The 72,089-nt window shown below is 42.5% G+C and overlaps 3 protein-coding genes across 3 annotated transcripts in view; 1 reads left to right on the top strand and 2 right to left on the bottom strand.

Moving 5' to 3' along the window:
• Positions 1 to 1,296, bottom strand: part of LOC307262467 (uncharacterized protein) — a 1,539-nt gene extending 243 nt beyond the window's left edge. The window contains exons 1-4 of the mRNA XM_080043356.1: positions 1,232 to 1,296; positions 946 to 1,081; positions 207 to 260; positions 1 to 87 (exon numbers count right to left, since the gene is read on the bottom strand). The exon at positions 1 to 87 is cut by the window's left edge and continues 243 nt beyond it. Coding sequence (XP_079899482.1) covers positions 1 to 87; positions 207 to 260; positions 946 to 1,074 — 270 coding nt within the window. The 5' untranslated portion in view covers positions 1,075 to 1,081; positions 1,232 to 1,296. The remainder of the gene's footprint in view (positions 88 to 206; positions 261 to 945; positions 1,082 to 1,231) is intronic.
• Positions 1,297 to 33,683: 32,387 nt separating this feature from the next.
• Positions 33,684 to 34,796, top strand: LOC307263300 (somatostatin receptor type 2-like; the record flags this gene model as incomplete). The annotated part of the gene is made up of 1 exon (XM_080044428.1): positions 33,684 to 34,796. The coding sequence occupies one exon, from the start codon at positions 33,684 to 33,686 to the stop codon at positions 34,794 to 34,796; it is 1,113 nt and encodes a 370-aa protein (XP_079900554.1).
• Positions 34,797 to 38,136: 3,340 nt separating this feature from the next.
• On the bottom strand, positions 38,137 to 67,564 carry LOC307263284 (ubiquitin carboxyl-terminal hydrolase 22-like). The gene is made up of 14 exons (XM_080044409.1): positions 67,130 to 67,564; positions 66,164 to 66,196; positions 54,771 to 54,903; positions 52,880 to 52,993; positions 52,662 to 52,763; positions 51,254 to 51,420; positions 49,459 to 49,618; positions 48,839 to 48,944; positions 47,557 to 47,715; positions 42,531 to 42,657; positions 41,635 to 41,726; positions 41,131 to 41,193; positions 40,488 to 40,637; positions 38,137 to 40,391 (listed from the first exon to the last, which is right to left on the bottom strand). Exons 1-14 carry the CDS (start codon positions 67,247 to 67,249, stop codon positions 40,349 to 40,351), a joined length of 1,569 nt encoding a protein of 522 aa, XP_079900535.1. The 5' UTR covers positions 67,250 to 67,564; the 3' UTR covers positions 38,137 to 40,348.
• Positions 67,565 to 72,089: the final 4,525 nt, after the last annotated feature.

Here is a 72,089-nt window from a genome sequence, read left to right as displayed (position 1 = left end):
CTGTATTTGTTTATCCAACACCTCAAACTGCACATCAGTTTCCACCATGAAGCGCTTGACTTTCTCCTGAAGATCTGTCCTTTGTGCCTAAGTAGGAAAAATTATAACACTTCATGACATTGCACTTACTCAACCAACTATTTTGAATTGTTAGCACTGCAATACATAATGTCTCTTGTGAATGAGTAACAGCTCACTAGACTCACTTTTATGGTGTCTAACTTTCGTTGGGATTCCTCAACGGTTTCCCTGATCTTTACCTGCAAAAACAGAGTGAGTGAGAATGTACACATATTTACTTTAATGGACATCTGACCAAGACAGCAGCTTCAAAGGTGAAGTAAGCGATTTATTTATGTTAATATAAGTGTAAATCGCTCTTTATTCATACAGTGATCACTTACATAATGTGCACGTTTCATAAAGCCGATCTCTCAGTCAGCTGCTCTGCATGTAATCGGCAAATAAACTTTTCGGGGATCCCGAAATTAATATCCAATCACAAGAGAGAACGCTACAAACCGACACCCGTCTCACTCATGGTCTCACTGCCGATGCACGCCAGGGCGACAGATGGGTGAATGTTTATGCGCATACAATGGCGGAGCAGGTACAAATCCTTCCCAATGTCTGTTTTGATGGTTTTTATCATGTTTTATCGCACTTATGGATCTGAGATGATGCTAGATAACTTGCTGCTTGAAGACCGCAGTGCATTAATGTGGTGACGTAGGGACAAGCGAGGGGACTGCTAACTGCAGTAAGTGACAGGAAGTTAGCTAAAAGAACCATTCCACTTACAGCACCTTTAATTTGGCATGTAGAAATGCATACTACATCATAGAAGAAAATTAAGAACATTTAAATTGTATATGTTGCTTCTTATGACACCAAGTGACTTACAAATGAAACGTTTTGTACAGTAAAGGAAGGCTATTTATTTACCAGGTGTTCCTTGTGAGTCAGTGCAGTTGCGAGGTGAACCACACACAGCAGAGTGAAGATGAAGAAGAGGCCTTTGGTGGTTCCGACACCAGCCACTCCTCTGCTTCTGGATAAATATGCTGCTGCCATGGCTGTTCTAAAGAACAATGATAATGCATACAGGAGTGATGAGGAATTAAAAGGGAAATGTTCAAAGTGTAACAAAACCATCAATATTTTAAACCATAATATTTAAAGTAAATGTCTACAGTAAAACTATCCAGTGAGTTACAGTTTCTGTTCTTACCTGTGATGTAAATGGAACGAGAGTTGATTCACGGGCGTTGAAGGTGATGAATAAATGATGGGATGACGCTCCACACATTGCTTTATATATACAGTACTCCTGGTGCCACCTCATCCACCCATTTAACTGAGGCTGCTCCCTGAGTCAATATGTTTGGTGTGCCTGAGTATCATCTGTCATGAAACCTTGTTTCCAACGAGTGAGGCGGTGTGTACATGTGTACTGTCTCCAATCCTTTGTGTCTCTACAGTTTCTGTTTCCCAGAAATACTACCGTGCACTTTAACTCTCAGCTACTAACCTGTCCAAATGCCTTCTGAACTCCAGTGCCGGGTAAAAGGAGGATAAAAACAGATTCTGATGAAATGTAATCTATGGCATATGTAACCTTGAACATAACATGGAATTAGAGACAGTAGAAAAATAGACTCATAATTATTTATCTCCATCTGTTAGACTGAAGCACACAAGCCAATTAGAGATAATGCACCAGTATTTTTTTATATTAAATAACACGTTTTTATTTTCCAGAAATAAATTAAACAAATAAAACTAATTATTTGCCAACTTTTGTATGTCCAAACATTTAGTGAACCCTGAGCTGCATTGCTTAAATAAAGTAGGTAAACACAATCAGGTGGGACAAATTGAGTGATGAAATGGACCAATGTAATGAGAGATCTTTAGGGAAGAAATTGGGCGGAACTAGATAAAACAGAGATCAAACCAGGTCTGTTTAGGCTCACTAAAGTGAACCCAAATCATTTGTTTTATTTTAGTCTTTTGTCTACACACATGATTTCCGGAAGAATAAAATGTTGAATTGTTAACACACACCTGTTATTTAATGTAAAAAATACTGGTATTGATAAAAATGAATTAATAAACCGAATAAAACCCCAAAAGGCTCAAGGAGGTTCACATAATTTCAAGCAGCACTGTAAGTGAATGCAAATTTTCACAATGGCAATCAATTCATTCACAATCTAAGACGTGCTTTTTATTAACGAACGTTTTCCTTTACTATAGAAAATTAAATGATATGGAGTTGAACAATGCAACGATGATTGTGATACTTGGAAATTGTGTGTCCATTGTGGTGTATGCAGCATGACTTCTACCCTGTCGCCACTCCTTTGTGTCTCTGTAGTTTCTCTTTCCTAGAAACAGTATTTCACACTTTCACTTCGTTTATGAAGGTTTGTATATTGGACAGTCATTTGTATCTAATCGACTGAAGGCCATCTCTTCAGCCTGTCTTCACTTCAACGGAATACACTAACATCAGATAGTGTGGGTTCTAGTTAGGATGCAGAGGCCTCAGTGAGTTGTTATAGCTGCATTTAAAGGACGTGAGCTGACAAATGAGTACTTAGTTCTACTTTTATATTGTAAGATTAGAAGTGAATTAATTAAAACTATATATTTGGTTTGCTGCTTGTGCTGCAGTTCAATGCAAAACATTAGCCAATAAAAGACTCTTTAAGTCAGGAAAAGGTATCAGTGTCAAACCACAACTATTGTGTTGATATAATAATACTGTACACACACACACACACACAGGAATAGTTTGGAACTTTGACCAACATGCAACAGGGGTGTAAGATGGCATAATGGTAACATTTATGCCAGCTACAGTGAGCGTGCTGTGCCATAAAAAGGTAGAAATGTTCCAAAAAGAGAAGTGGAGGAAGGAGGACTTCAAGGGGACATAACCACAAGACGTTTGTATGGTTATCATTGGGATGATGAATGAAAAAATAATGCAGTCTGAGTTGTTCTTTTAAGAATTCCCCTATGATGTCCTCTTCCACTTTCATTATTTCCCATATCAATCAGATCTCAGGCCAGTACCATAAGGAGTAAATCAAGTAAGTACAGAAATCCCCACAGTGGGTACCTTTCAAATTCATAAGATTATTCAAAAGGGGTTGTACCCTCAGACTATCTATCTTGAGACCAACTCACATCTTTGGGAACCATTTGCTGGACCAAGTCTGAGCAAATAGGAATGTATCAACAAACCTCAACTTAATATGCAACAAACAAGGAGATATTTGTATTTACTGTTTATATATTGTTTTATTACCAGAGAAGCCAAACAGCTTAAATGTCAAAATAACAAGATCCATACAAATACAAACTCAGTGGAAGAGCAGCACGATTCCCTCTGAATGGATGAAAGCATAGTCATCGCTGGTGTTAAGGGGCGATTTGGATCAGAGGCCATGCACGGTATAATGAATGAGAGGTTTTCATGGAGGCAAGCTTGATTACAAGAACACACAGCAGGGAAAAAAAACAAATGATACTGGTTTCAAGAGCCAGAAGGATGCTCAGGAATCAAATTGCGCACATGTGCATGTCTGTATCTTCCTGTGATAATAACTGACACCTTATCAAATATGGTTCACCTCCAAGCATTTGTATTTCTCAAACACAAAGAGCAGTAGCTGAGACATAATAAATAAATAAAAGCAATCATACAATGATAAAACACCCTTTCCCCATTTGGGAAAAAAGGGGGAAAATATATCAGTTATTAGAAAGACATTTTGTTTTGAATTTACTCAAGTAAAAAAAAAGGCCAATCCGGCAGCTACTGTATCCAAGCAAAACAACAGAGGGATGAGTGTGTGCCGTACTTTGGAGAAAGTGTGTTTGCTACATAGTGCACATTTGGATGGCTAATAGAGAAACTGGAAAAGAAGCAAGAGTGGTCTTCGAGAAGCTTCAGTGAACACTTATTTTCCCAATCGGAAAACTGTGGACCCTTTGCCAATGGCGAGAGCTCCAGTTGTGTGTGTTAAATAGCCACTTTTCAAGCACAATCGATGACATGATCATTATTTGTGGCCATTAATCACCCTGGCTACACTGGTTTACCATTCAGACCTGAATGATGAGCCATCTGTGCCGATTGTCAACAGACAATTCATCACCCTCCCCCCCCCCCCAACGGTGAGCTGAGCTTTTGCAAACTGATAACACTGCCTCAGGCCAGGGGTTCTCCCCTGAAAACACTGGGGTAGAACAGGAAACATTTGAAAACATACAGTACAATGTTATCTTTGTGGCAGAGTGTGAAATTCCTATTTGATAATGAAAACATTGTTGCAGTAAGTATGAAATGCATTCTGTCTTGAAAGGTGGTGACTGTGGCCAAATGAAACAATCTGACACTACCAGAGTGTATAATTAAAAAAAACCCAGAGTAAAATGATTTGTTTCACATGTCGAACAAATTTGAATCATTCTCCAATTTCAGAATGAATTTGAATATAAACAGACAAAAAAATAAGCACCAGGCTCTCAGTCCCATAGGCCCTTCATCTCACCATCCTTTGCCAAAGCATCTGTCTTGGCCATAAAGCAAAATCAATTCCGCCCTGACTTGGTTAGGAGATTGGAGTTGTGCCTTCTGTGACCTCTACAGCCCATCTAAACATTCCAATACACATGTTGTTCTGAGCAGATGTATCCACATCACTGTCACAAATATTATTTTGTCAGTTTTGTTTTACACTGCCTCATGGCTTTATGACGGCTGCAGCCACTCATGTCGATGTCACTGCTGTTTGTATTACCCCTTTAACCCACTGGCCAAAAAATACACCTACACCGCGTTTGTGAAGGAAGTTATTTCGAGGTTAGAGCTCAACTTAAGTGGAAGAATATTTCAGGAGACTTGGATGAATTATAAAGCAATATTTATTACAGGCTTGGCCAAGGAGAACCATACTGCAACTCGGGTGACTTGCGATTCATTTCTCACAGACACTTCCTGAGAGAAGTGTATTAGCCTGGTACTATATCCAACAGAAAAATTAAATATCTGTTCAATGCACGTTAGATTGATGCTTTTATTCCACTTGCGCCGGTGCAGTCTAGTGTATCACACGGTCATACAGCTGTTCGACTCAGAGCTACAGTGGCTTATTGCCACTGAGCACAAAGGGACAAATCTCATTTAAATTACATATACCCTTTCCCAAACAAACTAAGCGGGTCGATCCAGGATTTTGAACCCGGATCAACGCTGCTTAAAATACATGGTTGTCCCTTTTTCCCACTGCTGGCAGACCCAACTCTGATCTCCAGCTGTGCAGTGAGGTGAACAGAGAGAGAGAGAGAGAGAGAGAGAGAGAGAGAGAGAGAGAGAGAGAGAGAGAGAGAAGAGAGAACTTTATTTGATAATTTTGTTTCTTACAGTGATCATTAGACTTCTGACTTTATTTTAGAATGAATATAGCAGCCGACCCGCTGTCCTTTTCTTTTTTACTTGCCTGTCACATTAAGTCAATGTGTCATTCTGAATGTATTATAAAGGAAAAAAGAAAGAAAGAAAAAATATCCAGTGAGCGGCATTATATTTAGGCGAAAATGCCTTGTTGATGGTGAGGTCAGAGGAGGATGGACATACTGGTTCGAGATGATAGAAAGGTAACAGTAACTCAAATAACCACACGTTACAACCAGGGTATGCAGAATACCATCTCTGAACGCAAAACACAACCAACCTGAAGCAGATGTGCTACACAGCAACAGAAGACCCCACCAGGTGCCACTCCTGTCAGCTAAAAACAGGAAACTGAGGCTACAATTCTCAAAGGATCACCAATATTGGACAATAGCAGATTGAAAAATCATGTCTGGTCTGATGAGTCTCGATTTCAGTTGCGAAGTACAGATGGTAGGGTAAGAATTTAGCATTTAAACAGCATCAAAGCATGGATCTATCCTGCTGTGGACCATCAACCATGCCACGAAAAAAGTCGCTTAAACCCCTTTCTTCACCATTCTGATGCTCAGTGTTAACTTCAGCATGTTGTCTTAACCATCTCTCCATGCCTAAATGCATTGAGTTGCGGCCGTGTGATCGGAAGATTAGCTTTTTGTTTTTATAAGCAATTGAACAGGTGTACCTAATAAAGTGGCCGGTGAGTGTATATGTGGAGACAATACGTGTTTCATCTGATCCCTCCTACAACAGTACAATGCTAACCACCACCTCTCCCCCAAACTCAAGATGACAGCCATCTCTGTAATATACATTAACTATAAGTACCTCATACAACTCCACTTCAAAATAGTGAACTATTCCTTTAAGAACTGCCTGGATCTATCTACTTCCTATGCGCTCCATTGTTTTGCCGAGACTCAGTGGGACATGTGTGCATGCTTGGTAGTGGTACACTAGTTACCTGCACTGAAGTCAAGCCCGCCATCTGCACAGTAGTGAAATGTTCTATTTGTCAGTCCCAGTCCTTTTTCCCCCTGACCCCCTTTACAAAATCCACAAAACATACAGGTGCAAAAGCCTGTGAAAATCAGGATTTTGAAGGTGTAACATAGCAATACAATTACATTTTAAATATCTTGTTTTTGGCAGCCCGATATATTTTCAGCTATTTGCATGGGGACCCGTTTAAGAAATAGCGAACAGCTGTGCATTTCTAAATGGCGACCTGCCGACTGAAAAGATATAAATTGTTTGCGATAACAAAAAACCGGAACAAACAAAAAAGACACTGCAGATCAGGACTGTTGAGACTTGGATAAATCCCCGAACCTATTCATTATTATGGTAGAATCACATTTAAGTTGCATGTAATCCATACACAAGTACAGCAGAGCAATCATACAGGAGATTAACCACAGAGAAGGGAGGTCACACAGGTCCATGTTAAAGTGCAATCTAGAGGAACATACTAGGATACTAGGAAATGCAGGACATTATGGTCAAGCCTGTATCGCTGCCTTTTTGTATTGTCTCGTCACATAAGAGCTTCCAACTGTTATTACAGCATGAACAATCAGCAATTTTCTCAGTACTGGATTGGTGATGACCTGCAGTTCTGTGTCACACAGTGCCCCTACAACACTATCACAGAGAATGTCATCTCGTTCTCCCTTTTCAAGCTGAAAAGGAATAGCTCTCTGCGCCGTGCCAGACCAAAAGATCATTACAGTGTCAAGTTGGTTATTTTCCATCACTGAGGGGCACTTTACACGACAACATGAAACGGTGCAAACGCGGAAAAATTCCCGCGGTTGCACTATATCATTTACAGGAAAACAGCAAACGCAGGCATGAAACCGCAGGTTTTTGAGATCACCTCCTAGGGAGGATTTTTTGGAAAACTTAACGGTTTTGGTTTCCTGTAAACACCGAAACCATTTCCCCTGCTAACGCTGACGTCACGGCTCCACCCTCACACATGCGTAGTCTATAACATTTGCTGTCAAAATACCCACAACACAAGCGAGTTATAAAGTTAGAAGACAACATGAACGGTGTCTCCACGGCACCATCACTGTGATCAGCGGAGAGTGACGTGCAGTGCTAAAATATAGGCTAACACTCGCCAATTTAGTTTGGCTGGGGAAAGATTTGTGCTCTGCCTGTTTTTCTAGCTAAATAAACGTGTGTCACTTCTATATGCCAGGGACACGGCTCTCTCTACATTAAAAACACTATCAGCGTGCAGCGGTTAAATTAGGCTACTGTTCAACAAAAGGAGCATTAAGGCTACGGCTTCACAGTAAAAGCATTTCACTGGCTAAACATTAATAGCATTTCACTGGACACACGTGAGTTGACTTTTATTTTGAAGTACGCCTAACAGGACGAAGCCCCTTCACTATCAGCAAGTCTTCTGTTTTTACGAGTTCAATGCGGTGAAATAAGAGGACAGAAAGCTTGTCTTTTACAATATTTGTAACCCCAAGCTTACACCAACCTTTATGAACGTTATTGGCATTAATTTTCGGTTACAGTAAGGTTGTATGCATCAAATTGTACCGGAAGAGCTATCTACTAGGCTGTGTCACCGCTGACTATTGGCTTGGCATGGCTGCTACACTGCTACTACATCGATTCCGTCCGTTTCCTCTGAAAACATGTGTACGGGTGAAGATGTCAGATAAATTGTGTCTGAACGGGGGGTTTTTTTTAAACCAAAAACTGGAAAACTGTCACGTTTTCACCGTGTAAAGTGCCCCTGAATTGACCCTCTTTAGGGTGCATCCACCCACATCAGTTCACCTCAACAGAGGAGTGCACTGACAAAATGTGTCACAGAGAGTTATGTGACCATAAGCAGTGAGGATGTGGATTCTTGCTCTTGGTAGCATGGGGTGACAGGGATTTGAAAGGATGCTCATTGGGTAACATTTGGTGTGTGGAAAAATGTTAAACAGACCTTCCTCTAAGGTCTAAGGGATAGGATAGCATAGCCAGAAGGCAGTCACCAGACTCACCATAACACCATACGTCTCAGTTTGCTGTGTTTTTTTCGTCACCATTTGCTCACATTTATTCAACACTGAAAGTCACATGCTACAACCAAACAGTAATTATTGCAAAAGCACTATATCGCTTTTCAATGCGGAGTAAAGACAATGACGCTAATCTGTAATTGTAATCTGTTTGGTTGGGGTTATATATATATATATATATTTTATCACTGCAGCATCTACATATTTCCTAAATTACACAGCCCCGGAAAACACATGGCAGGTTCCAATTGCGACAATGTGCTCGGTATGTTAAAGAGTCATTAAGAGGCTGCAATCCTTCACTGAAACAGGGTTTTGCTGCTGTAGCCGGAGGCAGCTCTCCATCTCTGTCACTGCAGCCCTGGTTGTGTAGGAGAGCACACACCTCTGCAGCAATACTGGGGAGACAACCGTCTGGCTTCACACGCTCCCATTTCCTCAAATTGCCACATGCTGTGTTCTTCTATTTCCATGTATGTGTCTCTATCTTTGCTCCCATCTTCTGGTATGTCAATAAAGAAGTGACTGAAATATTCAACTTCTAAGCTCACACATAGACTATACACTCACCGGCCACTTTATTAGGTACACCTGTTCAATTGCTTATAAAAACAAAAAGCTAATCTTCCAATCACATGACCGCAACTCAATGCATTTAGGCATGGAGAGATGGTCAAGACAACATGCTGAAGTTAAAACTGAGCATCAGAATGGGGAAGAAAGGGGATTTAAGCTACTTTTAACGTGGCATGGTTGATGGTGCAAGGTAGGATGGAGCCATGCTTTCATGTTGTTTACGCCAAATTCTGACCCTACCATCTGACTTTTGAAACTGAAATTGAGACTCATCAGACCAGGCAAGACTTTTCCAATCTTGTATTGTCCAATGTAGGTGAGCCTGTGCGAATTATAGCCTCAGTTTCCTGTTTTTAGCTGACAGGAGTGGCACCCAGAGGGGACTTCTGTTGCTGTAGCCTATCTGCTTCAAGGTTGGTCGTGTTTTGCGTTCAGAGATGGTATTCTGCATAACCTGGTTGTAACGAGTGGTTATTTGAGTTACTGTTACCTTTCTATCATCTTGAACCAGTATGCCCATTCTCCTCTGACCTCTGACATCAACAAGGCATTTTCGTCCACACAAATGCCGCTCACTGGATATTTCGACCATTCTCTGTAAGCCCTAGAGATGGTTTAGAGTGAAAATCCCAATAGATCAGCAGTTTCTAAAATACTCAGAACCGCCCGTCTGACACCCTCAACATTGCCATGTTCAAAGTCACTTAAAACCCCTTTCTTCCCCATTATGATGCTCTGTTTTAACTTCAATAAGTTGTCCTGTCCTAGCCTGGTACAACCAGACCATCGTACCTCATTTCATTTGTACAGAAGGTCTGGAAGTGCTGTAATTGGCAAACGTTCACTCACTTGGAGGCGGGTGTCTGTAGAAGTTTAAAACTATTGGATCTGCCCAGTGCCACTCTGGATTAGCCAACCAATCACATAACGTTTGGTCGTCACATGTGTCAAGAGCCGGCTTCTGACGGTGCGTTCCAGTTGAACAGGGAACTCGGAAATTTCCGACTTCACTACATATTGTGGTCTATGGATCTACCGGTACCTTGCAACGGTAACTTGCTAGAGCCTAACTTTTAGCTATTTGGATGAGAAAGGTTGTCGGCATCCATACTTTCGCGAGCAGATGCACTGGAACACATACAGGTCGGAACTACCAAGTCGGAAATCTCCGAGCTCCGAGTATAAAGGAACGCAGCATTCAACTGAAACTGGAGCGCGACTTCGACGTCATCGTTCTCAGCCACTCGCTCTGTTCGGTGATTGAACGTCTGTAGATTTTCCTGAGAAAACTGAGAAATTCACCGCACCCCCAGACCAGGCCCCCAGGAATGTGCCTTCTCCCAGCATACAGCAGTGCCCAGTGGCCAAGCCTGGTATTACGTCATTCTTTGCGTGGGCTGGATGGGTCCCTCAAATCACAACGGTGTCAGAAGGAGATATCACCGCGTCTCAAATAGAGCGTGGGACAGCGGGGGGAATAGAAATGTGTCTCCACAAAAAAGTCTAGATAGCAAACAAAGGCTCATAATTATCATTAGACCATGTACTAATAAAATGAAAGTTTTCTCGTTTCAAAACACCACCTCAAGCGTTTAATAGCCGTTTTATTATCCGTTGTATTAGCCGTTTTTAGCAGTTAGGGGGGTGGGCAGCTGAAAGGAACCGTAGTGAAACAAATGTTGTTTCGGCCCAGCCTCAGGGCTCAGTGCTCCGTGTTTATAACATTGCTAGTAGGCTAAACATTTCTGTTAACATCTCATGTCGGAGGTTATTCTTTATACTTAACAGGAATGACGTTGATGGTTGATTTAAGAACGTTTCTCATAGCAGCACACGCCGTCAAACAGCGCTACCCCACTAGCTTAGACTTTAGCTTACATTAACTAATCATTGTTGCCCAGATGGCAGAAAGAATCTTCGTTTAGAACTTGTTAACCCTTATATCACTTTACAAAAACGGGAGTGTCATTTGAAGATCACACATAGAGAATCATCGGGGGTTAGTAACTTATACTTCCAAGGTCTGTAAACAATGCGATGCTACGGCTACAATGCTAACGAGAGAATATTTCGACATACGTCGACGTCACGGTGACGTCATGGAACGCACACTGTGCATGCTCCATAAGGACCCATGAAAGCAGTATAGAGACCATCGTGGGGGAAAACATTGAACAGCGCTCCATCCACTTTGTATTGAAGGAGACCTGTCTTCTGCAAACAAACTTAATTAAAATGTAATCAAACATCCATTTAAGAAAAAAACGTTACTTTCTTGAAAGCCACGACTCTTGTTTGTCTATATGAGATGTTTTTGTGAAAAATAATTGAGTAGTTTTCAATATTGAGGTGTTTTTGTCCGGTCGGACCGGGTCGGACCCATCGTAGGGGAAACCGTTGAAAACCGTTCCATTCACTTTGTATTGAAGGAGACCTGTCTTCTGCAAACAAACTTAATTAAAACTTAATTGAACATCCATTTAACAAAAAAACTTTACTTTCTTTAAAGCCACGACTCTTTTCTGTCCATACGAGCTGTTTTTGTGAAAAATTATTGAGTAATTTTCAATATTGAGGTGTTTTTTCCCGTCCGTGAGGGTTAGCCTATGGTTAGCCTACAGCAGAAGGCTAACATTAGCCTAGCATTCAGCATACATTAGTTTTGTCTCGATATTGAAAATTACTCAATACTTTTTCACCAAAACAGCTCGTATAGACAGACAAGAGTCGTGGCTTTAAAGAAAGTAACGTGTATTTGTGAAAGGCATGTCGTATTACGTTTTTATTAAGTTTGTTTGCCGAATACGGGTGTCATTCAATATAAAGTGAATGGAGCGCTGTGTATTGTTTTCCCCCACGATGGGCGTGGCCTCCGATTATGACGCGTTCCGCACTGTCTCTATGGACACTTCCTTGTGGCTGATCTGCGCCAATGAGCAGCTTTCAGAGGAATGAATGGGCAGGCATCTTCCAACGGTTTTCAGTCCGCTGTCCATTTCTTTATATGTCCATGCCCCAGACTGACTACTGAAGGGAAAATTAAATTTGAGCGGAAGTAGGTAGGTGGGCGGAGCCAGGCTAGTCCTGTCCAGGTCTACATGCCTACATGCATTGAGTTATATGTGTTAACAAGAAAATGAACTGCTGTTCTTATTTAAGTGGCCGGTGAGGGAAGACAGGACCCTGAGTTTGCATGTATAAGAAAGTATATGTTTAAACAATGCGCTTTGAATGACAAGTTCTTGTGTCTCAGTTGCTGAGCAACTAAACTCTTGAAAAAAGGGACCTTGAATATTGGTTTGGTCCTCACGGTAAAGTGACTGAACTGAGCAGGGCCGAATCTCGACAAAGGACAAAGGACGAAGCCTAGTGTTGACAGAGAATGCTGAAATTGCCCAGATGAGAGGAAGCATTTCCCGAAAATCGACATAGTTTTTTATGCTGTGATTTGTGTCAGGTTGCTCTATAGGAGTCATTAATGAGAAATTAAGACCAGAAAAGTAGTATAATAGGAGATCTTTAATCTCACTTGAACCTGTACATTCTTTATGCACTTTGTAATTTGTTAATACATTTATTTTTAGGGACGACACCCATATTTATGCTTTTTGAGTCTTTAATTTCTTATCATTGAACTAATTGTGAATTCCCCAGTAAAAAAACTCACCACTAGATTCTTGCCGCAATCATGAAATAATGAGGGAGTGCTCATGTACTACTAAGTGTTAGTGTTGTGGATGATTCATACATAGTTAACCAGAAATAACTTGTTCAGAAACAGGTCATTATTTCAAATAGAAGTATACATTAGGTAATCACCATTGTTATTAACCCAATTTGTCATTAATGTAGGACAGCTCCCATCATTATCTATTATTTAGTCATGTCACGAGCCTCCAGAATATATTGTTCGATGACCATAGTTTGGTGAAGCAGTCACGCGTGATGTAGTCAATCATAAAGTTAAAATCTACACAAGGGATCCATGTTAAGGCGGCCACTGTGTTATATGAAAGGTTGCTTTCTTAAGAAAATAAATTTCAATTAAAACTGCAAGCAGTGATGAACGGGCCCTCGCCCACACATGCTGCAAGCCGGAAGCGCGGAATTGTCCGCGACGCGCTCGATACGGACGCGAGGACGACCTCAGGCCTGGGCTCTCAGCAGGCGGGCGAAGTTTGGAGCGCGTGGGACAGCGCAGAGCGAAACTAGAAATTCCCGCGGAGATATTGAAAGTACAAGCCCCCCTTCTAAATCGGGGAAGAAAAAAAATCACGGCTGACCCCTGTGGTCCGAGAGACTTTACCGTAGAGCAACATGAGCTGTACATGTCTGACAAATGATAAGTCAATCGGAGTCAGGGGGAAAGGGGCGTGGCCTGGCAAACATAGCATCGGTTAATGACGTTTTTCGCATTTGTGGCGCCCCCTACGGGTCAACCTCGACAAGCTTAGAGGGACACGCTACCACATGTCTTTTGCACGTATCCTGCAAGTTTCATGATGATAGGACCTACGGTTAAGGAGTTATGGCCAATTTGTGGATAGGCGGCGCCCCCTATGGGTCCGTCGCGATAAGCTTCGAGGGACATGCTACCACATGACTTCTGCACATACCCAGCAAGTTTGATGATGATAGGACCTACGGTTAAGGAGTTATGGCCAATTTGTGGATAGGCGGCGCCCCCTATGGGTTCGTCGCGATAAGCTTCGAGGGACATGCTATCACATGACTTCTGCACATACCCAGCAAGTTTGATGATGATAGGACCTACGGTTAAGGAGTTATGGCCAATTTGTGGATAGCCCCGCCCCTGTGGCGCCCCCTATGGGTTAATCGCGATAAGCTTCGGGATACATGCTACCACATGACATCTGCACATACCCAGCAAGTTTGATGATGATTGGACCTATGGTTAAGGAGTTATGGCCAACGTGTTATTAAGCCCCGCCCCTGTGGCGCCCCCTATGGGTTCATCGCGATAAGCTTCGAGATACATGCTACCACATGACTTCTGCACATACCCAGCAAGTTTGATGATGATAGGACCTACGGTTAAGGAGTTATGGCCAATTTGTGGATAGGCGGCGCCCCCTATGGGTTGGTCGCGATAAGCTTCGAGGGACATGCTACCACATGACTTCTGCACATACCCAGCAAGTTTGATGATGATAGGACCTACGGTTAAGGAGTTATGGCCAATTTGTGGATAGGCGGCGCCCCCTATGGGTTCGTCGCGATAAGCTTCGAGGGACATGCTATCACATGACTTCTGCACATACCCAGCAAGTTTGATGATGATAGGACCTACGGTTAAGGAGTTATGGCCAATTTGTGGATAGCCCCGCCCCTGTGGCGCCCCCTATGGGTTAATCGCGATAAGCTTCGAGATACATGCTACCACATGACTTCTGCACATACCCAGCAAGTTTGATGATGATTGGACCTATGGTTAAGGAGTTATGGCCAACGTGTTATTAAGCCCCGCCCCTGTGGCGCCCCCTATGGGTTCATCGCGATAAGCTTAGAAGGACATGCTACCACATGACTTCTGCGCATACCCAGCAAGTTTGATGATGATAGGACCTATGGTTAAGGAGTTATGGCCAATTTGTGGATAGGCGGCGCCCCCTATGGGTTCGTCGCGATAAGCTTCGAGGGACATGCTACCACATGACATCTGCACATACCCAGCAAGTTTGATGATGATTGGACCTATGGTTAAGGAGTTATGGCCAACGTGTTATTAAGCCCCGCCCCTGTGGCGCCCCCTATGGGTTCATCGCGATAAGCTTAGAGGGACATGCTACCACATGACTTCTGCACATACCCAGCAAGTTTGATGATGATAGGACCTACGGTTAAGGAGTTATGGCCAATTTGTGGATAGGCGGCGCCCCCTATGGGTTGGTCGCGATAAGCTTCAGGGGACATGCTACCACATGACTTCTGCACATACCCAGCAAGTTTGATGATGATAGGACCTACGGTTAAGGAGTTATGGCCAATTTGTGGATAGGCGGCGCCCCCTATGGGTTCGTCGCGATAAGCTTCAAGGGACATGCTACCACATGACTTCTGCACATACCCAGCAAGTTTGATGATGATAGGACCTACGGTTAAGGAGTTATGGCCAATTTGTGGATAGCCCCGCCCCTGTGGCGCCCCCTATGGGTTAATCGCGATAAGCTTCGAGATACATGCTACCACATGACTTCTGCACATACCCAGCAAGTTTGATGATGATTGGACCTATGGTTAAGGAGTTATGGCCAACGTGTTATTAAGCCCCGCCCCTGTGGCGCCCCCTATGGGTTCATCGCGATAAGCTTAGAGGGACATGCTACCACATGACTTCTGCGCATACCCAGCAAGTTTGATGATGATAGGACCTATGGTTAAGGAGTTATGGCCAACGTGTTATTAAGCCCCGCCCCTATTCACATATTTCACATTTAAAGACTTCCTGTTGATTTTGGGGCGGGGCTTCAAGAGGCTTTTTTGTGGGGCCTGCAAAGATACATTTGGGGTTGTAATTTGGTGCAGCTAGGTATAACACAGCCTGAGCTATGATGAATTGAAGTTTCATGAGGTGCGTATTTACGCGACACTTTGACCCCCAATAGATCCCTGGTACTGTTCTAACTTCCTGACCTTTTCGCAATTCCTTATCGGGCAAGGGTCTTTTGTATTTGAGAAGTGGTTTGACGTCCCTGGCGTGAAAACTCTAGGACTAGTTCGTCGAAATGCGAAAAGATGGTTTTGGCGGTTTTTGGCACTACATCCAACATGGCCGACTTCCTGTTGATTTTGGCCCTGGACATGAAATTGCATTTATGTGCGCCTTGGGCCATTACACGTTGTCCGGCAATTTCAGGCTTCTAGCCCAATTTTTGAGCATGCATTTCCTGAAAAACACTTTTTGGCCATAGGGGGCGCCGTTTTTGAGATCAAATCCTGAACCACTGATACATTGAAATTTTTTGCAGGTCTGATGGGTACGCAAAGATTTTCAACTTTTGCATGACGGGAAGGGGGTGAAAAGTGCCAAAAAAGAGTCGGAAAAAGAATAATAATAAGAATAAAAATCGTACCGATTACAATAGGGCTTTCGCACATGTCTGTGCTCGGGCCCTAATTAAATATTTAATTAACAAGTGTTTGACGGTTCTGGCCAGAGAAGTACGCATCGTTCATGTTTTCAATCAGATTGTGCGTATCTGTGAGAGTTTGTGAGGCTCCAGGCAATGGCATTTGAGCAGGATAAATATGCACATCCACGGCACTGGAGATAATCCCCACAGTGCCACAGGGTGCACACATTGTAAACAAGAATAAAGCCAGAGCTGAGAACCACTCATCCCAGATTCCCAGGCAACGAGACACACAGACACAGGTGGACACAAACGTGCATCAGGTTTTTACTTTTCATGTTTCAAAGTTGCGAGTTCAAATAAGCCTTTTTTGTTGTGCAGACCAACTTTCAAAGTCACTGTATGTTATGCTACAAACAAAAATGGCACCATCACATTTCCTATTCAGACAATTTGCTAGTGAGCAGACAATAACAAGATCATAAAACATACAAAACCAGGCTTGGGAACACTGACAAAAGGTAGACTTTCCCCCCGATGAAATCCAATTAAGATTTAAAGGGAGACTTGTCTCTTGTTCTTTTTTGTCTTATAATGAATCCATTTGTTGGCATTTTGATGGGTTCAAACCACAGAATGCGCATAAAATGCTGCACAAAAAGACAAGACTGTCTCATTTGAGCTATAAAGGTCTCTTATCCCTATCCAGCAGGGATGCTTGTGACATATTACCAGTAAAGAAGATAGAGGAACGCTAAGAAACTGAGGTAAAATAAAATAAAACATGGTTTAATTTAAACGGTAAAAATAAAGATGCTTTCAAGTAGATGCAATAAGTAAGAAATGTCGGGTTACTTAACATTGGATAACAGCATTTTGCATTCCTCAAAAGTTGACCATGGGCTTTGCTTACTCTTTCCCATTACAAAGTGAAAATATCGGCTCCTGCCACAGTGAATAAAAAACATAGAAATGTAGGATTGTAAATATGCCCTTGAGCCCATTACTGCTTTTCTGTTGCTAAACTGCTTTCACACCTGGTTCAGTTTTAAAAGCCATGATGTTAGAATTGTATATCTACGGCAATTTCAGGCTCAGGGAGAGTGGACCAAAATATAATGTGGCAATTTGTGCAGGATGTAAGTGCTAAAAAGGCAGGTTGCACAAGACATTAAAAATGACCTGTATTCACCCATCAACAGCAGAATAGAGATGAGGAGATAGAGAAGAAATGAAAGTGGAATTCAACCCTTTCGATTCAGACACTATTGATCTACAGTGGCTTGCAAAAGTATCCATACCACTTGAAATTTTCCACATTTTGTCACGTTACAACCACACACGTACATTTATTTTATTGGGATTTTATGTGATAGACCAACACAAAGTGGCACATCATTGTGAAGTGGAATGAAAATTAAACATGATTTTAAAAAAATTTAAATAAAAAAATGAAAAGTGTGGCGTGCAAAAGTATTCAGCCCCCTGAGTCAATGCGTTGTAGAACTACCTATCGCTGCAATTACAGCTGCAAATCTATTGGAGTATTTCTCTAGCAGCTTTGCACATCTACAGACTGATATTTTTTGCCCATTCTTCTTTGCAAAATAGCCCGAGCTTCAGATTCAGTGTCAGATTGGATGGAGAGCGTCTGTCAACAACAGCAATTTTCAAGTCTTTCTCAATATTCTCAATTGTTTTAGGTCTGGAATTTGACTGGGCTATTCTAACACATGACTATGCTTTGATTTAAACCATTTCATAGTAGATCTGGATGTATGTTTAGGGTAGTTTTCCTTCTGGAAGGTGAACCCCTGCCCCAGTCTCAAGTCTTTTGCAGACTCTAACAGGTTGTATGCCCTGTATTTGGCTCCATCTATCTTCCCATCAACTCTAACCTGCTTCCCTGTACCTGCTGAAGAAAAGCATCCCCATGATGCTGCCACCACCATGTTTCACTGTGGTGATGGTGTGTATAGGGTGATGTGCAGTGTTAGTTTTAGGCCAACAACTTCAAGTTTGGTCTCATCTGACTATGCATGGCGTTTGGCAAGGGTTGGAGGAAGGTGCTCTGTTCAGATGAGATCAAAACTGAAGTTGTTGGCCTTAATGCAAAATGCAATGTGAGGTGGAGAACTAACACTGCACATCACCCTATACATACCATCCCCACCATGAAACATGGTGGTGGCAGCATCATGCTGTGGGGATGCTTTTTTTCAGCAGGTACAGTGAAGCTGGTTAGAGTTGATGGATGGAGCCAAATACAGGGCATACAACCTGTTAGAGTCTGCAAAAGACTTGAGACTGGGTGGAGGTTCACCTTCCAGAAGGACAACTACCCTAAACATACAGCCAGATCTACAATGGAATGGTTTAAATCAAAGCATAGGCATGTGTTAGAATGGCCCAGACCAGTCAAAGTCCAGACCTAAAATCAATTGAGAATAATGAGAAAGACTTGAAAATTGCTGTTGACAGACACTCTCCATCCAATCTGACACTGAATCTGAAGTTCGAGCTATTTTGCAAAGAAGAATGGGCAAAAAATATCAGTCTGTAGATGTGTAAAGCTGGTAGAGAAATACTCCAATATATTTGCAGCTGTAATTGACTCAGGGGGCTGAATACTTTTGCACGCCACACTTTTCAGTTTTTTATTTATACATTTTTTTAAAACGTTTCATTTTCAGTCCACTTCACAATGATGTGCAACTTTGTGTTGGTCTATCACATAAAATCCCAATAAAATAAATGTACGTATGTGGTTGTAACATGACAAAATGTGGACAATTTAAAGGGGTATGAATACTTTTGCAAGCCACTTACTTTAAACGCAATGGCCTCAACTTTGTCTTTGACATTGTTGGTGGTGTCTGAATATCTATCCAGCCATCTATCTATCTATCTATCTATCTATCTATCTATCTATCTATCTATCTATCTATCTATCTATCTATCTATCTATCTATCTATCTATCTATCTATCCATCCATCCATCCATCCATCCATCCATCCATCCATCCATCCATCCATCCATCCATCTATCTTCTGATCTTACTATATAAATCAATGAAAGTCTGTCTGTCATTCCTGATTTTCTCCTCAACGACTTGACCTATCATGCTGAAATGTTGCATGGCCCTTCAGTATATTCAGTGGCTTACATAAGTATTCGTAACCCTTGAACTTTCCACATTTCGACACATTACAACCACACACATAAATGTATTTTATTGGGATGTTTTGTGATAGACCAACACATAGTGGCGCAAAAATTGTGAAGTGGAATGAAAATGAAAAATGGTTTTACATTTTTTTATAAATAAAATACTGATAAGTGTGGAGTGCATAAGTATTCAGCCCCCCTGAGTCAATACTTTGTTGTTTAAAGATATGCAGATAATGCTAAATGGATAAGGTTCATCGGAAAATCTTATGTATAAATATAGCATCATATCGATAATATCCAACAGTGCTGTAATGATAATTAGTGATGTGTACAGTTCAATTATTGCACTGAAGAAATATTGCAATTGAAGTCAAATTATAATAATAAATAATAATTGCTATGTGTGAAGGGTGAAAGTAACAGTCCGATCCATCTCCAGAGCTGCTGCAGTAATTGTGTTGTTCACTCTACAATCTGATGGTGATTAGTAATAAAATGTACTAGAAATCCTATGTCTACACATGCAGCCCATTTGCAGCAGTGCCAGATACTACGTGTGAGTTATGTGTGGTCATTGACACTGACAGCTCATTCACCCAAAGCGCTGATTCAAATGTGATTTGTACATTTAGCTGCAGTTTATTTGTGCATATTTGCGAGCTACATCCGTCTTTTGACACAGCTGTTGTTGTTGTTGCCAGGTCTGATCTCAGCAATGGTGGATTAAGGGAAAAAGAAATAGCTGGAGGAAATCTAGGCGCGATGATCCCACATACAGTATGATCAATGGCATGCTGTGGAAGATAACACGGACACGGCCATGGTGTCTGGCTTTATGAGGTTTCACTACTGCTAACTCAGTTGACTTGGCTAAAGCACAACCGGTAGCTGAACATAAGGAAAAGACACATTCACTGAATTGAACAGTAAGCCCGATCTCCTCGCTCTCCACACCGCTTTTTATCAAGAATTACGTAACAATATGCGCCGTACCCATACATATTAGTGGCTGGCATTATCCACTTCACATCATCCAATGTAACGTAAGTTCGCTATTTATTGGCAGCCGATGTAAACGCTTTTATGAAAAGTTTAGAGATTTTCAAAAGCGAAATGCTCAAAGCTTCTGTTGCACACTTGAATAATTAAACTCAAGAGTGACTTGAAGAGTAGTTTCTTTTTAATGAGTTCTGTAAACATACACAGGCAAAGTACGCATTTGGTTACGACGGTGAAGAACCGTGTTAAGCAGGCCATAGCTGAAAATATGTCCCCCTCCAGCCCATGTGGCCTGCGTGACTGGCGCGCTGTGAGGAAGAAGTGGCAGGAGTTCCAGAACCAAACAAAAAGGAAGAGTGCGAAGGTTTCACTAATCAATCTCCCTTCGTTGCAGGTGATGCAGACGCCCAGTAAAGACAGCGCGGAGTAACCCCTCCCCCATATGGTTTCAATAAACTATTTTGGTTTCTTTTCAACCATGTTGTGTGGATCATTTTGCATTGAAATGAGGGTGTCAAACCTAGCAACAAAAAGTCCCAGGCAATTTGTAATTTATCTAAGCGTAGGTTAATGACGTGTGCGTATTGTGCGCCCTTTCAACAGCATTCCAGTGCCAGACTTTCAGGTAAAGCACCCGGACACTGCAGCAATAATCATAGTGTGCAGGACGTTACATGTAGCCTACAACTGCTGGTTCTGTTTATTTATTTCAGCCTTCAGGCCTGAGAGTTGATATGGGTGATGTGGTGGTTGTGGGTTTATGGTTTAGTGATCAGTGCTTGCTTGGTGACTGGTGGTAAAGGGGTAGGGGCTGGGGTTGTTGGACCTCAGAAGAGGTTGATATGTTCCTAAAAACGAAGGCAAAATTGCAGCGGGTTGCTCTGGATGTGTGGAGACACCAGAGTGATCAGCCGTTGGATCTCTGCACGGGGCAGCCGGTACTTTGTTGGTTCGCAGTGAGAAGGTGTTGTATTGCAGCCATGGTTTCTCACACGCGCAGACTTTGATGTTTTTTTTTGTATGTGTAGTAGTACTATAAACTCACACGTGTGTGGAAAACGTAAACATCTAATTCATTAAAACAATTTTTTTTCTCTACTATTAGTCTATGTTTATTGCGCCAGGTCCGCATTGAGCATTGTTTTATTATTTCGAAAAGTGGAGGAAATAAATTTCCCTGACGCGGCATGATCACTGACGATTTGGTCGCTAAGAAGGTTGTAAGAGTGGGTCAGCTCCATCTTACACTTCCGTCTTAGTGAAATAACTTATTTTGCTAAGAACCAATCTGGGAAACGCATTCTTCTTTCACAGCGTTCTTAAGAGCGCTCCAAAGAAGTACTTAGCTCCAAAGAGGCTCTTAACGAATCTGGGAAACGTGGCCCTTGAAAGTAGCAGTTCTTTAAAAAAAAGTTAAAAAAGAGGCACAGTTTGAGCCACACCAAGACCAGCTGTTTTACACAGAGGAGATAAGAGGTAGAATGCTGGCTGCAAAATGATAACTCTATCCACTGTTTACTGTTATTACAGAGAATGCTCAAAAAAACGTGTTCATTACATGGGAGCTAACAGCTGTGATTTTAACCCCTGTATTGATGTCTTAGGCAATATGGTTACATGCACTCAACTGACAAAGCTACAACAGACTGTCTGTAGTTGAAATGCTACAACACAATACCACACAGGGGGGATACCTACCTTTGTACTTCCTCCATAACTCCCACTGTTGCAGTATTGTCTCATGTTTACCCTCCAAATGCAATCAAACAACTCATTTCCAAATGTTGATGAAGCAGTACAACCACAGAAAGAACTGTGTGCAATTCATTTGGATTTTACATGCAAATTTGTCAAATGTCACGGGTGCATTTATTTGGGGGAAATGTGGAATTAGTTGTTTTTATGTCCTGCATTCTCTTTGTAAGAGCCCTGGATTTTCAGTCTTGGACAGTCGTCACATCAAATGTGCATTTATAGCTGCCTTTTATGTCAACCAACAGGCATGACAACCACGTTAAAAGTAAAAATCCCACGTACCTGCTTTGGTACATTTTAACATCAGATGATCTGGTTGGCTCAGTTGTCATGGAGATGGTTTAGTCGTTATCATGGGACTTCAAGGTATTGAATCTATAAAGCTGCGAACACACCACACTGGCCCCAGGCGGCGGTTAACCGCGTGAACGCAAGTTGCTCGGCGCTTGATCTTAAGCTGCGAACACACCGCACTGGCCGCGCGGCGAGATTACATACAAAGTTAATGCACTAGCGCGTGGCCGCGCGTCCACCCAAGAATCGGCGGCCGGCGTCGGGCGCTTGCGCGGCGCGTGGCCGCGCCTCATCGAAGCGCGTGAATCGAAGGCGCTGCCATTTGCGGTGCGGCCAACATGTGCGGCGAACGCAGAAGATGAAATTATTTATCTTTTTGGCGTCGCCGCGCCGCGATAGCCAATCAGCTTTGAGATTGCCCGGTGGTCTGCAAGACGAGGTGGGCGTGTGGAGTGAGGACATTGGGCTTCCAATACATTCTGCAAATATGTGTATTTTGCATCTGTTTAGCTGTTGGTTGTACTTTAGCCAAGGTAGCGCCGGTTAGCATAGTGAAACTCACCCAGCTGTGTGCTGTTCCGGAGGATAATATGAACCCAAACTTGACGGCAGTGTCCGTGTGGAATTCCAATATAGTACAGCGAAGCACTGGTGTTGTCCTCCGCTAGACCGCGCACTTTCACTTTCAGGTAGGCTGATGTCTGCCTTTATTTTTGCCGCTGAGCACACACTGCTGTTGTTATTGTGTTTAGTATGTTGCTGAATTGCGTGTTCGCAGCTTTAAGATTGCTTTTCTGTTGCAAAAGATCAAATCTTTAAATCTTTCAAATAAAAATATAAATTATTAGTCAGCAAGTAAAGACAAAAAACTATTGGAAGTATGTCAAAATTGACCTTGAAAAAAGGACACTGTAATACAGCCTGTGCATCACAGATCTGGTGTTTATGGAGGTTTCATCAGAATTTTTAATTAAGTACTTTAATTTAAAAAAATAATTGTTTTCTGCACATCTAAGAGCTCACTTGCTATCAAACATATCAGAGGAGTTGAGAGGACAGATCAAAGTCCTCCAGAATCACCACAGTAGTGTTTCCTAGAAGCTAGAGTTTGCCTCAGAAGGCTTTATCACATCAGCCAGACTCAGACTGCTTTGTTTGATAAGATTCAAAAGCTGAATTGTTGAATGTGTTTTATATATATATATATATATATATATATATATATATATATATATATATAATGAATATCGTACACCTAACATCAGAATGCCTAAAACATATTTCAGATCAACTTCTATGTCTAACTCGTGAATATATAAAAGTTATGAAAACACACCCAGTTTCCAGTTCATTAGGTTGCACCTACCTAACACTAATGCAAACCTGCAATAAATCCTACTTTCATGAGTGAACATTTTACCAGAGGAACAATATTCATGCTTAAATGCTTTTACTAAATAGTTTGAAAGGTGAACACAGGCTCCCTATTCTCTGTTTTAGGTGACCATGAAGGTGTAATAAAACTATGAGGTGTCCTGCCTTGGCACAGTACGGCTGAGACCAAGTTGATTAGGTAATGGACAAAAAAATGTATTCAGCAACTCTTTCGATTATTGAATTATATTTTTTTCTGGTTCCAGCTTCTCAAATGGGGCGACTGTGACTCAGGTGGTAGAGTGGGTCGGCCGATCGAAGGGTTGGCGGTTCGATCCCCGCCCTGCCACTTGTGTCATGGTTGTTGTGTCCTCGGGCAAGACACTTCACCCACCTTTCCTCGTGTGAATGTCGATAGTAAGCTGCTATCGGTGTATGAATGTGTGTGTGAATGGTCACGTCACGTGGGAATGGTAACAGGTCTCCCTTGCAAAAGAGTCTCCAGTCTCAATGGGATTTACCTGTATAAATAAAGGTTTAAAATAAAATGTGAGGCTTCCCTGCTGCATATCATTATACGATAGCTAGCTAAATATGTAGGAGGTTTTGGACTGTTGGACTGACACCAGAAGCAATTTGTAGACGCCCATAGTCAGCTCGAGCTCTGGGATATCATACTGGCCACACTTCACTACCATCTGACATTTTGTTCATGGAATGAATCGACACAATAATCAGCCATAATGGAAAAAATAATAATGCTTATGTTGCGCTATAGAAGAACAACAATGAACAGCGCTTTGTTTTTGTTTTGTTTTGCTTTTCATATATTGGTAAAACTGGTCCCACTTGCCAGCATGATAACAACACAATACAATGGATGGAAACAGGGAATTCAATTAGATCTATGATGATCTTTCAAAACTGTGAGGACTGGAGTCGCCAGGTCTGTTGCTCAGGGAAATTACAGCTCGATAAAAAATAAGAAGGAGATGAGAAGTGAGACAGTGATGTTCTAGTTGATTACCATTTTGATGACCATTTAGCCCCAAAGGGGAAGTGGACAGAACATAATAATATGACAAGAAGACTCACTCGACAGTTTATATCATATATAAACTCGGAAGATACCAATCTGAGTTTTTAACTGTTACAAATGGTGTCCCACAGGGCTCAATTTTAGGTCCAGTTCTTTTCACAATTTATATAAATAACATTGTTTCATCGCTAAAAAACTGTCACGCCCATCTATACGCTGACGACACAGTACTGTATTGCATTTCCGATTCGGTGCACCAATCTATTCAGAACCTACAAAGCTCTTTTAACACCCTGCAGGACTGTCTAGTGGACCTCAGGCTTGTTCTAAATACAGACAAAACCAAATATATGTGTTTCTCCAGAGCAAGAACTACAAATTTGAATGATTTTAATATTTTTACAAATAATGGATTTTTAATTGAAAGAGTCACAGAGTACAAATATCTCGGCATCTGGTTAGATGATAAACTCACTTTTAATTTTCATATAAAAAATCTTGTTTGTCGACTACGACAAAAAATTGGCTATTTTTATAGGAACAAAACCACCTTCCCTTTATTTAGTAGGAAAAGGATTATTGAGGCAGTTTTCATGTCTGTCCTTGATTACGGTGATGTGGTTTACCGGCATGCATCACATTCATGTCTTAAACTCCTGGACTCTGTTTTTCACTCTGCTTTAAGGTTCATTACAGGAGATGCTTATGACACACACCATTGTCTTTTATATGAAAAGGTTGGGTGTTCCTCCCTTAAAGAGAGACGTGACGCACACTGGCACATTTTTATTTACAAAGCCTTGTCCGGGAAGCTTCCTCGTTATTTAACAGAAATGCTGCAAATTTCAGATGGGCTTTATCAGACCCGCTCCACTGACATGCTTATGCTTTATGTCCCACAAGCCCGGTCTGAGCTGGGAAAGACAGCTTTTAGCTTCAGTGCCCCTGACTCCTGGAACAACTTACAGCAACAAATTAAACTAAATAACTTCATATCCTTTAACCAATTTAAACAAACTATCTTAAATCTGCCAAACTCTACCTGTAACTGTTTTAATTAGGCTATATTGTACTTTCACCCATTTCATTTTAATTGCTGCCACTCTTCACCACTGTGTAAATGTTTCAATTGTTTTTCTCTTCACCTGTTGTTGTGTATTTGATGTATTTGCATTGAATATTGTTTATGTATTGTTGTTTTTCCTTTGAATTTGTTTGAACTCGACGCAATTGTAAATGAGGGTCACCCCTCAATTGGTCTCTCGAGGATAAATAAAAGTTAAATAAAAATAAAAAATAAATATCATCAGAGTGGATGGAAGGAGCCTTGACTAACTGATTGACTGAGAGGGACAAACACTGCATCTATGGCAACAAGGAAACAGATGTGGAATGCACAGCACCTGTCAAGACAAAAGATGGTAGTAAGCAACAACAGACAGACCTGCAAACAGGACTGGTGATTTGTCAAAGGAAAACCCAACAAATCTAATTTCCCTCTTAATTGATCTAAAAAGCAAATGAGAAATGAGTTTTCCTGAGGCCACTGAAGATCATGAAGCTTATTGGCTCTGTGCTACGCTAACACATTGCAACAATACCTTGGAGAACATCTGGTAACTCTCTCAGAAGAATTGTCAAAAGCATCAGCAGTATTCATTGAATACTTTGTTTTGCAGCTGCCCTGGAGCAACTAATAGTTTGTCAATTTGCCCCGGGAGGATGTTTAATCAATGTTTTCAAATCAGGGCCCCGAACCAGAGAGGTGCCTCAGTAATTAGAAGGCAAATAAAGACCTGAGCTCCAAGCTTTCTCCTGCATTATATATGAGCCCCATTAGCCTAAGTAACACGTAACTAATTAACCCAGGAAGCCATCAAGACTTCAATCAATGCCTATATGAATTGGCATGTCTTCTTTCACTCTGGAACGATACTGACAAATAATGTTAATTATACCTTTTGGTCTGTCTTATCACGAAGCCTTTTGGTTTGTTTTTAACAACTCTCCACGTTTATATTTTGCATGTTTTTGTCCCAAAGAATAATGTGGAAGAACACAGTGCTTAGCGGGCTCAATTGAATTTTAATAAACGATAATACAGTAGTCAAGTGCCTTAAATTCAGTGCCATTTATGATATTTGAAAAAGAAAGGCTTGGCTGAAACCAAAGGACAGTTTAATGCAGCTGCCCCTTATTTTCCACCACTTCTCCATCAGTAGGCCAGTAGTCATTCACTGCATGATGGCAAAGCTGTGAGGCATATATACAGTGCATGTACCTTGAGCATATTGCCATGATCAACGATTCTGCTTGTGTTGATCCAAATTTAAACAGTCGGGGCAGAGAAATTAGTTAACTGACGTGTTATTTCCCTTGCATCAACTTTTGACTATCCCTGCGTTCCAATACCCATACTTCCCTACTATTTAGGATGCCAGAAAAAGATTTAGGATGTCCCAATTCATGCTAATTGTAGTATGCCGGAAAAACATAAATGCCCCACTAAGTCCAATAGTATTTTGGAGTAGGGGAGAATGGGGGAATCTCCCCTTGGCCCTGAAAGAGAGGACCTCATGGTGCTGTGGTAAGCATGTTTTTTTTCACCAAAATAGGTATTTTGCATGTAAAAGTAAATGTTCTTGCTTTCAACTTAATCAACTGTTGTGCCAAAGCAAATGTATTCACGTAGAAAAACTTCTATCATATGCGTTGATGAACTACCAACATATAAAAACCATGTGATGATATTAGCCAAAGATTAGCCTGAAATGCTAAGAGAGGTAGTTTTTCTCAAATTGTGGTGGTGGGGGAAAGTGAGCCAAATGCAGTGGGGCACAAGTTAAGTTTAGTCTTAAACATATTTTAAAGTAATATTACATAACATATGTTTTATTTTAATGTCATACACATTGTAGAAAAGCCATCATGCCAAGGAAATACACCAGGAAGACGACCTCGGACAACCACACGGAAAGAGCATCTTCTCATCTTTCCCTGTAACCTTCAGGGCTGGAATGTAGAGTAGGTCTAGTTGTAGAGTATGGCAGGCTGATGTTATAATCCAGTTGGGTCTTCTCCTGTGTTCTGAGTCCCAGGCTGTTCTCGCTGCATGGTTCTGATTTTCCTATGCTTTGACCCCCAGACCCTAGCTGGCTCTAAGGGTCCTGTGTTCTGACCCCCAGACTGTGTTCTAATCTAACTGGTTCTATCTTTCATTTGAATCTTATTAAAACCTTTTGAATTATAATATGTTGCATTTGATTTTGTTCAGAGTTACTTTCTAAAGTGTTTAGAAAATTTGCTTTGCTTAATTGACCAAACCCCATCATTCTTTTACTAGTCCGACATTAGTTCTGGAATGTGTGGCTAGCCCCTACCAACTGAGCTAAGGACGCCCCCTTTCATCTTTATTCTTGACATTTCTCGACATAATGAAAAAAATAATCTTCCTTATCTGATTGTTTTACCTCTACGTTGACCCAAAAACTCTTCTGTACTTTAGTATGTAGTGTAGTAAAAAGTAGGTGAATTGGAACACAGGGAAAGGTCTTGGATAAAACAGATGCTGCTTGTCAGGAGGCTCAAAGGGAGCAGCCCCTTATGTCTGATTCTGATTTACATATAGGCTCAACTCCACAACATCACCACATAATCCCCACTCCTCACCTGCGGCAACTGGAGTGACAGAGGATTCTTCTCGCATGCAGGCAGCGAAAAATAAGTCATTCTGTATTATGCCTCCTAATGTGGTAACATCAGTATCCCTGCTAAGGGGTAAGGCTGTGTGTGTGAAGGACCTTCTGCTTTGTGATGTTAATGAGGACTTTGCATCAAAAGCTTAACAGCTCATTCCAAAGCGAGAGGATGAATTTCCAGCATGAACAATATGACATTTAGTCATCAGGGGACATGCAAGAGTCACTGCAATCTTCATGAGCAGAAATGCACACATAAAAGCAGGCATGCACTGTTTATTTAGAACAATGTTGAGCTCCACTTAAACATGTGAGGTAAGTCGTCATGGGTTTGTGGCATTTCAAATGGTGATCCCAAAAAAAGAATACCAAACCCTTATCAGTATGAACAACATCTTCATTCCTTTGTGAAACTACAAAAAGCCAAATAGTTACATTACATTATATTACATTTCATTTGGCTGACGCTTTTATCCAAAGCGACTTCAAGGTACAAATTCAGAACAACATGAATCATGTAAGTACTATAGCTTTAAATAAACTAAACTACAAGGTACCACACGTAAGTGCTACGCAGAGATGTAACAAGTGCAATTTTTTTTTCTTCTTTTTTTTGTCAAAGGGGAGTCTGAAGGGATGTGTTTTAAGGCTGCAGCGGAAGATTTGTAAACTATCAGCTGATCTGATGTTAATCTTGTTCCTCCTCGTAGTTGCAAAGTTGGAGGCAAAATGTAAGGATATATGTTGAGTCCATAAAGTCAACAAACAACGGAAGACTTGAAACGCCTACAATGAAATGAAATCTAAACACAAAAAACAGAATGTACAGGTGCATTCCAATTCACTATGATCCAGCAGTGGGCAGCAAATACCTGCCAAAACTAAATGCAACCTATAGGCTTAGTGCCACTGTTTGGCTGTGTCTTGATTCAGAGACCACGCACTTGGTAGGACGCAGTCTCGCGGTCTATGAAGGCTATAGCCTATGAAGGCCGATTTTAAGGCCGGTTCCAAGGCCAACGAGCCTTGTTAAACGAGACGGTCTCCGCAGGTCTCCGTTTACGAGCATTACCGGTTTACGTAACAAGCCGTTACCTTGCGTGACGACTCGCCGCTCCTGTGCTGCCTAGCAACCCTGATTGCTGCCAACGGAGACAGCCCTGTCAATGGAGGAAAAAAGAAAAAGAAGTTGCCTACCAGACGAAAAGAAAAAAAAGTACAAGAAAAAAAGAAAGGAAGATAAAAGTTAAGAAGATGGAGCAACACGTTGCTGTTTTGTTATTTTTTATTTTATTTTATGCAATCTCTGAAAAAAACACAATGAATCTTGGGATATGTTGGGCCACGAAGGATACATCTGATGCAGCCTTCAAAACCATGAAACGAAGGCTGCATTTCACGACCGCATAAGAGGAGCCTTGCAAGCATGGACATATAAAGAAATGGACACCGTATTGAAACATGGCGCCCATTCATTCCTATGAAAGCTGCTCATAGGCGCAGAGAAGCAACAAGGAAGTATAATCCGGAAATTCCATGCGGCCCAAAGCATTACGTAGCATGGACGTAGCGGCATTATGGACCTATCAAGAAAGAGGGCGGCAAGCGTAGCGGACTGGAGGCGGGTGTCTCGTTCTGTAGCATCTAGCCTAGCGAAAACAAACTGAAAGCCGTTAAAAGCCGTTGGGCTAATAAAACGCTTGAGGTGGCGTTTTGAAATGAGAAAACTTACATTTTAATAGTATATGGTCTAAAGATAAGTATGAGCCTATGATTGATATCCAGAAAAAATGTGCAGAGACACAATCTTGTTCGCTGCTTGTACTGTGTGGACAGGGACATCTGCCTACTGGCCGCATGAAAATAAGCTCCACCCCTTACCATGCAATACCAATGGGTTGGCCACATGTCCATGCTGGCTGCTCGGAGAAGGCAGCATCCTGGGGGCCTGCTTGCAAGGAGCCTTGCAAATGGGACAGCCTTTGCGCGCCGCTATGACGCAATCGGTCTTCAAATGCAGCCTACGTAGGCTGCAACCAGGCTGCAACCCCTGAATCAAGACACAGCCTTTATAGGTCCATAGGTGCAACAGAGCATGTCATCAATGCCAAAATGACAAACAACTCAACTGTCCAATCACAGCATTTCCATGCAACATTGCATGGTTCTATTAACCACCTACTGAGTGCCACAAGAGAACCTCTCAGTTGACACATGCAGTTAAGAGAGAGACACACAATGACAAGCAGTGTGTTGTGCGATTAAAACTGCAAAACATTCCATGAAGGAGCTGCAGTTTAACAACCTTCTCACGCACACAGCAAATGCCAAATGCAACTTTGCATGACTGTCCTTAAGGTACACAAAAATCAGTAGTCTTTGAACAGTAACTACTCTTTTTTTAACAGTAGCTACTCTTTTTTTGAACAGTAACTACTCCTTTTTGTGTACTTTATTGTAAAGTGTTACCCAGCCGTCTATTAACTGTCAAAACAGTTTAATCCATTCATTACTTGGGGCAATGTCAAGAACACAACACAAACAAAGCAATTTGATGCATAATAAAATCCACCCTACCTGTAGGCCTGCAGCAGATCGGATATTTAATGTGAAACAAAACTTTATTCGATAGCTTAACGGTAGAATCTCAAGGTGCGCAAATGTTGAGTGTTGCTATGCATGTTTGCGCTCGGTGCTGCCCCTGATGGCTGGGAGCTAAATGATATGTTTGGGTGTGAACCATGGAGGGCAGGGACTTGGCATAAGTGGCAGTGGCAACCGTGGCGACTGATAAATACAGTCCCGTGCGCAAAAACGGGATTACTTTGGTACGTTTGACTTGAAGGTCCAAAGTTGGTTGGAAGCAATATAGTTCTATAGGGGCATTTGCTGTGCTTTATAACCTGGGGCCAGTTATGTTCAAGCCATTTACACTGGCCCTCTCTTGAGAAACAGAGTCAGTGTCAATTCTGCCAAAGTAACAACTGTACAAATACATGTATTCATATTGTTTAACGGTTGATTGTATGCCAATTTATTTTATTGTTCTCAACGTAACGTTCATCAAGGATGTTACCACCGTGCGTAACTGAATTTTGTCGGGATGTCATTTAAATCACCTGTTTAACTTGGCTTATCCATCTGTATGCAGGGGCTGGATATATGTAAGAAGACAAGGCTCTGTTCCGTTATGAGGAGAGTCTCTTCAGCTCCTCCTCGGCGCGCTTCATGTGCGTTCCTCTTAATATATCCGCGCTCTCCAGCTGGAGACGGTCACTGCGCGCACGAGTGCATCGGAAACATTGCGACGAGCCGAGGAAGTGGCGTTTTGTATTTTGATGTTGACTTAACGGACCGTTTTGTCATTCTTTCTCCTCTTGTGTAGGCCTATATTATGGGATTATTAAGAAGGAAAATTCACACGCAGAGAGGGTTTCCACTCCGACGCCTGTGAGAGACTAACTTGAGCAATATTTGAAGACGTGGAATGCGATTCTGCACATAGAAAGTGGAAGACTTTGATCCGCACATAGATACAATGAGATTAAATCCAGTTGCAGGTAAAATGATACTTTTGTTTGGTTGAGGTAGAGTGATTTGGGGAACTGTCATGGCTGTGCACGTCAGTAAAGATAGGCTACGACTATATCATTACCAAGTTCATTTGATTAATACATGAATATAAAGTTAAACATGGAGAAATGTTACGTTATTGTATAGCAAAAAGACTCCTCATTCAATCAAATCCCCGACTTGAACACACATTGCTCAGTTTATTTTCCCTTAATCTGGATTTTTAGGGTCGACTATGAGCATGTTATCCTTTTTTCGGCTTTTATTCCATCTCTTACCTTCTAGCCAAAAACGCAGAAGTTAGAGCAGTGTTTCATATGGCCTTGTGCAGTTAAGAAGAGAAATACCACTTGAATAAGCTGGAAAAACGTATAAGAAAAGATACATGTTGCACATACTGTGCTCAATGATTCAAATAGTGCAATGTAACAAGTCACTAAATGAATATTTTATAACTAAATATTATACCAACGGCGATCAGTGACGTGTGTTTCACCTCAATGTTTCGAGGGGATGTGGTCAGTTGATGATGTCATTTTGGTGGTCTGTTTCCATAGGAATAATTTAGTATCATATGCTTGATTTATCTTAATGCAACGCAATCAAAATATGTTTCTCTTGACTGATGGGTTTCCAACTGTTACATCACACAGTATTCTGTCCATCCATCTGAATCAGACAACGCAGAGTAGTTGAAGACCAAAAAGCTATGTTTTGTGAATCCAGGCAGCCTCCACCCTCTCCTGCTGCCAGGGTGCAAATGATAAACTGGCATAATAAAACCTCTTATGTTATTGGCCCCAAACTAAGTTGTCGGACTGCGCTTGCCTCCTGTGAATTGGCAGAGACAAACACTTCAATCTGATGGTGGCGAGGCTATTGGCAGTTTCAGTGATTTCCTCTCATTCAATTACTTAGGCTAGGATTAATATACGTCCGTGCCCAACCCCCTAATAAATTTAGCAACATGTGAAGGGCAAGCATTTCCCCAGGGTGGGCGTATCACTGTATGGTGCAGCAGATTGAGAGAGCAGTGGCCAACAGGGCCTGAAGTCTTCTCCTTTACACAAATGCAATCAATCAATCAATCAATCAATGTTCTCAAGAGAGATATATTGTATCAGATAGAAAGTATACAAAATAATAGGGACGTTTTCTTTTTCAAAGGCCAGGACACAAGTTATCATGTAACATCTAAGTCAAACATCTGAAAAGAAAATATTTTCTTCTAAATGACAACACAGAGATTTGACATGAATTATCACATTGTGACTCATCGGACACCCTTCAGAATGAGGGAGGATGAGAGGTCATGCTCAATATCTATATAATGAAGATGAGGACTATTGATCTGACCTTTCTCTATCTTCTGGAAAGCATAAAATCAACAAGAAAAAATCATGTCAAGTGGAATGAGTATTGTATTCTCAGTCAACTAGACCACAGTTGTCAGGGTTCTACAAATCATTTATAACAAATAGCTCATTTCAAAGTATTTTACACTGTCTGTTACTGACATAAGTCTCTATGTGAGCAGGTGAGATGCCATAACCCACGTGAGACAGAGAGAGACAGAGAGAGAGAGACAGGGCTCTATCATGGACTCTTGGATCTTCCCGTCGTCCCCTCCCAACCTGTCGGAGCACCTCATGTACGAGAGCTTCCTCCAGGGCAACGAGTCTGACCTCCACGGGAACTACACGGACCACAGCTTCGACCAGACCAGCACGGTGGTCATCACCTGCCTGTACTTCCTGGTGTGCGGCGTGGGCCTCTGTGGGAACGCTCTGGTCATCTACGTCATCCTGCGCTACGCCAAGATGAAGACGGTCACCAACATCTACATCCTCAACCTGGCTGTGGCCGACGTGCTCTTCATGATGGGCCTGCCCTTCATCGCCATCCAGCTGGCTCTGGTCCACTGGCCCTTTGGCCCCGTGCTCTGCCGGGTGGTGATGACCGTCGACTCCCTCAACCAGTTCACCTCCATCTTCTGCCTGATGGTCATGAGCATCGACCGCTACCTGGCCGTGGTGCATCCCATCAAGTCCACAAAGTGGCGCAAGCCGCGCATGGCCAAGACCGTCAACTTAGCCGTGTGGGGCGTGTCGCTGCTGGTCAACCTGCCCATCGTCATCTACAGCGGCGTCATCACCAAGCACAACGGCTGCTTCTGTACCATCGTGTGGCCCGAGCCCCAGGAGGCTTACTACACCGCCTTCATGTTCTACACCTTCGTCCTGGGCTTCTTCCTGCCCCTCATGGTCATCTGCCTCTGCTACTTGTTCATCATCATCAAGGTCAAGTCCTCGGGCATCCGCGTGGGCTCCTCCAAGAGGAAGCGCTCGGAGAAGAAGGTGACCCGCATGGTGTCTATCGTGGTGGCGGTGTTTGTCTTCTGCTGGCTGCCCTTCTACGTCTTCAACGTGACCTCTGTGACGGGCACCATCAGCACCACGCCCATCCTGAGGAGCACCTTCGCTTTCGTGGTGGTCCTGGGATACGCCAACAGCTGCGCCAACCCCATCCTCTACGCCTTCCTGTCGGAGAACTTCAAGAAGAGCTTCCAGAATGTGCTGTGTCTGAAGAAAGTGGGTGGTCTGGACGAGCTGGAGCGCACAGATAGCCGGCACGATAAGTCTCGCATGATGAACGACCCGACAGAGACCCAGAGTACTCTGCTGAATGGAGACCTGCAGACCAGCATCTGAGTGGAAGGCGATAGGACTCCCATACGTACAGCCATCTCTCTGAAAACTAATAACAGTCAGCTCTTATCAACATCTGTAGGGCCACAGCAGAGAAGGAGAAGACCGGATTCAATATTGAACAAGAAGTCCACAGAGTTTAAGGAGTACAAAGCACCAACAGAATTGAAATACAAAAATATGTCGAACTGCACAGCTCCCTTATCTGCCTTTGACATATTGCTGGGCTTTCCTTCGGCCGTAAACACATCCTTAATCAAATATCCAGGAGTTTATACAGTACATGTGTGTGTGCGCTCCATGCTGTTAATAAAAAAAAATTGTAGGACTGTTTGTTTCCAGCATATTGACTCAAGAGGTAAGGTAGAATGGATACTAACGCCCACTTGCGAATGGTCTCCTGGGTGACATACATTTTCCCTGGAGACGCAGGATTATATACATAGTTGACCCTAGAGAGCCTGTGCCAAGTTCCCCATTGTCCAGTACTGTGTAAAAATATACAATATAACAGTGTGTTCACATGCTGTACAACGACATACTGTTGTCAAAACTGGCATCTCTATAATGTCTCTATAATGTCTTTGCTCGTCCGCAGGTTGGGGAGTGGTTTGACTGTAACTAACTGTACAGAGAATGGGCAAAGAGACTGTTTAGAAAACCAGAGGATTTTTATATTTAGTGTCATTTAGTTTTTAAGTTTGAAATCTGTCTTGTGGATGGGTAGGATTTTTCTTCAGACAGAAGGGGAATGAACTACCTGTGTCATTGTTTTTTGTATAGTAAAACTCAGATTTAATATGTGACAGATGTTAATTACGTGATGGAATTGCATCCAATGTAAACGTTAACAACAGTGTTCAGTCAGCAGGCAAATGTTAATTACAGCTATACATGCATAATTCATATCATATTAATGTTACTGGCTCGAGCCAGCCTCTAACCAAAGTGCTGCTAAGATGTACATAAACTTGACTTACAATGATGTAGGGCAATATCACGTAATGTCACTGTATGCCTGTCAAGAGCTATTTGTGTATATCGTGTATTAATTGTGGTGTCATCGCCACTGTTACAGTAGCTGATTCTTAAGTTATTCAATGTTGCTGAGTGATTGCTTAGCTTTTTGTTTTGTATGTCACGTGAGAACATAACACCTTCTTAGATAATATTTAGAAACATTATTATTTCACTCCCATTTCCTGTCCATCTGTCTCTCCAGGGCAGTAGTGTGTCGAACAGTTTCCCTTGTCTTTTGATAGAGTTATAAGAAGCTTAAGGGAAGGAGTAGTGCACTGGGATTTAAGCTGAATTTAAACATATGTTTATAGGTTTATTGAAATTCCATGTTGTTGTATTATGGGGGGAAAAAAAGACTCCCTGTGTTCCAAATCACATACTCTTTCTTTTTACTTTACTACATACTAAAGTACAGAAGAGTTTTAGGGCCACGGGAGAGAGAAAAAAATCAGCTAAGGAAGATTTTGTTTTCATTATGTTGAGAAATGTCAAGAATAAAGACGAATACTCCAAAATGCTATTGGAGTTAGTGGGGCATTTATGTATTTTCAGCATACTACAATTGACGTGCATGTATTTGGGACATCCTAAATCTTTTTCTGGCATACTAAATAGTAGAGAAGTATGGGGATTGGACTGTTTGGTAATTGTCTTTTTGGTTTCTCCTCTGTGTCTCTATTTTCTTTGACTTTCTTTGACAAATAGAAGATGCTTGGATTGGCCAATGCAGCCCTACTTCGTGCTCTGCTTTGTAAACACATCATCCTATCAAATCTGAGGCCATGTTCTGATTTTTTACGGTCGCGGTGACAGATGTTGATTTTGTGAAGGGCTAGAACACTTATCCTCAAGAGGCTCTGGTGTTCCTTTTTATCATACTCCCACTGTGATGTTCCAGTAGTCCACAGTTCATGTTCTCCGACCCGTCGGTCTGTCACCGTAGTGAGATAACTATCTCCATGAGTAATCAAACCTTGACCTCACATGTACAGGTTCCCCCTCACACACACACCAAAGCCAGTGACACGTTGGTAAATGATCAAATGAATCCTGAGCCTGCGTGCTGCAATGACACAGACCCTGCCAGTCTCTTTTAAAAAAAATTGGTACAATTGATATTTGATACAGTATATTCCATCCATACAAAACCCCTGTAATTTCCATAGCAACTGTGTTGGTCCCATGGTTACATTAATTAGCATAATAGTCCAAACAGAAATGTCTCTGGACATGAAAACTATAAATGTAGAGATTTTTTTTTTCGGATGCATTTTGAATCACCATTCAAACCTCAATTACAAGGAACACCTGGTGAAAGTGTATAGTGCGTGTTTGTGCTGCAGTACAACTAATTATGTAGCGCCAAAGCAAACACCTTGCTTAGTGCACGGTAATAGCAGATATTCTGTTAGGTAATGCAGACTGTTGTAGAGTCGAAGTCATTTTGATCCTAGCAAAGCCTTTTTCTAACAACAATGCCTGCAGTTTCATATTTCCTTTTTTTTAAATAGCTGCATTTCGTAGAGACTATACGCCACAATATCTTCTTGATATTTGTTCCGTGTGTGTTTTAGTTGAGTTTTTACAATATTCTTTATAACATTAAATAGCTGGAATGTCTTTATTAGCTTTGGGAAATGTAACCATGACTGTCAAAGGCTTTTACTGTTTCAATAGAACGTTTGCATCACTATGAATGTTTCTTCACTGTTCATTGAAAGTCAAGGTTAGACCGAGAAAACAAAGGATGTGCATATCTGTGTTGAAACTTAATAAAGGAAATGATATATAGTAATGTGTATTTTGGTGCAATATTGTGGAGTCCCCCTCTTTATAATAAAACATAATGCTAAGACATAATATTTAAATTACTCAATGAGAAATGTTATGACGGCAGAATAGTGTAGGCTTACATACAAGAACACATGCATAAGTTTAAGCTTGTCAATTATTTTAGATAATGTAATGTATTGTCTGCTGCCAATGACTGTAGACAGATGCATCTTTAAATATGGAAGCAACTTTGAGCTGATTTAAATGTGTAATACATTTATTTTCTTTACATGGTTTCAGTCTAGAATGTATTTACAAATCTGTATTGCACGGAATGCTGATGACAGGTCGTTTTTATTTCCAACCTCATCTGTGCTTCTCTGTTTGACCACAAAGTGGCGCCATAATCACACACATAACTAGAGTTGTTAAAACAAGCCAGACACAACAGAGGTAAGAGTGTTTGTTTGGAAGTGATCTTGTTGCCTTGCACTTACTTGCTTGTTCTACAGTGACACTACACTGGCAGTAATACAGGGTCAGAGGCACCACATTGCTTTGATTCCAAGAATGATACTGTCCCTGTGACAGGGAAGATTGGATGGAGGAATGAGACGAAAAAGACGGTACACACACACACACATTCCAGTTTTGTTCTGAGTTTAATCACTGAAACGGATAATGAAGCTCTCCTCTTCCTTTTCGTTTCAGCTGTGTCCCTGAATGTCCTTGGGTTTGCCATGATCCATCCGAATCATAGCGCCAGCATTTCACAAGTCTTTTGATTTGACTGTTCAGAAACCCCACCGTTTGTCCCGGAGCGAAGGGGTTCTCCAGGAGACCAAAGGATATGCATGTTTGTTTTCAATGACAGAGCAGCTAAACAACCAGGGGGTTGTGGTTTCTTTTCTTTTTTTAAATGTGGCATTACTTTGTGACAGGTTAGAGCCCTCATCTTATACATGAGTGAATATTTTTTTGAATTCTTTACTTTTTTTTATTCTTTTGATAATACATACACAATCAGTGATATTTATTAAACAAAACAGACCACAACACCCTGATGTGTATGTGCATTATCTTAAGTCTTGACAGCATACTGATTGAATAGAGCACTGGGTTTACTGCACTGCAGAGGCAAGACACACTACTACACCAGCCACACAGTTGCCATGGAGAAATTAACACTGATGGATTCAGTGCTAGGCTGTGGTCGCATAATGCTCATATATGTGCAATGTGTTTAACCCTTTATATATTTCTCTTTCATGACCGTCTTCCCGTCTCTCTCCCCCCAAAAAAACTACAGAACATAAATGGTTTTGACAGCAGGCCTTTGAGGCAATTACTGAGGGCAAAATGATCACGTAGTATAAGAACATGAGAGCCCAGTTGCATGCAGTGTTGTTAAAAGGGCTTTTTTTTTCTTTTTCTTTCTGTTGCACAGAGCATTCAAGGTGTTCAATGGAAGGAGAGACCACAGCATATATCCTCACATACTACAGGACCGTCATCTGGAGTTCATGTACCGAGTCTTCTCTTCAGAATGCCAAACCCAAAGCTCACATTCAACATACAATTCATAAAACAGCAAAAAAAAAAAAAAAAAGTGAGCCAATTTAATCATCACCATCATTATACCGACAATTCCACAAGAATGAAAGTATAATACGACCAAAAAAATCAATTTCCAGTACCGGGACAGCGAAGGACATACTGAAAATAATAAGAAAATAAAAAGACACTGAAAAGAACAGTAAACAAAAAAAAAACTCAAAATTAAATGAGTTGCTAAAAAAATATATAGATATTTCCCTGTCCTCAACCAGACTAAATAAAAAAACAACAATCAACACAGTAAATAATGGAACATGAATGAGCGCACTCGGGTCCAAATCTGCTTAGTTTCCATGGCAGCGTTTCCCCAGCAACTGGCAAAGGCAGTGTCTCTAAGCTCTCCCATGTTTTTTTTTTCTTTGCTCTTAAAAAATAGATGTATACTAGATTCATATACAGTATTTATCATGACTCCAAGTCACAAACGATAAAGAATCATAACCATACCTTTAAAAAAGGTTCTTGCAAAGTTCATCATAATAAGTTGATTCTATTCTTGTTCTTTTTACTTTTTTTTTTTTTTTGCGTTTTAGTCCCATATTATGCATATGACAAGAAAAACTGTCTTCTGTCGTGACTTCTGTAAATGCTTGGTTAGTTGAAACGAGAGCACCATGGGGGAGAGATGAAGGGTGTGTATGTGTGGGGGGGAGGGGCAAAATACTGTAAGAAGAAAAGAAAAATCCACATGTGCCCAATCGACATGACAGGTGGTCACGCTCAGACTTTGCCCCTGCAGCCGGAAGAGGAGGGTGTAGAGATTTGAAGGGGAAGTTGGTGGTGGGGGGTGTGGGTGTTCCTCTTCCCCGTCTGCCCCAGGCCTGCTGACAATGCCCGACTCTCCCTCCCGCCTCCCATCTCTCCTCTTCATTCAGTTTTGTCAAGTAGATGCCAAGGAGTAGCTCAGTGCTTGTTTGTTTTGTCTTTTCCGTTTTTTTTTTTGTTTTTCTGTTGAAAGGTTGCATGATTTCACACGTCTGTTTTTTTGTTGTTGTTTTTTTTTCGTCCTCCACAGCTTGGAGGAGCAGACTGGTTATTTCACATAGAGTTTCAGGTAGGTTTGTGTGTGTGTGTGTGTGTTTTTTACGTCCTGTCCCCCAGTCATTTAGAAGCAGTGGTTCTTCATGGTATATGGTTGCCAAAGACTACTCGTACTCAAGGAACTGTTTATGGTAGAATAGGAGATACCTGGGGGGAAAAGGGAGGACACACACATTTAAGATTCAGCTTTCATAACAGTGGATCATGTTGTAATGATTGCTGATGTCATGGTTCCATTCCTACCCTTCACTATCGAGTACATCCTTAATGCTGGCCTTGGTGATGATGGCGTCGTCACATTTGAACCACTGGTCCTTGTGCTGGCGGATGAAGCTGGTGTAGTGGCCACTCTCTAATGTGCCTTGGTGGTTGACAACCGCAAACAAGGAATACCTGCAGATGATAAAAAAAAGAAGGGTCAAATATAAAAATGTGAATTTTTCTTTGTTCCTTTGTCTGAAGATGCTCGACTATGCCCCTGTTAATCTTCGCCATACATGGGTGCCTTCATTTATTTATTACAGTCGCTCTCTCAGGTTCTATTTAGGGTTTTATAGAGGCCTCACCATTGTCTCTACTACAAGCCATCCTGTCACTGGTACTAAAGACAGTCAATTCTCTGTGAATGTCCTGGAAAATGAGAAGCTATTGTAACTGCCATGGATGAAGAAAGCTAAGCAGCTTTTAATAGGCTTGAAATTGATTTAATTTGGGGGGTGGGGGGGAAGTCACAGCCTGATTGCTCAGAGTCATTAGCATGTGCTGCCGTGCTACAGTAGAAATAATTCCCACCATGATGTCGCTGCTGCTATGAAGCTGCAGTGTGTTGAGAAATATCAGTTTAACTGTAATATATATATATATATACGTTTCCCATGGTACTCACTTATTGTCGTTGTTTAACACATCCACCGTCTGTTGATACTGCCCGTTCATTCGGCTCTCTTTACTGTGGGAGACGGAAAGAACAACACCAAGACGTTGGCATTTATAATGCTACGTGCTAATGTAAACATGCCACACATGCACATAAATCCACTAGGTGGCAGAATGATCCAACGCATTGAAAAGCTGATATCTTCTTAATGATCCAGTCTGTCTCTGAACTGAGCTGAATAGATGCTACAGCCAGGGGTGGGGCAAGCCTGCTGCTGCATGCTCTACTGACACCAGTATATATGTATGTGGAGCATTTTAATAACGCCGGTTTGGCATACATGCATTTGTGTGCAATTACTGTGAGTACACAGTTTGTATTGTTTATCCCACAGTATGTACATGACCTAAAGATGTTATAAACTAAAGTAAATAAGGTGTGAACCGCGACAGGGCAACTATATGAGTAAATACATATAGAAAATGATTGACTGTATTGGTTGGAGACGCTCACCTGGATGCCATGAAGGGTGTCATGTCCAACTCTAGTGGGAAGGAAACGTACGTAGTGATCTTCCTCCGCAGTTTGGCTGAGTGCTCAAACCGCTGGGGATGGCCAGAGAGGAGAGAGGGGGGGGAGGGGGCAGGAAAATGGAAAAAGAGAAAGAAAGAGAGAGAGAGTGGGGGGAGGGGGGGAGGGGAGAGGACACTTATTTAGAAATAACATGCGTCATCAGTACAACAAGCAAAAAGATACAACACATCTCAGGGAAAAAGGTGAAAATGCCATGTTTTTTGGCCGACACGCATTTAACACGTTGGTAACAAGATAATAACACGGGCTGGAATTGGAAGACAATCTTCTTGCAGCCTGTTCTTATGAATATCATAAATAAGTTATGGGCCCCTCAATGTTGTTATGATAAATAAAAGATGGGACGGTGGAGCACTGTATGAGTCATTCAAATCATAGGTGTCCTGGGACGGTGTGTGAAAGGGGGCTGCACACAGCGGGAGGTAATGCACCAACAACGGAATCGAATTATTAACACACCTACGCACAAGCAGTGTGGTGACAGCTAAGAAACCGCAACACTACTGAAATTTGCCTCCCATCAGATGCAGGGCTGCATACACACAGGGCCAACCATTTAATAGGGCATATTATTGCAATACTTGCTGTTACACAAAAACTTCAATGTACGATAGGATAGAATGATTCAACAGAAACGTTTGAGCCACATGCCACATTTAAAAAGACACTTCTGCATCTGCTGTAGTGGAGTAACAACTGGCAAACAGATGTGTGAATTATAAAAGGCTCATTGCACCGTTTAATAACAGAATCGTCAGTGGAATACAATGTAACCAGGGGTGAATGGCAGGTCGCTGTCACACCGGCTGACTCACTTTGAGGTGGAAACACGCTACGATGGGGAGCTTCTTCATTGTCAGCTGTTTGGTCGACTCCTGGTAACTATGGCAACCGCCGCACTTGATTTTGGCACTGCTTCCTAGATGTTCGGGCCGCGTAAACCTGCAGTGAGAGAGGGAGAGTAAGAACAGAGAGCATCTCAGTAAAGGAGAGGTTAAGTTAAAACAAGGGAATAAAGAAAGATAACCATTATGGTTTACCCATATATACACACACACACTCACTGGCCACTGTATTAGGTACACCATGCTAGTACAGGATTGGACTTCCTTTGGCCAGAACTGCCTTAATTCTTCGTGGCATACTTTCAACAAGGTGTGGTTAACATTCCTCAGAGGTTTTGTTCCATATTGACCAAGCCCCAACCTCAGCGATTTTTACCAGCATCCAATAAGGAAGTGACCACAACTGTAGTAACCAGGAAGTGCCACTGGGGGGTGGTACCAAGACTGAGCCATTTTTCTTTGACTCACTCGTTAGACAGGCCGTTTTCTAAGTCTTATTAAACCTATTTACAGCCTGGTCCACAAAACCATTTTAGTCTGTATGTTTAGGTCATATCTCCATGACAACACTGAGGGGGATGAATTTTTTTGGACCACGGTAGTTTTTGTTCTTTTGGAGGTTAAAATGTATTGGCGCGATCTCTTGAGTGACAGCTCTCCGCCCGTTGTCCCTCACTTTGCCTCGGAGGTATACGTCAGCTATCTCCCTCCCCCCGACGTGAGGGGGAGTAAAAATCTCACAAAATGGCGACGCGCACAAACCAGGATTATTGGATGCCGTGTGAATAACTGAGGTCAGCCCGGATGCTACATCCATATTATTTACTACCTATGATATTGACATGATAGCATCACACAGTTGCTGCAGATCTGGCAAGCTTCAACTTGGATGACAAACTAAGTAGCCGTGTCTTCATTGCTTCTCACCTTTTCTGTATATTACAGATATCTTTATTTTTACGTGGCACCCCAATCCTGGGACCCGTAACACGCGCGTGCACACACACATACGTGTTCGTTCGCCTGTAAAAACACAGTTGACATGATCTACACTCTTATTTGTTTACACACCTCTTATAATAGGTCCATGGTACACACACACACACACACACACACACACACACACACACACACACACACACACACACACACACACACACACACACACACACACACACACACACACACACACACGTTCGCCTGTCATGTGTTCGCCATCATTATCGCCCTTCATTAATTTCCTGATTAATATAGCCTATCGCTTCTACATGTCCACGTTTATGCAGGTAGAACATGTGTTGGTTCGGGCTACTTACGCGCGTAGTTCACGTCAACTGGGTAACTTTAATCTTTAGCTTATCTTTCATCACTCGTCCGTGGCTGTGACTCGAGCCCCAGCACGGCGACTCCCAGTGTGTGTGTGTGTGCGCCCGCCGATACACACACTCAGAAAAAGGCAAGAAAAAGAGAAGGGGGAGGATGAGAGGAATGCACGGGGTAGAGGGTGAGGGCACGGGGGAGAAGGCTTTAGATGGAGAGGGGAGGGAATGGAATAAGATAAGGAGAGGAGGGAAAAATAAATTGCAAGAATGAGGAGGCGGTGGAGGAGATATGATTTACTAAACGGTTACACGTGCACACCCCTAGTTGTAACTAGTTATTTGAGTTACTGTTGCCTTTCTATCATCTCAAACCAGTCCGCCCATTCTACTCTGACATCTACAAGGCATTTTCTTCCACACAACTAACGCCCACTGGATTTCTTTTTTTTCTCGGACCATTCTCTGTAAAACCTAGAGATGCTTGTGCTTGAAAATCCCAGTAGATCAGCATTTTCTGAAATATTCAGACCAGCCCGTCTGTAGGGATGGGTATCGTCAAGGACTTCGCGATACGATACATATCACGATACACAGGTCGCAAAACGATATATCACGATATATTGCGTATCTTGATATATCACGATATATTGCGATATTCCATAAACAAGTTGCCTTGTCAAACATAACAGCACAATATATTGATAATTGCACAGACAAATGAAGTCAAAACTATTTCATTCACAACTTCCTTTACTATTATTTTTCCTTTTTTTTGGTTTTGGCAAATGATCAAACACTGCTGCAGCTGCCATAACATCAAAATAACAACATAACTGTACAGGACACACTGAAAATGAAAACACATCAGGGTGCTTTTGTGACACAGTGAATCTTAAGTATTCTTATAAACAAAATTGATCTAACTTTAATATTCAGTATCCTAGAGGCTCAGGACTGACATCAGACATGGGTTTGAATCTGACCCGTGGTTGTTCTTTGCATTTAATTTCCTCTCCGCCCCATTTCATATATGTCTCTCTGCACTGTCAATAAAGCCTTGGAAAGCAAAAAATAATCATAAAAAAAAAAAAATAATTAAAAATCGATTTTTCGTTACAAAAATCGATACTGATATCGCGAAACTAAGTATCGCGATATATCGCTGTATCGATTTTTTGACACAGCCCTACCCGTCTGGCACCATGAACCTTGCCACGTTCAAAGTCACTTAAATCCCCTTTCTTCCCTATTATGTTGATCGGTTTGAACTTCAACAAGTTGTCCTGTCAAGGTCTCATTCCTAAACGCATTGAGTTGCTGCCATGTGACTGGCTGATTAGTTAGAAAGAATTTGGACCGGTGTGCCTAATAAAGTGGCCGGTGAGGGTATATGCTATATATTAGGGATGCAACAATACAGTTAGCCCAGGGTTCAATATGTACCTCGGTACTTAGGTCATGGTTTCAGTACGCATTTTGTGCTCAATGAGGATTTATTTATCCCAATTTTTTATATTTATTTTGCTTATAAGCTAAAAAAAAAAAAAAAAAAAAACGCCCAGCTAGTTGATAGTTTCCATATGAAGCATGTCAACTATCAAGTCTACATGAAATGTAAAACCGAAAGATCCACAATTCTTAAGTCTACATTTTATATTGAGATCTGTTGCATCCCTAGTGTGTGTGTGTGTGTGTGTGTGTGTGTGTGTATATATATATATATATATATATATATATATATATATATATATATATATATATATATATATATATATATATATATTAGAGGTGGGCATAGATTAATTTTTTTAATCTAGATTAATCTAGATTAATTTTGGAATTAATCTAGATTAAAATGGCTCATTTGAATTCATTCATAATATGTGTGTGCTCCCTAAATAATGACTCAAAGTAAGTCTTTGAGAACGTGTTTCTCAAGCCAGGTGGCGCATCAGACCAGGGGCTCATCTCCTGTTTCCAACATGCATCACAAACTGCTTGAGGAAGCTGTTCTACTATGATAATTGGTGATGAAAATAAATAATGTTCAACAAGATGTTACATAGTAACGCGTTACCGGCATCGGACCTCTTTTTTCAGTAACGAGTAATCTAACGCGTTACTATCTCCAAACCAGTAATCAGATTAAAGTTACTCATCAAAGTCACTGTGCGTTACTTTTTCTGTCATTTTCCTTAGTGAAACATTTTACATAACTGCACAAGTGACTGCGATTGCGATTTTATGTAAATAAATGTGCGCGCATGTGTCTCTAAACTCTCCAACTGCTCCAACCGCTCCTCTCGTCTTTTTGGTAGCGCCCCTCGTCTCTGCCATGCAGCGTGTGTGTGTGTGCCTGTGTCTGTGTCTGTGTGTGTGTGTGTGTGTGTGTGCAGCAGCATTACGGCCGAGTCGAACTGTGGCGCAAAACAAAGTTTTCCCCCCGATGAAATATAGCGTCTGCTATGGGGATATTTAGGATTCGGGTACGGTGACGTTGACGTTGAAGAGATAGAAGTGTTTAAAACTTGGAAACTTATAGTCACGTGGCGACCGGTGGCCACACACACCCACCCTGCGTTCCAATACCCGATTGTGTCGTGGGCAAGTGATGGAGAGAGAGAGAGCGGCGGGTGTGTGAGAGAAGCTTCGCCCCTCGTCTCTGACATGCAGCGTGTGTGTCTGTGTCTGTGTGTGTGTGTGTGTGTGTGTGTGCGTGCAGCAGCATTACGGCCGAGTCTAAACTGAACTGTACAAATGACTGGCTCCCTGAGCCGAACAGGAGGTGGAATAAGAGATTAACGGCGATATTTTTTTTATCGCCGATAAGAGTCTGGCGTTAACGCAGCACGTTAACGCCGATAACGGCCCACCACTAATATATATATATATATATATATATATATATATATATATATATATATATATATATGGCATACCCAGCAACCCCTAGTTCTTCACGTACATGAAGTTACTTCGAAAATGTACGAGGGCTTGTGCTTTAAATCTGCATGCAGAGTTTTGGTGCAGCCACTGTGTACGCCAGCCCACCCAACCCAGAGCCCAGCTGGTTATCATTGCCGAGGCCTCCATCACCACGGCAACAGCAACAACTAGTTCTGTGCCTTTAAGAGACTTACTGCAGCAACTAGGGGTGTGTGAGGAGCTGCAGTGTTAAAAAAAGAAAAGAAAAAAAACTCAGAAAGCAAAGGAGGCAAGAAAAAGAGAGGGGGGAGGATGAGAGGAATGCACGGGGTAGAGGGTGAGGGCACGGGGGAGAAGGCTTTAGATGGAGAGGGGAGGGAATGGAATAAGATAAGGAGAGGAGGGAAAAATAAATTGCAAGAATGAAGAGGCGGTGGAGGAGATATGAGCGGTCCCACCTGCTCTGCCCAACCTGCCCACGGTTGAAGATGAGATCCAGGGATAATAAGAGAATTATTATGCCTGCTCACACACCGTGTGTGTGTGACCCCCCGTGTGCAAGTGGAGGGGATCGTGAACCAGTTCTATTTGAGTATCCTACAAGTGGACACGATTGATTGATACCCATGACTTTAAAAGAGGCGGAGGGAAGGAGATATAGAAAAATGAAGGTGTTTTGAATAGATTTGAACAAAAAAAAGCTGACAGGCAGAAAGGCGCCTGGTGTGAGCTGAGGCTTGAAGCTGTACCTGCGTAGGCAGTCTGTGAGCGTGGTGGAGCCCGTCAGGTGGCTCTCTCCATTGACTGTGCTGCCGTCTCCTCCAGGGCTCAGGGGCCAGAAAGGCGTAGAGGAGCCGGGCAGGTCCAGGCTGATGTCCCAGAAGGGATCTATCGTCGTGGAGACCCCACTAGAGAAATAAAAAAAAACAAAGAAATAAAAAAAAAAGCAGGAAAAGACAAGGGAGTCCGACATTTACGACGTTTAATAATCCCGCGTGTGGTCGTGTGCGGGTTTGTGCGCCGCTTATTACAGGCCGTGACGAAAGGATGATGACATAGATGGCAACACATGCACCGTAAAAATTCCAACAGCCGCTGTATTATCCTGATCATCTAAGCCTGCTGGAAGGTTGAGAGTGTGCATGTGCATACTGTATCCACACTGTTCTCCCAGGGCCCATTTGCAATTCAATGGAGTGTTACATCAGATAAAATCGGCTTTACATAAGGAATTTGTATCATTACATCCTGATGGCTATGATGGACTGCAGCCCCACGCAAAATGGAGGCTTCCGGTGTAGAATGTTTGCGGTATAAACACAAATGTTTAAGCACAGTGGATGAGTGTTTGTGATGTAATACTTGATGGTACAAGCAGGCCACCATCAAGACAAGTGGGCTTGCATTTATGAAGGCGAGAAAGCAACTCTGCAGTTATATGGCACCAATATGGTACCATTTAAACTTAAAAAGCCTTAGGAGGGATTATTTTTCTCTTGCTAAAAGCCTTACAGATGTAGCGAATAAGAGATTTTTATAATAATTATACTGTAAAAAGGGTTTTAATTCAACATCACTAGCTTGACTGTGAAGGTCGGTAACATTGCACTGAGCTGGGCTGGGTGCGATGCTTTGCAGTTCAGTGCAGCGTGCTTGTCTTAATGTGACAGGACAGCTCTGGGGGGTCAGGCATGGCTTGGGTTGCTGTCTAGACAACCCCCCCCCCCCCTCTCTCTCTGCAGAGACCATGCTTGCTTTTAAATAAGAGCAGTGGAGAGTGCACACAACCACTGGTTCAAGCACTCTGGGAGGATACAGGGGTGGTGTCCACATTGATCAGCCCAGCAGAATGGAGGACACCGAGGCTAAATGAATGATGGATGAATATGAATAGTAGGAGAACCAGGAAGGAGGGGTAAATGCTCAAGATGAATGGACAACAAACATCTCAGCTCGAAATGTTTATTTTTTACTGTATATTGTTCCTTTGGTGTCTTAATACACAGCCAAACACACAAGACAGACACTTACTGGCAAACTTGACAGGTAACATCCGATTGCAGGCCACCAGTGAAGATTTGGTCAATGATGCAGTTACAGTGGTTTGGATTGTTGGCCTTCTTGCCGTTGTCGTCTCCTGCGGGAGCCACAGAGAGCAGAGTGTTAAAAATACACACACAGATAACGGCAACAATCTCTCTTTGGCACCTCTGAAAGGCTCTGTCCTGCCCTATCTTCTTACTTCACACTTCCGCCCATGCTACTTCACAGCCCCTATGGATTCACAGCCATAGCTAATGGAAAACCAGCTTTACTGCAAGGGTCTGTGGGGGAAGTCAGCCTGTCATCGGACTGCAGTGTGGGGCCGTATTGACATTCCCAACACTGCCTGCTTTGCTGTCCCCACTTGGTACACACAATTCCAGCCTTTCCTTCTGTGCGCTTCCAGTAGGGGTAAGATCTGAGGCGTATAACTCTGTTAACACAATCCGCTCAATCTCAGATGACACAGCTCTCTAATGCGTGAACCCCCCCATTGCAGTCTAACAAACAAGCCGCCATCCCGACCTGACAGAAAATCTTTCAGGGGGGCGGGGGGGGGGGGGGGGGGGGGTGCTGTTTTTTTCCTTATTGGTTATAATATAGCTTACTGATGGTGTCCCCTTTGCAGTGCCGGTGTAGTACATCCAGCGCCGCGATGAGGAACTCGTGGGCGTCTTGCTGCTCGTAGCCGGCGAGGTGACGCGCGTGGGTCCACACCAGGTGCAGCAGCCTGAAGGGAATGTGGGGCGAACGGTGGCCCGAGTAGAACTGAGGAGCAAGGGAAGAAAGAGGGAAGGGTTTAGCCTATTTTTATTCTCCACAGGCCTTACTCTGTGCACTACATGTTATATTCTATCAACTCTTCGCTTGTTTCTCTGCTACGTTTTTGCTCACTGTCATGTAGTTCTGTGAGTTACGGACATTGCTGAACCGTAACTCACATGTTCTGTCCCGTCAAGTTGATTTTCTTTTAAACGCCACTTTCAGATATGTGAGGTATGAATGAATTCCACCATGTGTTACCGAACGGTGGCAGGTTGCCGACACTAATCACATCGCTCCCATAGAGATGAGAGATGTCTGGCTCACGACAGAAAAGGACAAAGTGTCGAAAGGACTAAAAGTGCAGAATTTCTCCCTGGAATTTCAAGTGAGTGACGATCCAGGTCAATGCTAAAGAGACGCCAGGGTAGGAATGGAAAGCAACGTGGTGGGTAGAGCGAAAACTTTGCGCAAGAGCTGGCGAGGTGCAACGCTACAATGAAGTTCCAACCCTGTTCATTTCTTCCACACAAAGTCGCTAACACCTCTCTTTATTCTCCCAGTTCATTCTGAAATCTGACTGAGAAGGGGAAAAACACGCCACGCTGACGTCTCTTGAATCCTACAAGCTCTGCTCCATTTTTACGGATGTTTGAAGGTGCTTGACTAACGAAAGACGCTACAACAGGAGGAAGAAACGGTGGAGAGACATAGCGACTGATCAAAGTGGGCCGCGCCTCTCTGATTTACATCTTAAGAAGCTTTCTGTGTGTGTGTGTGCATGTGCGCGTACATGAGTATGTGTGTATGGAGTGCAGTGTCACAGCTCGACATGGAGGGCGGGTTAAAACAGGACAACTGTAGGAGATGGAAGTGGGGGGGGGGGCTTGGGAATCATACTGTGTGTGTGTGTGTGTGTGTGTGTGTGTGTGTGTGTGTGTGTGTGTGTTTAAATTATCTTTCTTGTGTGACCGACACTCAATTCTCCCTCTCCCACAGCTGAATACTCCATCACTGTCTGCCTCCCTGAGTGATAGAGGTGAGCCATTACCAGCTTCACGTGTTATGTAGCTGTTCAGCCAACCAAGACAGGGCTCTGTGTGTGTGTGTGTGTGTCTGAAGTAGTCATTATAGCACCACTTGCCATCTGTGGGCCCATATATACACTGGGAAGTGAGAGGGTGTGAGGAAAAGCGCAGCAGTGTGGGAGCACACCAGGCAGAAATGACATAACATTCAGGGCCGATGAGTTTTGTAAGATGTAAAATTCTAAACGTTTGTATCAAAAGAGAAATAAATGACTGTGCATTGTGTGCAACATAATTCACATCGAGTGACCAGGGTTCAATGCAAAGTATAATTACTGCACTCTGCCTATTAATTTGTAAAAGTGGCTCTGTACAATCCTTTCAGGCGGGTTTTTCTTTTTTGCCTCCCTCTCTGGACTTGACAAAATAGCGCAACAGTGACTCAGCCTTCTGCAGTGGGTTGGACCTGCTGGAGAGAACATTCTATACTATACGGCTCTCAATTATGGCTTATTCTAAAAATCACACTCTTCCCTTTTCTATTGAGGGATTAAAAAAAAGGAAAATCCATGAAACAAGCTCACACGCGCAGAAACCTGTGCTTGTCCTTTACCTCCTGAAAGAGCTGCGACATCTCACACACCAGACAGGAGTTTGATTGCATCTCGCACTTGTGCCTGTCGGAGAGAAAGAAGTCTCGCAGCAGCGGCGTGTGTGTAAGGGCCTGGACAATACAGTTCATGAAACACGTGTTGCCCAGGTTTATTAACCCTCGTAAACCTGCCGGGAAAAGAGAGAGGAGACAGAGAAAAAAAGAGTATGAGGGCAACATGGCAATCGAGATTAAACGTGACATGAAATGACGCTGTAAAGACCTGAAATCTGTTAATGTAGCTGACATTGAATCGTTAGCCAAAATAACCACAGACATGGAATGCTATCAATTGTTCAAATATAGTATTACAGTCATTTAAAGCAACAAAAAAAACGCCAAATACAACCTAGTTAAAGAGTGTCAATTGTGACAAATTGCCACCTTTCTTACTCCTATGTGATGCTAGACTGAATATTGGTATTAAGTTAATGGTCAACAAAACATTCATCACCTGATGATATCTCTTGGGGCTTTATTTTACATACTTTATAACATTTAATAAGCCAAATTACTATTCAATCATTTAAAAATGTGTGGTCATTCAAATATCACAGCGGTAAATGCAACCTCCCTGTTAATACACACATCACAATATGATACAATTCTTTAACATGAAAGCCACTTGCACTCTAAGACATTTCTTTTCTTTTCATGTGTGGCTAGAAAGTTAACAAAACGGTGTTGGGTCAGGGCTGCCAGAAAATAAAGTGTGTGTGTGCACCCTGTAGCTGATCCCAAAGCTGTGAATGGACTCATTAAGAGTGAGAACCTAAAAGATACAGCCCATCAATGACGGCCAGTAGAACAGGTGAGACACAGCGGGCTCTTGGGGCTAATCCAATTGAGCCGGGGTTTGGTTGTGGAAGAGAGCGCTCGGCCAGAGCTTTTAGCACTTCAGACTGGTCCTAGTGTGTGCACACACATCATTACACACAGTCTATTGCCCAATCAAGGGCTACCAACCGAGCTCTTTAGAGATATTACGGCGTGGAAGGATGGCATGGGGACAGTGGGCAAAGGGAAAGATAAAAATCATTCAAATGTACTAAATCAGAGGCACAATAGAGATGGCAGGAGCAAACCAAAGCAACAGACCACTGAGTGAACAGTACAGAGATAGAGAGACACATGCCCCATCACAGTACAGAGAGAGAGAGAGAGACAGACACAGGCCCCATCACAAAGGGAACTATGTAGTCTGCCTCTTGCAGTGCACTACCTGTGGGACTGCCCAGTGCTATTGACATTGGGTATCACGCTAAAATGCAAGAGTGACCCCAAGTACACTTGCGGTATAGGTCACAAGTACAGAGACACACACACACAGCTAGAAAGAATCCCTTCAGCAGTGCATTCTCTTGCCCACCTATGGTGCAGTTCGTAGTGATTTTCCTCCGCTTTGGATTGTGTCGTAATAATTCTAGCTCCCTCTTGGTGGGCTCCCATGTCGTGTATTTCTCTCCTATGCCTGTGGATACAAAGGACACACACATGTGACGGGAAAATGAGATACTGTATCCGGTGGCCTCCATTTGAAAAAAAACTGTGTTAGGGGTGGTCTTACAGAATAACAAAAAGATATACCTTGCAATTTCCACGCTTTCCTCTGCTCCTCTTTGGCAATCTGCTCCATGTCTTTGTCGTATATGTAGTCTTGACACACAAAACAATATATTCCACCGTATAATAGGTCTATCGCTGAAAGGAGAGGGGGAGAGAGAGGGGGGGGGGGAGAAAAGAGAGATTGCACTGTAATTAGAAATAGATTTTTTTCTCCACCGCAGTAGCACACATTGGGTTTTTTATTTTACTGTCTGTCCAACCCCCCCGACGGGCACGGCTAGCCTGGAGACAAGTGCTCCCTCTCCGCCCTGCATTTTACCAACTCACGGCAATACGTTCCTATCTCATTGCTTTTGCACTGAGCAATTAGCAAGAGATGCGAGGGGGAGCGGTGATGGACTAGGTGATGGACTAGGTGTATTGGTCTTCTCTCCCCGCCCCCACCCCCACCACCACCACCACCTGGGCTTTCAACTAAAAAAACACCAGCAGCCTCTTCCATTCTCAAACTCCAAGGCAACAATACCTCCACTCTGTTGCCGTGACAACCTATTTTTAGCTTTAACCGGACATTTTTCTGTTTTGTGTGTGCTCAGCCAAGCTGCGGAAGTGAGCGAATACATCACGTAGAAAAGAAAAACATAAATAAATGAATGTTATGTTAATGGTATGTAGTCGCCACGGACGGTGCCATGTTTTTATTCATTTTTTATTTGTATTGTGCGTGTGTGTTTACGGGTTTATTTGTGTTTGGAAAAGGAGAACGTACAAAGACATATTTTGAGCAGGGGGGGGGGGGGGGGGAACTATTCATTGGAAAAAAGCGTGACCATCTTTTCCACGTGGTCTTTCTTTTCTTCTGTAAACCGTATAGCACCATTGGTAACTGTGCACTGATTAGGATGCTCCATGCAGCACCCATTGCAGAGAATAGATGAGCACAACACAAGTAGTGGGGATAATAAGAAGATATATAGACTAAGAGAATACTGCACAAGACATGCACACTCATTTGAGTGAAGAATGAGGGAAAATAGGAGGAGAGAACGGGGAGGTGAAAGAAAAGGAGAAGAGGTAGCTAGGAAGACATGAAAGGCATTTCTCGGAGGAAGGTTGTTTTTTTTTAAAGGAAAGGGAGAAGACAAGGACATTAAAAGGAGTCTTGAGAAGAGAGTTTTGCCATCTAGCGATCTTTTACCAGGGGAGTTTGGATTAATTTGATTAGAGATGGGAGGAACAGTGTCAGAGAGGCTCATGTGGAAAGCTCACAGCTAATTAACACTGTAGCCGTGCACATGGGGGGGGGGGGGTTGGTGTGTGTGTGTGTGTGTCAAACTGTTGAAATACATTGAATTATAGCCATTCAGACATCAACCAAGGCACCCTCCTGTCCCCCGTGCTGCCATGCTTAGTCGTCTTCTCCAGGGTAATATCAAATCTTGCCTATTAAGTGTAATTGTCTTATATAGCATAATTAGCATGTTAAGGTTGAAGCTAGGGCTTTCTGGCTGCTGCGGATTAGCAATGTCTACCCCTCCCCTTGCTGCTGTATGAAAAAAGGGGGCCGTACCAACTTAAAACCCATGACATTTGACTGGCTAAGGCGCTCCCACCAGAATGGTAATGTGCTGCTGTTAGCGTGTGGTTCACTTGCCTAAAGTAATGCTGTAATCCTCCACTGATAATAGCTGATGCTGCTGCAGTGGGCCACAAGGGCGAATGTGAATAGGGGCTGAGCTTTGACATAGGCAGGGACAATATATAGAGTTGATCTTTTTAGCTTTATTGTGAGACTTATTTGAAATAGAACTATGATACACAATGTGATGTTCTGACTAACTAAAGCAATTGGTTGATTTGGATTTGCAACAGAAGGGTTTCTCAAGCAGCAGTGAGTGAGTGAGTGCCTTACCTAGATTGTGTCTCTTGTTCTTTGCATGCTCGTGGATGTGTTTCTTGGTAAAACAGCCGAAAAAGACGCAGTAGAGACAAGAGTGGAGTCGGTTCAGGTGGGCACCACACATGTGACAGATGCACGACTTGGCCTGCGGGGCGAAAAGGGAGGAGGTTGGGGGGGACGACAAATGAGGGGAAAAAGCAATTGAGAGGACAAGTCAGTGTGGAGGAGAGAGAAAATCCTCTCCTGCAGGGCAGAGCCCTGAGCTCAAATGTAGAGTGGCGTAGGCAGACAGAGTGCGACTAGCCTGCCAGTTGAATTAGATTGCTATCTTCCAGTCAGTCACACAAACACTTGGGGAGGACAGACACACAGCGCTTGAATAGACCTGATGTGAGGCCAGACTGGAGATTGCAGGGGCCTGTTGACAAATCCAATGCAGTTGGGATGAAAACATATTCCCACACTGAATGCCTCTCTCTAACACATGCAGGGCAGGATGGAATTTAATGCTTGGCAGGCACAGTGGAGAAGGCAGGCTGAAGCGCACACCGACACACGCCAGAGTTTGCGTCAATTTGGTTTGCTTATACGGCACCAAGGAGGTAGACGGAAGATATTGTATATTAGAATGTGCTGACAATTGTTGGCAAACCTAAAAGGAATTAACCCTACAGCAGCTGGCACAATTAAGATGATGGTGATACTTACAGAATACGGCATTATGTAAGAAATGTACAACAACGGTGAAAAAGCGGGGAGAGGCCAGAAAAAAGGGTAGTTACTCTAGTCTAGCACTATAATTCCAACTATGAGCAGAGGGGTAAAATAAGGTAAGGTATGATAAGGGAGAGCAAAGATGAACTGAACGAAGAGTGGAGGACAAGTGTGGACATGGCGAAGACTGTATATTGAAACCTGAGTCAAACATTAAGACACAAGCCGTCTATGAGCCTAATAATGGCTATATGGCTGCTGAACCTTTGAGCCTCAACTGTGGGGGGGGGGAGCAGTCTGGAGGTCACACTGTCCTAACACCGTCATTCACAGTATGCTAGTGGAGAGCTTTACCAGCTGCTCTACCGGTGACATACAAAATAATTAGGATGTGGATGTTCTACCCGGCACGAGCATTTGAAATGCCACGAATTGGGTTAGTTTTAAAACAGTTAGTACACAGACAAATGCAAAAAAAAAATCTTAGCGGTGCATCACACTACTGAGCAGTTGTTTTGTAATGTGAGGCAAAGTACAGCAGAAAGTAGTCTGAGAGCCAGTGCTTTCAGAGAGAGAAATTGAATCAGAGAGGAAAGACAGACGGAGAGCGATCTAATCAAAGCATTCAGGGTGCAAGGCTGCCTGCCGCAACGTGTCGCCCACTCTCACAGAGAAACACACAGGGTAAGGAGCTGTGAAGAGAAACAAAAATGGAAAAAGAAGCAAAGCATTGGCTTGAGAGATTTACCAGTTTTGCAGTATCTGGTAACACTGTGTGAAACCAGCTCTACACTCCTACACACCTAAAGCTTGAGCTATTGGACATGAACTCAACGGCCCCCTGTGCTGTATTGTCTGCCTATTGCCATCTTTAGACGAGAAACACAATAGTATAACCAAACACCACCTGAACAACATTGAAGTGCATTGTTGCAGACTCGGTTTCACTTCCTTCTCTCTGAATGACACATCTAAAACTAATAACACTGTTGTGGTATACTCAAGCAACGCCTATCTTAGGGAACTCAAATGTCTCATAGCCACACACATTGAAGTTACAACATCTTGTCTTATTTTTCCTTAGGGTCAAGACAAATACAAATGTGGATGGAAGAGTCTGAATATCTGGAAAACTGAGATAGCTCATGTATGGGAGTGGGCGGAATTTTGCACGAACTGGGTGGATTCAGGATTTATAATAACGGTCCTATGCAGAACTCTTTATTTGTATGGACAAGTTATCAGAGGGGACAGAAGGAATTCATATTAATTTGCCGGTGTGAGAGTTTGCTAGGGGGTTTGGTTGTTGCTTTTATGCACTGCTGCAGAGATAGGAAGCAAAAAAAAACTCACCGGCGGGTCTGTGTTTTGGCTGAGCATTAGTCTGTGTGGGCTAGATTGTGATGACAATGCAGTAGAGGGGATATTCAGGGTAGCAGACCCTAAGCTTTGTTTGTATTCATATTGGCCTGTTGGCCGGCCGGCCTGGCTCTGAATGGGCGTGTGAGAGATGGGGCAGCACCAAATCAGCGAGGGGAGGGGTTGCCTTTCCAACAGGGAGCTATGGTGAGTGATGGGATGAAACTAAGTTTTGACTGTAAATAGAACCAAGAGACCTCTAGAGTAGACTCTGGAGATGGAGTCTAAAAGAAACACTACGTGCCCTCGCAAAAAAAAGATGTAGAAACAGGATCATTTAGGGGATTTTCAAAATATGTTCTAGTTACCTGCCTCTTTAAGCCCATCTCCTAAGCAGTGATGTTGTTAGTCCCTCCCCACCCCTCCTTCATCAAACTCCTCTCCATGACCAAAACAAGAAACCCTGCTAATGCCACGCCTTAACAAGATCCTCTGTCTATGTATGCTTCTCTGGCCGTAGCTCTGCTTCTCTGGGTTCTCTCTCACCACGGTTCACAGGCTGTCTGTCTATTGCTCAGTGTCAGCAGTGTACTGCATTCCTATCTGCGCCCAGGGCTTTTAATGTTCTATTAGATCAGCTATTGATCAGTCGCTGGCTCAGATGACTGGAACAAGTGTCAAACAGGTAGCAAGCTCACGGTCCGTGCTGCGCTAAGGCTGCAGCTCCCATCTGGGGATGCACTCTCTCTCTGAGGCAATTTAGGCTGGGCTCAGTGTCCAGTGGAATGACCCCCTAATGGAAGAGAGCTGTTGATTGATGGAAGAACAGATGCGGAAAGGCATTAGCTGGATGAATAGATCTCCAAAGCATCTTTAGCACCATAGATAAGATAGCTTTATATGCTTTGTGGGTCCACCAAGTCTGTGGGTGACGTCAGACCCGTGTCCAACAACTTAAAAAAGGTAGAGTCAGCGATTATGGAGAGTGTTGTCAAAATTAGTCAATATCAGTGAAATATCTCCTCACAAATTGCTACAAATCTGTATTGTGTGCGCGCGCTAAAACAGATCTGGTGTTACTACACAGCCTAGGCTCTGTAAATTACTATGTAAACAAGGAGTATGTAAACAAAAGGGGGCCCACTGTAGCTAGCAACACACCCGTTTACAGAGCCTTTGTTTTGTTTTTTTCAGCGTATGCACAGTATGGTAAGAGATCGTGGGGAGATATCCACTGAATTGGACAAAAAGTGATTTTGACAACAACCAATCTCAAGAATGGCTGACCCTGTATGGATCCACAAATGTTGTAGATCCAACTGCATTCCTAAATAAAGTAACTTTCATTGCCTCATACGCAGTTCCTCCGGGCACCTCCCACATTCTTTCGATCTGACTGCGTTACACCCCCCCCCCCCCCAGCATTTAGGTTAATGCAGTCATATATTCAGACGGAGAGGGTAATGTGATGAGCTGTAACTGAGTAGGAGAGAGAGACAGAGAGAGAGAGAGAGAGAGAGAGAGAGAGAATGACGATTATGATGTGGACAAAGGTCCGGCTCTAGTGAAGCACGGTCGCTCGGGCTGCTGCAAAGAACAGGGATGGGGAGGGGAGAGAGTCAATACTGAGTATGGCTATGAACGCAGTGACTCACCACGCCGCCTCTCTCACACACACACACACACACACACACACACACACACACACACACACACACACACGATGAGCGTGGGCCTGCTCCTCCACACGTACATGCTCATACATCAAGAAAATTAACAATGGCATGTCATGCATAGTGCACACTATAAATATGCATAAGACCACGCAGAGAGTCTCCACAAGCACACAAACACACAGGGTCTATTCTGATTCTATGTAGTATGGGCAAGCCGAGTGAGGCTGGGGATGGACATGGGGATGCTACAGAGCCCCATGGGGCTTCAGCCTGTCAGGGCCTTGGCAGGACAATGCTGTTACCCCCACCCCAACCCTTCTCACTCCCCAATACTATCTCCACATGACAATGTCTTGCTTGCAAAATTCCTTCTCAGTTATCAGCCCAAGAGACACACACACACAATGTGAATCTTAGCCTAGACTAGTATACCATTTTCACTTGCATCCTCCATCAACTCCAGTGTAACCTCTGTTGACAATGACAAACTGTGTGGTCAATGTTTGACAGCGTATTCCCACTTCATCAAAATGAATCCAAGTTGCTGGAGAGAGATGGGGGGGCGGGAGGGGAACTCAACTGAGATACTCACGTTTAAGTAGCTTTGATGCTATGAGCAAAAATTTAGTGGTGGTTGCTAACGGTGTCAAATATGTTGTGTTCAGGTCGGCTCGGTAATATTAGGCAAATGTCTATAAAAGGTCATCATGATGTGTTCAAATGTAACACAAAATAAATATTGTTTTCGCGAGAAACTTGAATAATATGGTTGGTGAAAAACTTGTTTTCCCAGCAATCGGTAAGGACTCAAATTGTTAAGGAGACTCGATAATGGTATCGATATCAATAAAAAGTAGCGATCTCCATCCCTACTTGAGATGCAGTATTGAGCCTTCAGCCCTATTTTGAAAATATGTGCAGTGCAAAACAGGCTCATTGCAGCCACCAATGCAGGCCTAAGACTCACATACTGACTTGCTCATTGTTTATGACAATTGTCTGGGCTCAGATTGCAAAGTAATGACACAAATGCTCATATTTTCTCTATTTTTGAATTGTATTCCTTGATTTTATTTCAATACATTTTAAACTTTTAAGCCTGACCTATTGTGTTACTATTTTGTTGATGCAATCGGGGAACGGTGGGGCTTGAAAATATTCCCACCTCCAAAGTGGGGAATGACAAAAAAAGTTTGAGAACCACTGGTGTACACTGACCAATTGACAAACATGTATGGCAAGAGGGAAGATCATGCAGACGGCAGTGTGTTTTGTCTGCACAGGTGCACAGCCTAGCACCAGTCTATCAAAAAGCCTCTTGATCATCTGGCTAATCTTGCAGCTACCAGATGCCCACAACCAGCCATATCAGACACTGACTCAAGTCTCCTCAGATCACAAGTTGGTTTCTTCTTAATCCCTACAACACCAATCAGGATCCACAGAGCCTTACACATTACCTCCAGGAAAATCCATGAGCACTAGCTACAGAATGGAGGCACAGAGGGGCTATTACTACAGAGTCTTTACAATTAAAGATGACCTGAGTAGATATATAAAGTAGTAATCTGAGTAGATATATAAAGCAGACTTAAGTATTGAAATCGCAACAATGTCACATTCTTCACCCTTTTCAAGGGAAGGACAGAGAACCATTAATGGATAGAATGCCTTGTCCTGAGAAAAGCAAGTCACTTGGGCCCAAGGTTTTAACAATAGGACATAATTGAGTGTCCACTAGAGGAGATTGATTGCCTCTTCGTTTTGGGCTTGGCCAGCCCCTAGAGAGTGATTGACAGCTCATTAGCCAGATGGTGGTACTAAGGGAGGGCTGGCTCAGGCAAAGATGACCAGCCCGCTCTGTGGGAGTGATGTCTTTCCAGAGTATGTTGGGACAGTCCAATGAGATGAGAGCTGGACGCAGCTCACACAGAGATGAGCTTAATCAAAACGCAAAGTCATGCCTATCCTCAGTCACATACACACATATCCAAATGTAAGACCATTTCTCTTTATTCATTCAATCTGAAGACTACCAACCAAATAGACGAACAACCACCTACAAACCAATAAATGTACAGTATAGTTACGACGTCAAGGAAAGTGTTTCAAGGGCCTTGAAGAACTGCAATGTGAAACCAAACCTAGCAATAAGGCCTAGCATCCAATCAAATCTTATTATCTGATATGGGCGGGCCAGAACCCTATTCATAGGGCACTTTGGCCCGTGTAACCGGATGACGATGTCTAAGTTGTGATAGTAAGATATCAAAGATGCGGATACGTTGTTTGAGTTTGAAACAGCTCTGGTCTCGACACCTAACGAATTGGAAGACGGCACTTAAATCTTTCATTAACAAGAAAAAGGAATGTTCTCTTTTGCCGACCGACTACGGCAAAATTTTAATTTACCAGTTAACCCAGCTGTTCGCTAAACGTACAGGGCTTAATACATCACCTTGTGTATTGCTCTGATTGGATGTAGTGCTATCCAATTGTGTGCAGTGGTATTTGAAATGCATGCGTCTATTGCTCGTGGCCAAACCCTACATCGTTCTAGATGTGGGTCTGGATGTCCATGCTACGCGATAGGAACACCACAAGGTGACACACTGGACCCACAATCCCTCTGGAAGGAGGTTAAAGACCCTTGTGCCATTTGTTTAATCTGAGTCACTGAGCCACAGTCACTGTGACTGACGGACTGAAAGCCACATCAGACAAGACCTGGGAGTGACGGAGAGCGCACAGACATGGAAGAAATGGGTCTGGGACTGGAGCCAGAAAGCAACATCTGACATCATCAGACCCAATGAGTATAGTCTATGAGGAAGAGGGGGATGAGGTAAAAGAAGAATGGGAAATGAGAGGATTAGAGGCTTGGCTTTCAGTTTCACAGGATCAACAAAATCAGATGGAAAACCTCTAAATGTAAACGATCTGGCAGATTAACAATGTGGTGAATGTTTTGTATTACTTCAAAAATTGTAACGTCGACTACAGTATAATACAAGATAGAAATACAAGCATTTTTCCGCAGATATGTAATGGGATGATAATTAAGTGGCAATGAGAATGGTGGTTCCCAAAGAGAAAAAAAGTCAGGAATGCAAGAAGAGGGGGAAGAAAATAGTGTGGGAGTGAGTGCGGAAGAGAAAGAAGCGAGGGCTATGGAGGAGGCTGGAGCAATGGATCCCGATGCTACACAAACGTATGCTGATGAGTCAGGGGGCAGGCCTGTGATGTGAGCGGAGAGACTGATCTGACAAAGATCTGCTCGCAGGCAGCACACAGGAATCAACCGCTCTCTGGGATTGGCCGTGCCTCAGAGCATTCTGTGTATTTGTGCGTGTATTTGTGTGTGTGCGTGCGCAGTGAAAGAACAAGAAGGGAACAGGAGTGACAGAAGGCAAGCAAATGAGCCATCCTTGAAAATCTATCTATTTTCCTTCGTCTGAAAAATCCCAGCAACGCCTAGCAAACGATTTCTCTCACATCTCCCCCTCCGTCACAAGCAGAAAGAGGCTTTGCGCTTGTGGGAAAGGGGGTGTGGGGGGTGTTAGGGTTCCTCTGATCATAAATAATTTATCTAAACTAGAAGATAAAAAAAAAAGTGAGTTCACTCAGTGCTCTAATCACAACCCTTAGCCCTTTAATCAAAGTGACAGCTAATTCTTCAAAGCTGTTATGGCTGTGCCAACTCTGCCAACCCCACCCGACCCCACCTTCATCTTGTCCAATTTCCACTCAACCTGAGATAATAGCTCCAGTTTAACTGCGTGAAAGATTCCTTCACGGTTGCAAATATAGCAAAATGAGAAAAAAAACTTGTCTATTCTGCTGGATGGAGCAGTAGGCAAAATAAATAACCATGACCTTCATGATTATTCACACTACCCTTCCATAGCCATTCACAAACTATAAATCATGAATATGGCTAAGTTGAGTCTATAGAAAAATCAATTCAATGGTTCAAAGCAAGGATATGTTTCTACTTTCTATCCACTACTATGAGCTAGCTATGCTGACATTCTTCTTTGCGAGTCGGCTTGAATGCCATTTGGATAAAAAACTGTTGGAACATGAAGCTCAATTAAGAGAGGAAACAAAAGAAAATCTGTTCAGAAAACTAAGGCTCAAGTGCCGTACTCACGACACAGTAATACTACATTAGTAGACGGTGGTCCAAGGGAAGGAATACACAGGAAGGGGAAGTACAAATCAGAAAAATAGTTCCTCCTCTGCAACCTGAAACAGCCAAACTGACAGTGTGTGCAGCCCCTCTGGCTGCATGGCAGGGCCAATCAAAACAAGTGTACATAATGGCCACCCTTGGCGCCAAGCACACCTGGACCGGAATATAATGAAGCAAGCAGAGATGCAGAAAGGAACCTCATGTAAGACTTAGAAGATAAAGTTCATGTGCATTAACATTCAAGTAAAAGCAAACAAGCCAATCCATATTTGGTTAAATTGCCATCTCACCTCGTGGGACATCCCCGCTCAATTCGCATGTTATTGTTAATGGGGCATTTTTTAATCATACACAATTATAAAATTATTTATCTGTAGTTACTTGTGTTTAGGACTATTAAAAGGACCATCGGTGTCAAGGTCTGAGGAGTCCCAAGACAATATCTAAATGATCACCAAGCTAAAGCCATTGTTTATAACGGACATCTGTGTGCCAGTTCCAGTGTACACACACACTAGCATGTTGGTGTGCACCTACGTGCTCATTCCAAGCTCCTGGGATACTTCATCAAGGGCCAACAATGCCAAAAGAATCATTATCCTAATGATTCCTAATACGGGATGGCAGGTCCCAGTCCACGCAGGGATGTTAATGTCGTATCTGCAAAACTCCCATCTCTGCCATTCATTCTGCCATTTGCTAACCATGTGGGCTTTAGATTGTGCATGCAGAGCAGGTGACACATCTTCCACCAAGGTTCCCTGCACATTGCCTGGGAATTGATTTTAGCCTGAGGTGGAGAGGGGGGTGACGGCTTGCAGGAAAGGCTGCCGAGGACTGAGTACAGAAAAGAAAAAAGAAAAGGGATGAGAAGCAGCTATCGGGGGATAAAAGGCAGCGGCTAATGAGACACAGTCTGAACACAATGTAAAAAATCCATCTTTTCCATCCCTCTGCCTCTTTTACTACAGTACTTGCTTCTTATTTGTCTCTACAGAAATGCTTGAAGCAGTGCAGTGATACGGGCTTGTTTTTTTTTTGCATGGCAGCATTTGTGTACGTGATTTATATTTCACAATGTTCAGATATCAGGATGTGATGTCAAAGGCCACTATAGTCTTCAGACTCACAATTCAGTGCTTTACCAAAAAACCGAAGACTCCCTCATCTCAGAGTACACTGGCAGAATACCACTGGATTGAATTTACACCTGCTCTGCATGTCAGATTAGTTAGATCAGGGGTGTCCAAACTACGGCCCGCTTTTTATTGGCCCGCGGCCGATTTTAAAAATATAATGTAATATGGCCTTTTTTAATTTTTAAATAATCTAAATGCGCTTATTATATTACAGAGAAATATGTCCCATAAAAGAAAAAGAGCACCAAGGCCATCCCAGAGGACCCTGCATAATATTTAAATTTAAATTAATATTATTATGGAAAATCCATGTGTCCTTCTCCAATAGCTTCTAATTCATCTGACAGTGTTTACATTTTTTTTTCATACAAAATTCTTCAGCTTTAGCCTCTTAATTTCCCTCTCAAAGTGCACCAGATTCATGCATTTCACTTTAAAAACTTAAAAAAATCTCCCGGGGGGGCATACCCCCGGACCCCTCTTGGAGGGGCGGGATCTCAGCTGGCTACTATTTTCACCAAGCTGGACATTAGACGTAAAAGCAGAAAACACTGGGTGTATCAATGGCATTTAACAAGAGGGGGGATGTATCTTTTTAATGTGCAAGTAAAGTGTTGCCGTGAAGAAGGATTACAATTTACGAAGACACTATGAAACTAAACATCAGAGCAGCTACATGTCCTGATAAATGTGTTATTTTTGCAAAGTGGCCCGGCCCTTAGTAGATTTTTCTGTATGTGGCCCTCAGTGAAAAATGTTTGGACACCCCTGAGTTAGATGATAAATAAAGCCTTCAGGGAGGGGAGTGTAAGACGCAAGACTCACACTCCCTTATAAACCATCCTGGTGTGCAATTAGGCAGGCAGTATGGAGAAGACCTCATTCAGGAGGCACTGTTGTCCTCTCTTTGTATCCGTCACCTGTACCATTAGTCAAGTGTACACACACACAAAGTAAAAAAAGGATGGATCCCTGTCAGCAAAACTTGATTTAATCAACGTGTGTCGACAACTTACTATAGTAAATAGTAGTCAGTGACGGAACAGCATGACCACGTCTGAGGCACAATGTTTTAAAGAACAGAAAAATAAGTGTATTGCATATACACTTATTTAGCTGCATTTCTACAATACATGAACAAAAACACAGGCTTAGCCTTCACAGCCCTGTAAAAATTAATTATTTAAACTAACTTTCACTTCAAGAAAAAAATAACTGTAGTGACTGAAGAGAACGATGACATGGACTGATGGAGGATAAAGCTTAAAAATACAATGCAATCCAGAATGAAACCATATAGACATAGACAGCTTTAAAAGAGTAAAAAGTAGAAAGACACCCGATCATGAGAGCACAAACATACTAGTTTGAATCCAAAATAGTGCAATAGTGACTGTGAGTAGGAAACCTAACAAGCTTCAAACCTGGAGGACACGTATTTATGCAGCACATCACCAGGTTTCATGGCATGGCTTTAAAAATCAGGGCAGATACATTTCCCCATACCCAAGGGGTAAAGTCCAGGTGAAAAGCAGTTGCTGCTGACGCACTGGCTGTGGAAGACGTCATATTTCCAAAAATAAAAAGGGTGTGTAAGGTTGGCTATGAGGCTTTAAAAAAAACTGATAATGCTTCTCCAACAGTGACAGGTCAAATTTGCAACAGATAAAGACGCCTAGGGGCTCAAGGAGAACCCCTGTGCGTGATAGAAAGCACCCCTGACAGACTGAGCTCCCGTTGACTGCATTCCTGTCCAGTACGGTGTGAGGAATAAACTAAACAGTCCAAATTAACAATAATGAAAGGCTGGTAAAATTGTTGCAGTGTCATTGGACTATACTGTCTGAAACCCTTTTAGGACCGTTTAAACTGTCTATTTTCAGATGCTCTCTCTTACAGTTTAATTCAATTGTAGTTCAGTGTGTAAATAGGAATAATAAAGACAATGTGAATGCGGTTTTCCAAACCCAAAGCATTCCCCTAGGTTACAGCACTGTACAATCCAAAGGGCCATCGACCATTTTTGCAATAGCTATTTGCTATGACATACCCTGCAATGTAAGTGAGCTATGCTTTTGGCTGTTCTGTTGGCAGTCCTGCCCCCCCCCCCCTCCCCTCCCACCCAGCAAGTGATCTTACTGGCTGTAACAGTGTATTACAGCAGTTACAAGGATGGGAGCTGAATTCTTCTGCTACGTAGGCTTGCATCCAATATTCAGTCCATTAAATGAAAAAGGCACTGAGGCAGGTGAGCAAGAGGAGAGAAAGCAAGTCTTGAACTACCTACAGTATGACAGTAAAGAGAGGGGATAAACAACTCACCAGCTCTGTCCATCCTGCATCACCCTGAAGCACCTATTTTATCACAATGACATAAACACGTATGACATAAGAGAAGCATGGATATCTTTTTTGACAATCTACAGTGAAATTAAAGTTGCTTTTACCAAAATGAACATAATGGGTAAAAAAATAAACATCAAAACAAGTTTATGTTAACGGAAAAGAAAGAGAAAGGGTGGTAAACGACAGACACTGCAACACAGTCCAGGGATGACATCATATTGTAGAGAGCTATTCGGAGCTGTGTAGGCCGAGCAGGTGTGGGATAAGTGAGCGCCCCCCCCCCAAAAAAAAAGCATAACAAAAAAAATTGGCCATTATGAGTAATCAGCTGAGATCCCAGCATCCACACTTATGTGGGATTGACAAGTGCAGGGGGGAAAGACTGACCTGGGATGCCCAGGAGAGAGCCGCTAGTGAGCGAGTGTGCGTTTGAGTCTGTGTGGAACGGTGTGGAGACACAATGGGTTCAGTTGGTGTGGTAATGTTAGCCCATAATGTAGCCCACAACTCTACTCTCAAGTTTAGCCATCCGGCTAACTGCTCCACATCTATCAAACTGAACCGCGCAGCTAACGCTACTCGACAGACACTTGTCAAAAAGATTAAATACACACTGCTTCGGCCACTAAATACGAATTAAATGTTGCAGTTGAGGGTGCAAAGAGGCAACCACTCTCCGCATTTCACCAAGCATGTCCCGCTGTAGCTAACTTACCGGTGATACAGTCTATGGTGATAACCTAGCCTGGGCTAACCCTCTGGTGCTAGCAACGTTGCTGCTGCATGAGTACAGTTTACGCTAAGACACGCTCGTTTAGTCCAGTGACTTGTGCTTCATGTGGGACATCATTACCATTCCGGCTCCGTGTCTGTCTGTGCCACATTCACTTTATTTCACTTTTGTTTTCTGAAGCTAACGGTGTAGTTCCTGTGTATTTTTACCTTGCGTCTCCTCGTCTCAGCAGTACCACTCCAAACAAAGCATTGGTATATGACTCGAAGGTTTTGTTTCCAATTATCCACCTTATAACCGTTCACATGGGAGCACCCGGCCGGACTCATGACAGACAAAACATTCAGTTTGGGGTTTATAGGTGACAATGAAACGTCTCCTGGATGAATTCACTTGGCTGGCTAGCTAGCTAGCACGAAGTGTCTGTCCAGAAATGGTTTCCGTTTGGAAATGGGACAATCGATGTAGTATCCAAAAATGCTCTTCGGGCATCTGACAAACACGGTGTTTGATTAACCGGCCACAAGTCTGTTCGTGGAGCCAACTAACAGAAAAATCACTTCACTGTAATCTCTGCTCCCCCTCGCTGTTTTGACAGTTGGCTTTTCCCTTAACGTTAGCTCCACTTCCACTCTCACGATTAGTTAGCTTTCTTTCTCTAGTTAGCCTGCTACTAACAGCATTCAACTACAGCTTCACAATGCCCGCCCAGCGTGCACCGTGATTTGCCGACACAAAGACATTACGTCACCACGTTGGTTTATGAGCACGCTGGGTGCGTTTGGTTTGGAACCCCGGTGTGTTCCGTAAAGGTGAGTGTTGGATTTTAGTCATGGGACGCATCGGAAATATGGATACGAAAACCGACGAAAACACTGCCTGAGAAGAAAAACAATAAAACACCTCCCGTGCAGGATAGCCCTGAATATGTAACCAATCCAAAAATTTATAAAATGTTATTTTGAATAGTTCACAGCTGTGCTTTTTCTTATATTGTCGATAGGAACCCAATTGTTATTGTCTTTACTTTGCATCAACAATTGTATTAGAAGAGGCTAATTAGGCTGGAAGTACATCTCTTTGATTATGATCAATGAAAGCCCACCACCTAGTGGTTATATGGCGTATGAAGCCTGAGACTCCACTTCATAGTCAACTTGATATACACAATTTGTGTTGAAAAGTAACCCTAATGAGTCCTTTATCTATGAAAATAAACAGGTGTGTAAATGTTTGGTCTAGTTTGGATTATGGTGGACGTGGACAGTGTATGTAGGCCTACTGTGTAAGCAAGCCGGATGTTAAATGATAATTTCATCAATTCGATTTGACTTTGGAAAGATATGCACCAGTGGCAACAAGCCAACATATTATATGATAAGGCAGAACACTGTTTACAGGGACTTCCGCAGAGTCAACTTGGAAGTGAGAAAAGTGGTGACACATAGAAGACATTTTCAGACTTTTAACATTAGCAAAAATAGTTATACTGCAGTGCAGAAATGCACAATACTTTGACAGAAGTTAAAATACAAAAGTAAAAGTGTTCACTATATACAAAGGCCAATTTTTTCGTATGGCATTCAAATTATTATTATTTCTGACAAATATATGTGCAAGCATTATTAATTGTAATGTTGCAATTGGTAAAGGTGGTGCCAATTATTTTTACTGATTCTATAAGAATGAATAGCCTTAACTCCATAGAATGAAACTGTTGAATGGACTCAGATTCTCTTTTGGTTTGGTTCGTAAATTCTTTTAAGCCCAGGACAGTTTACTGGGAGACAAATTACAAATACGTATTGTATCGAAGTGTAAGTGTATCTCTTTATCATTCATCCAAGCGAATCCATCATCTTGTTCAGTGAATTGGAAACAGAAACTAAGACAAACTTAACCTCAACTTTTCATGTTTAGTTATTTATACATTTTAATCATCTGAAATTGTGAGTCTGGCACATTGCCTCTGTAAGGAGACCTTACTCCCTCTCTATCTCTCTCTCACTCACTCTCTCTCTCTCTCACACACTCACTCACTCACTCACACACACACTCACACACAGTTTGTCTTAGTTTCTGTTTCCAATTCACTGAACAAGATGATGGATTCGCTTGGATGAATGATAAAGAGATATTTGAAGGTCCTGATAAGACAGTAGATAAGATTCCCAGGTAAGCCCAACTAGAACAGTAGGTTTTTCTTTGGAGCTATGAGTGTAACGACAAAAAAAATGTTTCTGAGGAAATGTTTTCTGTGGGTGAGCTGCAGGGCTTATGTACATAGTGTAGTATAGTGTTTGAAGTATGTTGTGCAATGCTAAGTATGATGTACAAGGCTAAGGAAGGGGGGGGGCACCACAAAGCATCACAATTCAGAATCCCCCAAAGCATTACAATTCAGGATCGGTTTGAATAGTGTGTAAGTTACACATACATTATTACAGGAGAGAGAGAGAGAGTATATAATAGTTTATTGTAAGGGAATTTGGTGCGATAGTGGTGTCTAAGTTTTTTTGTCTTATTTAATGCCTTTTCTCTCTCATTCACTTGAAAAAATAGTTTTATCAACAAGCTGGTTTTTCCAATTTAACAGTTTTTCTGAGCAGTTTTTTTAACGTTTTTCTTAGTAAATACCTACACACGTTGTATGGGTAAAGTCAAGAAGGTTGGTTGACTAACTTGTTTGGCTCATTTTACTATTCATTTGAACTGAAATAAAAGTTTTCTTTTTCTTTAATTCTCTTCACCAGAGTAGCTACACCAAATTGCTTATTTTACATGTTCAAGTCACAAAAAATTATGGGTGTGAAAACCCCAGACCCCCCTGAAGGGGTGTGTTTTCGGACATGTCACCTTTTTCATGTCTTATGAGTATGCATGCCTGACACTAGTGAGGCCACAAAAACCTAAATACCCAGTATATAGTTGTATTTCTGATGACCAACCTGTTATTCACTGTGTCCTTTACTTTTGGGAGAATCAGTGCAGGCAGACATGTCATGGTTGAGCCTGCTCTAATATGCAACTTAAAGCGGCTACGAGTAACATTTAAATATATTTTAAACAGCCTCATGTTTCCTCTGATAATCATAAATTACCTTTAACAGCAAACGAGACCATCAGTGCAAAGAAATACGTTTTTAAATAGTTTTTATTACTGCTTTTGGTCTGGTCGCACACCCAGTCCGATTTTCGGTTCGCTCGTGCAGGCTCTATGGTCACATATCCGTATTGGTCGCAGATTTCAGTGTGGCGCAGCAACGTGATTTGAGAAGCCTATCCCTCCAGGTGAGGGAAGGGGAGCGGGAGCCTTGTTTGAGACAGTTATTTGTCGTCATAATGACTGATAACGGGGCTGAACCATCAAAGAAAAAAAATAAAATGCAATGAAGAAAAGCTAAAAGGGAGAGTGATATAGGCTACGGGCGGGACGAGGGCGTTGCCAAGCAACGTGTATACAATTTCACGAGAGCGAAACTAGACTGCAGTGTTTAGGCTACTCCTAAATGAATGAGCGGTTGGTACTAACACAAAGTTTGCTTTGCTTCACCATCATCAAATAACCATTATCTGAAATAGTCATTATTTACATCAACGACACAGACACATTACCTCATCGTGATCCATACTAACTGCCGTCTCTCGTTCATTCGCTTTCTGTGAGGACCTTACTATCTATGGTGAGGACACGTCTTTCAGCTCCGTGAGAGAGAGTAGTTGGGTGACTCTGCTGCATCAACTCATTTCAATCAGGGGTGTGTGGCAGTGACTGGCATTAGTGGATGCAGTGTCAAAACCACTCTCACGGAGCCGAAAAGAGTCCTCACACTTTCAACACACGGACATGCACTATATTGCGCCCTTCTCAGTTCACACTCGCACGCCTGGCACGCGCTAGAAAACAGCTTTGCGACAGCGGGCGTCGTAAAAATACTACCGCTTTTGTCCAAAGGGGACGCCAACGTGCCATCTTACTCGTAGTGGCTTTAAAATGGAAGTCTGCTAAGTGCCTGCATACACCCCAGAAAGTGGGTAGTTGCGCCCCTGAATGGGTCAATGCATTGACTGAAACCGTATCTTCTGAATGTATGCTGAACAGATTAGGTGACCATTGTGGGGAGGGGGCATCCTCTTGGGAAGGGTTTTGGGACCACATAAAGGTGGACAGTGATTCTAACTGACGGGACCCTGTAACACATTGTATGTGTGTTGGTATGTGTATATGTACAGTATATATGTATTTATAATATATATATTAGTGCTGTCAAACGATTAAAATATTTAATCGCGATTAATCGCATTAATGTCATAGTTAACTCGCGATTAATCGCGATTAATTGCGATTAATCGCATTTTTATTTATTCTAGCCTGAATGTCCCTTGATTTCTTTTTGTCCCATTATTGTTTCTCATTTTAATGCTTTTATCACACCCATTCTAATTATGATATTAAAGAAGAAATACACTGACCATTCACCATTGTAATTCAGTGTATTTCTTCTAAAATATCATAATTTGCAATTCAGTGCAAATAACAATAGGCTATATACCCCCCCCCCCCCCCCACACCCCCCCCGCACCCCACCCCTTGAACAGCACAAACATATTGGAACTTCTTTTTTTATTTAAAAACCAACCCATAAAACAACATTGGGTATATAAAACAAATTAGGCTAGTATTAAGGCTAAATTAAACTGGTTGTTGTAGGCCTAAATGTTTTGGGAGTCTTTCATCCACGGCTTATTTCAGACTGTGTATGGAGTGGACACACTATGCCTGCGTGCAGGTGGTTGCCATGGTGCTGCTGCAGCCGAGGCTTTGTAGCGAAAATTAAAGTTAAAATGAATGACTGGCGGCTGCCACTAACATTCATGGAGGTTTTGGTGCGCGCGCAGGGTTATAAGTAGGACGTTTGCAAATGACAGGCTTTCTTTACTGTTCTTTTCCGCGTAGTCCCTGAGTCACAACACGGAAGACTAGTGAAGGTCGCGCAGCTGAGCTAGGAAGTGCTAGGTTCCGGTTTCTGCTTCAAAATAAAAGTCAGAATTGACTTGACGTTTCGCCGTTTTGCCAGTTAAATGATTTTATTGTGAAATTACGCTGTAGGACATGTTCCGTTTGAATTGACAGTAACTTAAATGCGAGCCATATGAATAATTTGTGGT

Source organism: Ammodytes marinus, assembly GCF_949987685.1.
Source record: "Ammodytes marinus genome assembly, chromosome: 16".
Taxonomy (NCBI): Eukaryota; Metazoa; Chordata; class Actinopteri; order Uranoscopiformes; family Ammodytidae; genus Ammodytes; species Ammodytes marinus.
This window is presented reverse-complemented; position numbering and strand designations above follow the sequence as displayed.

Excerpts from the sequence above, each read along its gene's own strand:
- LOC307263284 (XM_080044409.1), bottom strand. The coding sequence starts at position 67,249 with ATGAGTCCGGCCGGGTGCTCCCATGTGAACGGTTATAAGGTGGATAAT. Across the intron at positions 66,197-67,129 it reads CTGAGACGAGGAGACGCAAG|GTGCTTCAGGGTGATGCAGG; the intron begins GTAAAAATACAC and ends GTGATAAAATAG. Across the intron at positions 52,764-52,879 it reads GAAAGCGTGGAAATTGCAAG|GCATAGGAGAGAAATACACG; the intron begins GTATATCTTTTT and ends TTGTATCCACAG.